General features: G+C 44.0%; 2 protein-coding genes across 4 annotated transcripts in view; one reads left to right on the plus strand and one right to left on the minus strand.

Annotated features, from left to right (window-relative positions):
• Nucleotides 1–14,647, plus strand: part of KIAA0040 — a 21,020-nt gene extending 6,373 nt beyond the window's left edge. For 2 of the 3 annotated variants that reach the window (XM_081865193.1, XM_081865192.1), the window contains exons 2-3: nucleotides 11,215–11,327; nucleotides 12,459–14,647. In XM_081865193.1, coding sequence (XP_081721319.1) covers nucleotides 12,567–12,872 — 306 coding nt within the window. In that variant the 5' untranslated portion in view covers nucleotides 11,215–11,327; nucleotides 12,459–12,566 and the 3' untranslated portion in view covers nucleotides 12,873–14,647. Of the gene's footprint in view, nucleotides 1–8,023; nucleotides 8,220–11,214; nucleotides 11,328–12,458 lie in introns of all 3 variants that reach the window. The other variant, XM_081865191.1, reaches the window with a different exon arrangement.
• A 5,631-nt stretch (nucleotides 14,648–20,278) lies between these two features.
• Nucleotides 20,279–54,114, minus strand: TNN (tenascin N; the record flags this gene model as incomplete). Its single annotated transcript, XM_081866512.1, has 15 exons — nucleotides 20,279–20,750; nucleotides 23,139–23,302; nucleotides 24,476–24,643; nucleotides 26,465–26,561; nucleotides 27,096–27,247; nucleotides 31,475–31,607; nucleotides 32,501–32,631; nucleotides 37,828–38,091; nucleotides 39,154–39,417; nucleotides 43,719–43,808; nucleotides 45,741–45,929; nucleotides 46,899–47,162; nucleotides 51,603–51,974; nucleotides 52,812–53,163; nucleotides 54,061–54,114. The coding sequence occupies 15 exons, from the start codon at nucleotides 54,112–54,114 to the stop codon at nucleotides 20,619–20,621; spliced, it is 2,826 nt and encodes a 941-aa protein (XP_081722638.1). The 3' UTR covers nucleotides 20,279–20,618.
• Between the last annotated feature and the right edge of the window lie 14,861 nt (nucleotides 54,115–68,975).

Here is a 68,975-nt window from a genome sequence, read left to right on the forward strand (position 1 = left end):
AACTTTTCCCTTTTCTTGCGAGGAATCCTATTCAGAATAAGGGAATTTCCCTTTAAAAAAGGAAAACGTTGACAGCTATGCATGAAATCCCTGCATGTTACTGAGGATCCTGTGGCCTGTTCCACGGTTTTACCATGAGTTTGCCCCTGTGAAGTAAATTCACAACTCACCTGTAGCTGTCTATTGCAGTTGGGGAAGATTTTTAGCGATGGACAAGATGCCGTTCAGGGATCAGGCCTCCCATTTTGTCAATGAGCTCTTAATAATTGTCCAAACAAGCCTAGGGTTCCCAGGAAAGCCTTCTGTCTCAAACATCCAAATGATTAGGTGAGAATCTCGGCATTTGGTTTCCTAAAAATACATTTCCTGTTCTTAATGTCTGAGAAACTAAAGAAACATAAGCATATATACAGGGATTGGAATAAAGGGGGTGGGAATAAAACCTTCTGTGATTTATATGATGAAACTGTGTGGCTTCGTCCTTCGTACTTCTGTATGCAGCCAGTTCAGATGCTGCAATAGACTCAAGTCTGCTGCAGTACCATCTGTGGTTAAAGTTATTAAAATTTTCTCAGTAAAAAAAAATTTGAAAATGTTCAGTAGCACCTTAGAGACCAACTAAGTTTGTTCTGGGTATAAGCTTTCGTATGCATGCACACTTCTTCAGATACTTCAGAAAGCTTTCCCACTGCGTCAGACCAACACAGCTACCTACCTAATTTTTTCTCAGATAAACGTTCTATTTTCTGCACTTTGACCTTGAGCATATTTACTTAGAAATGAGCCCTTTGATTTTACACTGGGCTTGCTCCCTAATAACTATGTTTAGGATTAAGAGAATGCAATGGGAATGCTGTGTGTGCGTGTGCGCAGGTGTGTGTGTGCATGCGCAAGACACCTGCCCTCCTGCTGCAATGCCTGTTGTTCCAGGGAGGGCGAGCATCTCTCACCAGGCAGAGCCAGACACATTTTCCTCCCAACATCAGAGGTTTGTCATTGCAGCCAAACTACTGTGCTATGAAGACCCTTATCCACAAGCGTTGTTTTTTCCTCTTATCAGCTGAATGGCAAGCAGAAATTCAGTTTGTATTGCTGTCTTTCTGATAAGTAGATGCAGTGATGGGGAAAAAGGATACATGTTGGAATTGTCTTGCTTCTTTTTCGCAAAGAAAAAAGTGGTGACCATATGCTTAATTCTAGAAAGCAAAGGATTTGTTTTTCTCTCTAGAGGTTTAGCATACCAGGGATCTGAACTCCCAAGAAAAGAAGGAGCCCCGCTACTAGCCATCTCAGATCCCAGTCTGACACACACAAAACCCTGTCACACATCAAAATACAGAGTGGCCAGTCACCTTGGTTGGCCTACTGGCACCCCTTGTTGTTTGTTAACCTCACAGGACCCAAAAACTATGGTAAGTGGAATGAGTCTGTGATATTTGCAAGCCGGACATGAACCCTTTAAACAAACATACACACACACATATAGTCTTGCTGCCCAAACATCACTTCTTGATCTCAGACATTCTGCTGGCAACATTGCTTCATATAACAAACATCTCCAGGGAGGGTGGAGGGTTCACAATTTTACAACAACTCTTAATCATTTTAGCATTCTTTAAGTTTTTTTGTATTGGAAAGTGCATTTAAACCTTTATAGGCAAAAAATATGTTGTACTGGGGCCAGCCCCCATCTCAGGGGGCAGATCCTGAGCCCCACAGTTGTTCCTTCTGTTGGAGGACAGAGCAGTCTGTGCAACACACACACACACACAGTGTAAAGGGAAGATTCAGTCTCCAGTTCAGCTTCTGGATTTGGAGTGGGGGAAGTGCCAGCTTTTCCTTTGCCTCAGGCAGGAAAATGTCTTGGGTGAGCCTTCTTCACATTGTTCTCTCCACTTGCTATAGTGTGTGTTCTATCTGTAGCATTTGACCTGTACCATAGTAGATGCTGGACACAGAAATTTACACCGTACTCCTATGCCAACTAACCCAGGAGTAAGTCCAGCTGGATTTACTGGTACTTACTTCTGGCGCTGTGGGTTAAACCACAGAGCCTAGGGTTTGCCGATCAGAAGGTCGGCAGTTCGAATCCCCGCAACGGGGTGAGCTCCTGTTGCTCGGTCCCAGCTCCTGCCAACCTAGCAGTTCGAAAGTATGTCAGAGTGCAAGTAGCTAAATAGGTACCGCTCTGGCAGGAAGGTAAATGGCGTTTCCATGCGCTGCTCTGGTTTCACCAGAAGCGGCTTAGTCATGCTGGCCACATGACCTGGAAGCTGTCTGAGGACAAATGCTGGCTCCCTTGGCCAGTAAAGCGAGATGAGCGCCGCAACCCCAGAGTTGGCCATGACTGGACCTAATGGTCAGGGGTCCCTTTACCTTTACTTCTGAGTAGACATGCATAGGATTGTATTGTCAGGAGAAGAAGCTTTTCCTAGCATGAATGTAAATGGTGAGGGAAGCTTTATCTGTCAGACTTACATTTGCCAACTGCTGGTAAAGGAACAGTGGAGAAAAAAAAGGCACCTCTGGAGGAGTTTTGTAAAAGAAAGTGGCTTGAGAGAGATTTTGCTTTCCACAGGGAACACACACATCTTCTTCTCCACTGACCAAACAGGTTTTGCAGGATTTTGAAAGTAAAAAAATAAAACCTACAAAACATGTTTACCTGAATCAAAAGTGTAAGAGGTGTGAGTACCACGAGCGGCAATTCCTCTTTCAAACCATTTTTAACTCACTGGAAACATGCCTTCATGTTTTTAAGATATTCCCTCATTATTATGGATAACTGTCAGTACAATTTTGAAAAGGGGGTAGACTTTCATGTTTTATTTTTGCATGTACTGTGTTTTTAAAAAAACAACCCTGCAAATACTATCTGTTTTCACTGAAGCCTTTAAACCTGTTGACACAGTGATTGCATGAAGACTTGCAGGTGGTTGCAAGAACTTTATCTTGCATGCAAAGAAGCCAAAAAAGGGAAAGCACCAATCACAGGAAAATAAAAAATATAAATAATTAAAAGAGGGGAGAGAGAGAACATTCTAAATGTGCACAAAAATAAAGATTTTATTGGCCCAATGTATTTTGAACTTATTTTTCCCCGCACACTTTCTGTGCATCATCTCCTCCCTGTTTCTCCATGTGTGGTGTAATGTGACCTAGGAACTCTTGCACCATTAATCTCTAGTCATGCCTACCAACCCACAGAAGGCTTGGGAGTAAAAAGTGTGAAGACTGCAGCTTTGATGTATTTCTGTGCTCTGCCACCCAGACTGGAGTTGAGTGTTAAAAGAGGAAACTCTCAGAGCATTGCACGCCCTTCGCCTTTTTCTCTAACACACCCAGCTAAAAACCATTCAGAGGGTTGCACACTGTATGGATTGATTCTCTCCCCCTCAAAAAAACAAATAAAAGAGCCTTTCAGGGTTAGAAGGCAAAAGAAATTGGAAACAGACTGACGAAAGCTACCATTTGCTAGCATACATGTCTGGGGAAGGTTGGTTTATAGAGCCATGATGCACCACACAATCCTAAAAATCAAGGATAGCCAATGTTGTATCCTGTAGATATGTTGAACTCCAACTCCCATCAGCCCCTGGCAGCATGGCAGGAATGGTGGGAATTGTAGTCCAAAGCAACTGGAGGGCACTGCATTTGCTACCCTTCTACAGATAAGTGGTAAGGAAACCTGCCCCCAAAGAGTTGACAATTCAAACAGAAAAAGGCAAACTGGATGTTTAAAGTGATCTGTTGATTTTCTGCAACATCTTTCCCCTTACCCTCCATGCACAAGTTACAATTTGCATAAATGAATGAGTGAATAAAATATGTAACTAGAACAATGGGCAATTAATTCCTCCTCCTAATCCTTTCCATCGGTAAAGTGGTTAGGGAAGGACAGTTGTTCTGAGTTACGTGCTTATATAGGTACTCACTAAGAGTTTCAGAAAAGGTGTGCTGGGTTGCTGTGCCATCAATTAACAGGTGTGCATTGTTACCCTTGGTGCTGAGAGGGGCTATCAAGTGTTGCTCATACTATGGATAATTGTGGAACCCTCCCCTGCCAAATTTCTTCCAATATTTTGGGATTCTGAATTACAGTGGTACCTTGGGTTAAGAACTTAATTCATTCTGGAGGTCCGTTCTTAACCTGAAACTGTTCTTAAACTGAAGCACCACTTTAGCTGCCACTGCGCCGCCGAAGCACGATTTCTGTTCTCATCCTGAAGCAGTTCTTGGAAGAAGCCCTGAAGAAGTTCTTAACCCGAGGTACTATTTCTGGGTTAGCGGAGTCTATATCCTGAAGTGTATGTAACCTGAAGTGTCTGTAACCCGAGGTACCACTGTACTGGAATTTTTTACCAGCAGCACTGATGACATTGCAATACACATTTGCACACTTTTGGAAAGGCAGCATAAAAAAATGAAATGGAAGATGGAGCAAGCTTGTTTTCTCCTGCTCTGGGGGGTAGGACTCAAACCAGAGGTGAGAGTTGTTCTGCAGTAGAACTGACTCCCTCCAAAGGTGGTGGACTCTCCTTCCTTGGATGGTTTTTAAGCAGTGCAGCATGGATGGCCATCTGTCATGGATGCTTTTGTTGAGATTCCGCATTGCAGGGGGTTGGACTAGATGACCCTTGGGGTCCCTTCCTGCTCTATGGTTCTATTACCGTATTTTTCGCTCTATAAGACGCACCAGACCACAAGATGCACCTAGTTTTTGGAGGAGGAAAACAAGGGGAAAAAATTCTGAATCTCAGAAGCCAGAACAGCAAGAGGGATCGCTGCGCAGTGAAAGCAGCAATCCCTCTTCCTGTTCTGGCTTCTGGGATAGCTGCGCAGCCTGCATTCGCTCCATAAGATGCACACACATTTCCCCTTACTTTTTAGGAGGGAAAAAGTGAGTCTTATAGAGCAAAAAATACGGTAAATAACTCATTTGATGGTAGGGCTTTTGGTTGGTTGGTTTGGCTTCCTCCTGCTACAATGCTAGTATACTTCAATAGAAAGAAAATGTGATAAAAATCAATATATTACTATAATTAACAACAATAATGCAAACCTTAAAGGATTAAGCATTTCTTCTGGGAGAAAAAAAAGTCGTGTCATTTTCTTTTCTTTTCCTGAGTACATGCAAAATCAATAACGAACATCCTGAAATTCTCCTTTCTTATTTTTTTACATCATAAATGCCAGAAGGCATACTCTTGCCTTTTCTTTTTTATGTTGTTCAGGAGGCTGTTCTTGCACCTCTGCTTATAACAATGACAGCCTTGTTTTCATTCAGGAGCTTTCAACTCTTTCAGACGTTGTCTTCCACCAACAGCACTCTGCTTGTGTTCCCCCTTTTCGGAGGTCTAGTGGGGTTGTCTCCTCTTGTCCGTCTCTTCCTCTCTTTTACAAAATAACAATTTCCTGCACACTTGGGGAGTCTTCCACCTTGTCTGATGATGATCCGACTCCACTGCCATACTAGTTGGCACAAGAAACACCATGTTTGCTATTAGAACATGTTGGCAGGATTGGTAATATAAACTGTATATGTTCGCTGGAATTCCTCACTTTTTTGTTGAGTCTGCTCTCTCTCTGTGCAAACAGTTTGATGCCAAGGAGGCTATTAAAAGCTCTGTGTGCCCCTTTAGATCTGGAATTTCATCTTGCAAGTTTCCAGTTTCTACCATCTCTTTTGAAAAATTCCCCGTGAGAATTGTGCGCCACTCCTACCTATTCTGTTTCTTTTTCCTCATCAAACATGCTGTGCCTGTACAGTTCTGCAGATCAAGAAAGAAGAGGCACATGGCAGGGATTTCATAGAACTATGCATTTTATTCTGTTTTATTTATTGCTGCAGCAATTAGGCCAAATCTGAGCAGAATTCTGCAAATCAGACTATTTCTAGCAGAATGGAAGAGATGAAAGAATTAAAGAAGTGAACAAGGATAAAGCTCAGACAGCAGACTAAGACAGGATCTGCATTCAACCATCACCTTTTTGAAACTCTGAATTGTACCCCTCACCAGCTCTTTGCAATCTAATATTTATAGTTGATTGATATTAAAATGGGCCCTGGTGCCACGCACTGCTGTGCTTTGATAGTTAAACATTAACTGAAGGGAAATCGGAAGGAAAAGCTAACGCAATTGTTCTTCATATTCTCTTGGAAGGTTTTTGAAAAATTCCCCTTCCAAGCGACAGTTGCAGTAGCTCAGCTGGTTAGACCGTGGTGCTGATAACACCAAGGTCGCAGGTCCAGTCCCCATATGGGACAATTGCACAGTCCTGCATTGCAGATGACCCTCAGGTTCCCTTCCAACTCTAAAGTTCTATGATTCTCTGTCCCCTGTTGACAAGAGAAAGGGAAGCCTCGTAAACCTGAAGTAAGGGCTGGGGTGCATGTCTTTGAGGGCTGACACCTTCCGATGGCGCTGAAGAGTCTATTTAGGTCAGAGGAGAAGGAGGCTGTTGTGCTTCAGGGAAAGAAGACATTAAGGAGAGAATGGGGTTCCGTTCTTGGCTATGCCTGAAACTTCCTGAGCATCCTCAGGCAAGTCGCATGGCTCTCTGCCATGTGGGGGCTTGGCAGGGTGTGATGAGGCTCCCTTTGTCCATTTAGATATTCATGCAGCTCTCCCTGACCTCAAGTAACATCAGATTACTTCCAATTGCAGAACAGGGAGATAACATCTTATAAGGCCAACCAATAAATAAATTGGGCTCTCAGCTGACGCTGATGTGGTTTCGATTAGTTTGGAGATACAGTATAATCCACCAACCAAAACTGTTGTAAGAAGGATTGAAATAAGAAAACGTTGGCTCCAAGCAACAGAAATTTAGTTATGCCTAAATCCTGTTGCTGTCAATGGGGCATTAGCAGGGCCGGCCCAAGAATGAGGCAAGGTGAGGCAACAGCTTCAGGCAGCAGGATCCCAATGTAGATATTTGTTCTTCTCGCCCCTTCTTGTGCCTAATGTAGATCTTCAGAGTGGGGTAGGAGAACTGAAAATAACGCCAACATATTTCACATCTGGCAACAAATGTGCCCCTTGGGTTTCAGATGGTACATGGAAAGATGAGTCTAAAAATCCTAGGACACAAATTTTCACAATCCTCTACGCTGGCTCATTTACTGGAAGCAATGTACCATATTTAGCATTAACTCTGCAAATGTGTGCTCGATTCTGACCAAACTAAGCCTTCTGATGCATATATATATATATATATATATATATATATATATATAATCATAATGGAGTATACACCTGCAGAGTTTATGCTAAATACAGGGCGTGAATTTTTTGTCCCAGGCTTTTAAAACTCATCTACCCATGTACTATCGGAAACCCAAGGGGTGCATTGGTTGCCAGATGTGGGGGGAATATTGAGCTCTTCTATCCAACACCATTTTGTCATTTGCCTCAGGTGCCAAAATATCTAGGTCTGGCCCATGACTAACCTGAGTCCCATTGGTGTCAACAGGGCCTAAGGGAACCAATGACCAGAACCACTGAGCTTTGAGGGGTATAGGAGAAAACAGTAGAAAAATGATACCGGAGAAAAGTAGTATCAGAACTAAATTACTATAATCATTAAAATGAAAGTCAGTACAATTCAATATAAAGATATAATTAAGTTGCTTAACAGTCTAGACCAGTCATACAACATAATATAATTTCTTAACAGAGCTTCATAGAAGATTAGACATACAAGCATGGATTGTTGGTGTGCATATTTCCTGTTTTCCATCAACAAAGAAGCCACACAGATCACATAACTTAAGAAATGACCAGCATTTCTTAACCCAACAGACAGGCTTAATGGGTATTCGTTTCCCCCTCAACAAAGTTCTTAAAACACTGTTGTAGTGGAAATGCAGAAGAATTGTAATTGAGGAGCTGTAGATGGCCTTGTGCAATTAAGCCTTCCTAAGCTGACTCCTGCTCCTATTCTTGGAGATGGCCCAGCTGTGGATTGATTGTTTTGCAGATGTAGATCATGGGACACACACACACACACACACTCCCAGGCCAGGTGATGGTAGCTGAGCAATTAAGCCTCACCTCTGGAGCAGATGAAAACCAGAGGGCTTGAGCCCAAGACCCTCTTGGGGTGTCAACGCTGTGAGCCCCTCCATTGAAGGCTTGGGTTGCATATATGATATGTAAATAAATCTAAACACCACAGTCTCTACTGTTTCTCATTCTGAGAAAACCAAACCCTGGGTAAGTGCCTTGAACCCCTGGAATCTCTTACTGCCTGGAGGTTAGGGTGGGATGCAACAATATTTTGGCTGAAATGATAGTAACCGATTTCTTAAATTTGCATCTATACAGATAGATTAGCATATGCACGTTTTACGCAACTATGTGTGGTCTTTTGCAGTGTTGCGGCTCCTCTTTTTCTCTTACTACTCCAAGCCTGGAATGTGCCTTCTGCATTGTGGCACAGCTTTAAGATAATAAAAGCAAGCAAGCCGAAGGCAAAGAAAGCATAGAGGAATAAAACAGACAGGCAAGTTAATTATCTCTGCAAGGAGAAGGTTTTTATTTAGCTGACACAAACAAAAGTCAGAAGCTGAATCCTATAGAGGTAATTCTGTAGCAACTTATCTTGTGGTGGTTTATCTCTGCCATAACATAGAATCATAGAATCATAGAGTTGGAAGAGACCACAAGGGCCATCGAGTCCAACCCCCTGCCAAGCAGGAAACACCATCAGAGCACTCCTGACATATGGTTGTCAAGCCTCTGCTTAAAGACCTCCAAAGAAGGAGACTCCACCACACTCCTTGGCAGCAAATTCCACTGTCAAACAGCTCTTACTGTCAGGAAGTTCTTCCTAATGTTTAGGTGGAATCTTCTTTCTTGTAGTTTGGAACCATTGCTCTGTGTCCGCTTCTCTGGAGCAGCAGAAAACAACCTTTCTCCCTCCTCTATGTGACATCCTTTTATATATTTGAACATGGCTATCATATCACCCCTTAACCTCCTCTTCTCCAGGCTAAACATGCCCAGCTCCCTTAGCCGTTCCTCATAAGGCATCGTTTCCAGGCCTTTGACCATTTTGGTTGCCCTCCTCTGGACACGTTCCAGTTTGTCAGTGTGCTTCTTGAACAGTTAAGGTTTGATTGACTGCAGTTCCATCTTAAATGAGAAACCCAAACTAAAGCTAATTTTAAAAGGGGCAAAGCACCTTTAAATTGAGAAGAGCCCCAAGCAAACTTAGCAACAGGAAAAGTTACTCTAGGCTTCAATCCTACGCATACTTACCTGGGAGTAAGCTTCATTGAACTCTGTGTGGCTTAGTTCTAAGTAGACATCTAGAAGAGTGTACCTTCAGTACGTCTTGTGTGGATTAACTTTACTGGCTAAGGCTTCAGTTTCTTTAAAGTTCTATTTTAAGTTCAGTATAAAAGCAGACAGTAGGTTCAGCAATGTGCTAATTTCACCAAGCTAAGCTGCCAAGGAAGTCCCACGTGGTCACATCTGACTTCTAAAGAAAACATCTAAAATTAGGGGAAAGTTTAAAAAGGAAGTGGAGAGTCAAGAGGGTCATATCTCTCCAAAACAGTGATTGCTTAAAACAAAAATAGTGGAAACTCAGCTTATTTACCCATTTGTGTATTGGCTGTGCTTGACTGCTTTACACCAAAACAAAGCATTGGCTGGACATGATGCTCATGTGCCTTGTATGGTGTGCCTGGTGGTGTGGATGCTTCATTTTGAGAAGCTCGACACTTACTTTAGATATATTGCTCAGGTGTTGTTTCTGAATTGTTTGGCACAAGAAACATTTGCACTGAAATTTTGTCTCTGTTCATCCTTTTACCACCTTATCTATCTTAGACTAGCCTTCCATGAGGGTATTGTTGTGTAGACAGTCTTGCCATAGTGCAAATGTTCATGTATTTACATACCTACTGCTGGAATCAGATAGGAAAAGAGACGAGTCTATGAGCTCAGGACTACCAAATACATACCCACCACAGTGGACACCCCAAAAGTCTGAACAAGACAATTGTTTGTGTGTTTCATATGTCTCCAGGTTGGAGCTAGAGAAAACTGGTCAAGCTTATAACCCCAGTGCAACATAGAAACTTTGCCACTGGGAAGCTTTAGGCAGGAGAGGTTTCATGAAGTGAAATCAATGTTGAAAATGAGCAGAGCTAGTTCATTGGGTGTTAGATACTTGTTCAATTGTATTGTATTATTTATGCAAATTGATTTTCTCTGGAGTTAAAGATCTGACCGGGATAAACCTTATTATGTTGAGCTTATATTTTGCAGTTTGTATATGGTGTCTGTTTGATAATGGGTGGTTTGCTATACCTAATAGAGGATTATATAAAAAAAATATTTGTTCAATAGGAGGATGCTAAGCACCTAGCTGCCTAATTTAAGGTTGCCAGATTTTTTTCAATGAATCCAGGGACACTTTTCAACTTCAATGGATTTTGTATGGGGACTGATCTGTAAATCCGGGGACTGTCCCCGGGAAATGGGGACGTCTGGTAACCTTAGCCTAATTCCTCCCTCCCTCTTTGCTACTGCAGCTCCAGCTAATACTTGTGCTGAATAGAAGTTAGTAGGAAAGTGAGCTGCATTTGCAGCTGCAGAATGAACTCTGCTAACAGTCCTTTCAGAGAACCCCACATGTTGGCAGTGTGATCTGTGGTAGGAAGTCGGGGAGGAGACAGAAAGCCATGACACACACACCCCCAGCACCCAAAGCACCCACATGCCCCGTGTTTGTACTGGAGATGAGAATCAGACCTATCTATTCACGGCCTATTCCATTGTAGAAATTCATTGATATGCTGTGGCTATAGCAAAAACCCAGACGTGTGTTTAGAAACAGGAGCCATATGAAAACTTGCAAAACTGCACAGGCTTTGATGATAAGAACTGGGGCAATAGTTGTCCTGGAAGCCCAAGAGAAAGTGACTAAGCATGAGCCAAGGGTCACAGGAAGTGCAAATAAAATACCAAAGAGATTTGCCCCCTTGACATCCTCTGATGACATCTGTTGCTGCTCCTGCTGCTGTTTTTCCCTAGAGCTGTTCCTCAAGCATTGTCAGGCTCAGTGTGGCCCATGATAGCCTTCAACAGCAAGTCAGAATCAGTCTGGGAAGGTGCAGATGTATATAATTTGAACACTGAACTTTTTGACGAAGCACCCATTGTGGATTTTGCTTAAATGTACAATCTTCTCTCCTAGATCAAACTTGGTTCTGTATGTTCACTGCAGAAGACACCTGTGCACTGCGTTGATTGGCTTGGAAGCCTCTGTTGGCACCCCTCCTTCACCCCTCCCTGAAGCAATTTCTCAAGGTATTTGGATTTTATACTGCCTTTTAAAGGGAAAGGGAAAGAGAAAAATAGAGAGGGCCAAATACACATGTAACTGAAAAAAGTCCATTCAGCCCTTTGAAAACAAAACAAGTCACACTGCCTGCCTGAATCAGGAGTTGATTCATCAGTTTGATTCATGGTGAATTTGAAAGGGGTGAGAAGCTAGTTTCAAAATGGGGGGGGGGGGTTTGACTACAGTTATACCTACATGTGGTAAATCGCCACCCCCATTTTGTGGCATCATTCACAGACTATTATTTTTATGTTTTACATTTTAATTTCTTCTGCAATGTTTTATTTACCATTTTAATGTAAGCTCTAAACGGCTTTGTTATTCCTCCCCCCTAAAAATATAAAGCAGTATAGAACTGGAATGAACAATAAAATAATAATGAAAAGCAGGTGGCATTTCACCTTTTGTGAGAGGAGGTGAAACCTGCCAGTACTCCTGCTGCTTCCAAATGCCTTTTTTTTAATGTCACATCACAAGAGCTGTTGTGATATTGTTGGGACATTGACAGTGGGGCATAGCTGTCTCCAATGGCAGTTGCCATTTTCCCGCCCCAGCTGTTGCTTGGACAATAGCATAGTGCCATTCCAGATTATTTGGGGGGGGGCTCCCCTCACCTCCCCCCCCACCTCCTGAAATTTGGCTCCTACTTTTGAAAAGCAAAAGGAAAGGGGGAGGGAGTGTCATCCCTCTTGTTTAGGCCAGGCTTCTGCCAGTTCCAAAGTTCAGCCCCAGCACTAGCTTATACAAATCTTGAGTTACTGGCCTGCACAAAATGCCTGCTTTAAACCTCCCCCCCCCCCCGAGATGTCATTCAGCTACAGCTCCCACCCTCCCTAGTTATGGGTCAAGGGTTAATGGGAGTCCAACATCTGAAGGCTCCACTGGGTGATCTTGAGTCATTCACTTGTCTCCCAGCCAACCTACCTCACAGGGTTGTTGTGAGAATAAAATGGAAGTGGGAGAGCCATATATGCCACCTTCACTCTCTTAAAGCTGTGGGGTGTCATAATAGCCTTACCAGCAGAAGTCTTTGGCTAATATCTGAAGGGGATACCCAATGGCAGCCTTGCTTTACCTTTCATTTCCCACCTGCACAGGAGCTGGTGAGAGGAATTTGCACACGAGACCCATGTGCTCTGGGCAGCAGACGGAGACCCAGCAGGCGAGCTGAGTGGTCTAACATCCCACCCGCCCTTCTTCCAGCCATGGAGCAGATCAGTCAGTTTTTCCACTCGATCTGGACTTTCATCCTCTCCAAACACCAGGAGGGGGTCTACAACACCGTCTGCCTGGCTGTGCTTCTGGGGCTCCCCACCCTCGTGCTCCTGGTCGGCATCTTTGTCTGTTGCCACTGCTGTTTCTGTGGCGGTCGGAGGAAGGACAGCGGTAGCTACAGCACGAGTGAGAAGAGGAGAAAGAAGATGAGGAGGAGAAAGAAAGAAGAGGACCTGTGGATTTCTGCACAGCCCAAAGCGCTCATGCTGGAAAAGAGGCCATCGCTGCTGGCCTAGAGAAAAGGAGGGGTGGACAGGAGCTTGTGTGTGTTCACACACACACACACACACACACACACACACACACACACACACCCTTCTGTTAAATGTCTCACATTGCACTTTGGGCCACATAGCCTAGGACTGAGGACAAATCATGCTGGGTCCCTCGCCTTTAAGCACTGACCTTCAGCTGTTTCCTCCCTTTTCCTTTTTATAAAGGTGTTTGGATTGAAGAAGCTATCTTGGCCCATCACCGGGATGATCTGGGGAGTCTTCAGTTGGGCACACATTTACATGCACACTGATTGTTGTAGCGTGGATCACAAACAGGTGGCGTGAGCTAACAGCCATGCCAGCAGACATACTAGTCCAATGTGTACATAACAACTTGCTTGAACAGACTTGCCAGCTCTTTTAGCAGTTAAGGAACAGGTATCTGTGACTCTTAAACAAGCCTTGGACTGGCACTAGCAAACTATGCCCTGACAAACTACCACATGTACTTACAAACCAGCGCTGTCACCATATGCATACCCACAGGGACAGAGGACTTCTTTGAAATGTTTTATATGGGCACTGGCTTAGATGGCTTTAAGAGGGGATTAGTGGAGTGGGACAAGGCCATCAGTGGCTTTCACCCTCAGTTTCTCAAAGTGGGTCCCTACTGTTGTTGCACTACAACTCCCATCATCCCTAGCCAGCAGGGCCAGTGGTCAGAGATAATAGTTGTAGTCCAACAACAGTGGGAACCCAGGTTGCCTAAGTGGCCTAAGGGATCCTCTAGGTTTCGAGGGAGTGTAAGTCTTTGTACCACACGCCGGGAAACAAATAACGAGAGAAGGCAGTGACCTTAACACCCTACCTGTGGGCTTCCTGGAAGCACCTTGCTTCTTCACTGTTGGAAACGGATGTGGAATTGCATGCACCTTCGCCCTGACCAATGACAAGAGTCCCCTAACCCTGATGCCAGATTTCACAAATCCACCGCAATATCTGCCCCAAGGGTTATAATTAGGGCTTTGTGTACTCCCTATTGTTGCCACAGAATTCCATATAACCAAGAATCTCAACTCTTCCAACGGGTTCTAGGTTTCTAGCCCACAGTCTCACGAGTCTGGTTAAATCTTAGGGAGGGGGCCTTGAGCAGGATTTTTAGGCAGTGAGGTTCAGCGCCTCCGTCCCTCCCTTTTTTTCTTTCTCAGCTTTAGAAGTGGTGTCTCCATTTCCGTCTTCATCCCAAAGCTTCCTTTCCTCTCTGATCCTGGACAGAGTTTTTTCCCAGGTTCCACACAGCAGATCAAAGCCTTCCTCAAGCCCATATCTAACTCCCTGGAGTTACTGACTGTCGCCCTGTGTGTACTTACCTAGGAGCAAGCCCCTTTGATACGGTGGGACTTGCTTCTGTGTAAACGTGAATGGGGTAGAGCTATGAAACTCGTTTCTATGAGGGCCTCATACCCATCAGCATATCCAGGAATTTGGGAGAAATTTCAACTTGGGCCAACATTTCAGGTCGTCTGTAGATGGAATGCTAATTGCCCTGTCCAGGCAATTGCTGGTATATGTTTAGATACTCCTAGGAAGTCCACCTGCTGATCTGCCCTAGGCTTAGGCAGTGGTGCAACTAACTGCCTTTCTTTCATCAATACTTGTCCTGTGCCTTGTTTTTGTATATGCATTCCGAGATTGCCCTTATATTGCACACTTTATGCACACATGCAAAACAAAAAACAAAAAAGCACCCAACCCAACAAGCCTTTTATTTAAAAAATAAATTTATTTAAATGAAACTAACCTGATTATTTATTGTGTCTCAGCCTCTACTTCTCATTTACTGGGTGGGAGAGAAAAGAAAACAGTTTTATTATTTTACTGGCCGCAGGAAAGCGGTTTGCGCAGAGATGAAAAGGGAGCTGAAATGCTTATCTTTTCTTAGCTGAAATCTGATGACAATCACAAAAGCTCTCGTCCACAGATTCAGGCCTGCACAAATTGTAACCTACCAAGCATAACACCCAGTTGTTGTGTGGTGTGCTGGGTGCTTGACATGCACACATAGGGAATTTGTAGCTTTTTTTGGTAAGGCAAGTGGTACCAGGCCTGTCTGGTTCTTGTTAGTCAGCTGTTGTGCCTACAAGTGGGACTGCCAGGCTAAGCAAGCAATGAAGCAGAAGCCTAAACAATTACCCAGGAGTAATTGAGACATTCCCTTGTGTGTTTAAGTTTACAGCCTTATTATTATTCATTACTTGTATCCCCCCCCATCTAGTTGCCCCAGTACTCTGGGTGACTTCCAACAGAATATAAAACACCACACAGTACACCAGACATTAAAAGCTTCCCGACACAGGGCTGCCTTCAGGTGCCTATGGAAGGTTGTATAATTGTTTATCTGTTTGATGTCTGAAGGGAGGGCGTTCCACAGGGAGGGTGCCACTACCGAGAAGGCCCTTTGTTTGGTTCCCTGTAACCCCCTTTTTGCAGTGAGGGAATTGCCAGAAGGCCCTTGCAGCTGAATCTTAGTTAAGTGGGGGGTCAACTTAAATTGAGTGATGAAGTTAAGGACATAGCTGTTTACTTTTTGAGATTGCTCGGGTGCCGTTTCTGTCACAGTAAATGAAAAAATACTACAGGTGGCCTCGCTTCTAATTAAGAGTGGTTTTCCATGCTTACTTCTATTGTGTTACCTCACAAAAAGGCACAGATACAGAGATTTTGGATATGTACAGTTACATAAATGTAAGCAGTGAGTCGATTAATTTAGCCAATAAGAGAATTCTTTCCATTCTGGCAGCAATCATTCCAGTGGATTATTACCAATAATATTGGTGGGTGGAAGACTGCAACCACTGCCGTAATCTTCCTAGCTCATCCCTGTCAATATACCGCCTTTGTACTAAGGCGGTTCACAGTTTTAAAGGACTAAAGCAGATGGTACAACTTTTAAGGTTGTTGGGCCAGGGACGGGACAGTCTGACTGGAGCAAGCCTTGATGTTGTCTGTGCCTGCCTCCTCCTCCTCCTCCTCCTCCTCCCAGGGCAGATGTTCAGCTGTGGCCGTGCCTAGCACACTGGCATAGTCACAAATCATGACATCAGTGCAACATCACAACCACAACGTGTGATTCTTGATGTGCTGCAGCAACTCCTGTGCCTGAGTCAAACTGGTCTACTTGCTGTTGCAGATCATCTTCTCTTAGCTTATCTTACAGGTATTACTCGAAAGTGTAAAAACATTTGTCAAAACAGAGCATGTGTGTGGACCCTGGCCAACTGAGTTGGGCGCCTTTCAGATTCAAGAAACCACGTAAGTTCAGCAGGTACATTGGCTTCAACTAGATGTGTGCTCCTTTGCACAACACATGAAGAACTCTAGACTAAAACTGCCATTTTATGTTCTGTGTAGGTTGGATTTCATAAAGAATTCTAAGAATATAACTTTAAAATATCTTTATTTATAAGTAATAAGGATCTCCCCATTACATTCTGTGGCTAAATTATAAACTTTGCTAAACAATGTGAAATATTTCTGAAATGTTTCAAGATCCACAGTAAGTATCAAAATTGGCAATCGTATAGAAATACATTTTTTTTCTAACAAGCATAAGTAATTAACCATAGTGGTCAAAAATAAAATTTAAGCAGAATGCAGAAGCAAACAAGACAGGTACTAGCTTGATTACAGCAGAATTTAAAGCTTTCTTTAAACTAAACTATTATGTTTCTGTCTATAAAGAGTTATTTAAAAACAAAAAACCAACAAGTTAGATACTTGGGGCCCTGTATAGTTTTGGTGAAATTTGTGCCTCCTGGACTTCTCGGTATTTGTTATTTAAAGTGTTTTTATAACAGTTTTTGTAGTTATTCATTCTCCCAAAATCTGATAACCATTTTTAAACTGGAAGTTAAGAAACACTTGTCCAAGACTCTCCTCTGTGTTCCTGGCTCAGCTGGGATTTAAAACCAGGCCACTAGATAGAAATCTAATCACTGACCCACATTTGCTTTCACTGTGCCTTGGAACCGATACAACCACTAGAGATTACAAACTTTGTTTCACATATGCGATGGGGAGAAGTTATGTTTTTACTAAAGAAAAAGAATCTTTCCCTACCACTCCCTCCACAAAATTAAGAGTATCCTGTTGGGAAAATTCTGGTAGTGGGAGGAGAGGGACTTAAAGCTCATCTTCCTCTCTCCCTATATACATAAAATTATAAGGCTGTCATCACACAGCCCCCATTGGAGGATTTGTCGTGCTGCACCACAATACCGGAATTGCGTGAAATCAGCTTAGCCATTGGAGGATATGTAGGGAATCATCACAATCCCAGATTTGCATGAAGTCGGGGCTGGGAAGGGGGTTAAAGGGAAGGCAAGTTGCACAATAGCAGTGCCCACGGAAGGGGACTGAGAAGGAAGGGACACTAAGAGGGAGAAAGTGGTGGTTCAAAACAGCATAAGTTTAAGTAAAGCAGTGGTGGAAAGACAATGAGAGGGAAATGGTGGTTTTAAATAAGAGCAGAGGTATGAATAAAGAGGGAAGATGTGGCAGTTTTAAACAATGGCAGAAGTTTGAGCAGAGTGAGGAAGGAGTACCAGTGAGGAGGGAAAATGGCATTTAAAACTAAATTTGAGAACTATGAAAAGGGAGTTTGGAAAGGCTCTGCTGTGTTAGCTTCTGGGTTGACCCCATCTCTGCTATTTCTCCTTGTTAAACCTGGTTTGTTTGTGATTTAAAGACCAACCCCTCAGTGTACATCTATCCCTGCTTACACAAACCTCTGCTGTTGTTTAAAACCACAATTTTCATCCCATTCTCTCTCCATCTCTGCTTTACTCAAACTTCTGCTATTCTCTGAGTGCAATGAGAAGGACACTGCCAGAAAAAAATGGCCATTTCCCCTCTTCCATTCCTCAGCTGCCTCATGTGAGAAAAATAAAGGATGTGGAGCCCTCACATATTTCATAGCACCTTCATACAGCATATTTGCCACATGAAGCAAATATGAACATGAAGTTCCAGATTTAATTTAGAAGAGATATTTTTATTAACAAGCAAACACCCAGACATGTGCCACATCCATCAACTGAAGTTAAGCTTCTCTAACTAAACAATTAGGTAGAATAAAGGTACAAAGGTTATCATGATGTAGGAAGGGGAAGGGGAACATGAGGGAAAATGGGGAAATGCAAAAGAGATTGCGAAAAAGGAGGGAGTATGAGGGATGGAATGGCACTGGAGATGAAAGCAGGGACACAAAAGGTTCTGGCATAAGAGGGGTTGGTGGCTTCATAAGAGAAGGTGAAAAGGATGCTTAATAGTTGCAATATACAGGCAACCTCCATTTTAGGTGTGACCAATATGTGTGCAATCACACACATAGCACCAAACCCGGAAATGACTCAGAAAGGTAATAAAATACATCACTAAAAGGAAAGAGTGGGGGCAGAGTTTCAGTTGCATGCGATTTCACGCAAGCGCACAATGACCTGGAACACAACCCTGCACAAGTTGGGGGTTGCCTGTATGGAAGGAGAAAGATGCGGGACACTGCAGTCAAACATAACTATGCACAACTACTAGTTAGTGCATGGAGGGGGAAAGGACTACAGAGTTGTATTGCTAGATAGACTCAGCTAGGTCACACCCGGAAATGGAGGAAGTAAAGCCTTTGTACTTCACGTGTGTGTGTGTGTGTGTGTGTGTGTGTGTGTGTGTGTGTGTGTGCATAATGTAACAAGACTGAGATGTGTGAGCTTGCTCCAAAGCTTACAGCACACGTTTGGAACTATATTCTGTATTTTCTATGGAGGGGTCTCTTGCCTGTATTATCCTTGCTGCTGCATGGAACACTGCATGACTTGGACCTTGAAGCTGTTAAGTAAAGCATTTGAAACTTAAAGGTGTGTGGTCTGCTCATTGCAAGAGGGGTAGAAAGAGGTCAGCTGCTGTGTGCAGATGAACAATCTATAGTCCTAATGCTGTACTGCAGCTTTTGTGAGTTTAATCTCTGCTACTGGGGCTCTCAGTATGCTAGCCCCAAATTTTGAATCCAGGTACCCAGCTGGTTCTTTTGTTTATCCACACGCGTAGGTCCTCAGGGAATCATATATTAAATTCCCTCAGAGATGATGCACGAGATTACTCTGGGGATTGTTTGTGTACAAGGAGGTTGCAGGAAAAGAGTGCAGAGGAGGTATAGACACGAAAGCGAAAGGTGAAAACAGGTGTGCAAAGCAGAACTGCAGAACAAAAGAGAGAAGTGGCTTCAGAAATGGTGTTGGGAAGGTGAAAAAGGTGAGCTTAGCAGTTGAACAGGGTGGGAAGGGGAAGCTGGAGGGGGTGAACATGTTGGTGAGCAGAACAAGTAGGAGCGGACCCCCTAGCAAAGCATATATACAACATTAGAAATACTGACTTGCTATAAGCCCCTTTAGTCATACTTGAAATCAACATTAGGTGGTGCTATAACTAAAGTTTTACACATGGCTTGGCAAACTTAAGTCAGGTCTGAGTCACTTCAGGCTGCAGAACAGAGGCTTAAAAGGACTGCATGCTTCTCCTTAGCACAATATCTCTGCACATAGAAAACTACATGTCTGAGAGGAGTGTTCCCCTTAGCAAGGCATTTGGGGCAGGAGGATATGGAGGAACACTTGTAGTATGAAATGGTACAGTTTTGTGACTTACTACAGAAACAATTTCTCAAGTGAAAAAGAGGGTGGGAGAAAAGGGAATGAAACAATTTCTCACATGGGAATAGTGCCAAAGAACAAGAACGAACAGGGGCAACGCATTCTGCTTTGCTGCTTGAGGTGAAACGGAAACGTTCCCCCCATCCCGTCCCCCATCCCTGCTGAAGCCTGCCTCATCTGCGTTGCACAGCAGTGCTGGCTTCCAGTGAGATCTCACTTGCTCTGTGAGATCTTGCAATATTTCAGTGAGATCATGTGAGATTCGGTGAGATCTAGCCAGAAACCAGTGCTACTGCTACTTCTCTGCCTGCAGGGTGGGGCCCCATCTCATGGCTTTTGCCACTCGAGGCTTTTGCCTCACCCTGCCTCATGGACAGGGTCAGCCCTGAAAAAGAGCAAAGGTCGTGCTTTATTTAGGAGAGGCATCTTTGAGATACAACCACATCATTCTCAGCAGCGCTTGAAAGTTTGGCTTTTGGTGACTTGGCTTTTGGTGACTTGACAATTGTCTTGTAGGGAACACCATGGATCGAAAAATATGTTAAATTAGCACCTTGGGTTTTGCAAAGCTACATCTCAGAAATCAGAGCACAGCAGACCAATCAGGTCCTTGTTGAGCGGAATAAGCAAAGCACCCGAGAGAGAGAGAGAGAGCAAAGAAGGAAAAGAGATGGTGTGGTGACTTCTTTGTTTTCTCTGGCAAGGAAAAGCAAGATCCAAGAACATGGAACAATTGGAGGGCTGGAATGGGCCCTCCTGATCCATGGTAGCTGTCAGAACCAGAGGCCACTACAAGCAGAGGGAGAGTCGATAGACATGGCCCTCCACAAGAAGAATTCTGAGCCAGCCCTTAGTCTCCTACCTTATTATTTTCAAATTGCACTCACAATGCAGTGCAGGTTCTGTGCTGATCCCAACCAATTAAACCAGATAATTCTTCTGAGGAAGCCTGTAACCAGTTGTATGCGATTATAAATGTACTAAAATAAACAACCCAAGGTCACATGGTTACATGATAATGCATCGCCATGTTTCACTTGACAAGCACCACATTTCATCCATTTTAAACCCTGGGTTCCTTCCCCGCTAGAGATCTCCTTTTTCTACCCAAGATTGGGTGTGAGCGTGGACGGAACTTCATCTCAGTGTAAGGGATGGAGAACAAGTGGCCTTTCCACGGCTCCCAGTTAATCCCCTGGAAAGAGAAAAACAGGTAATCAAGCCTCACACCAGAACAAAGGACACTGCCCTGAGCTACACCAAGTCAGGCTTGTCCTTGTCGACTGGTTCTCTGGGACTTCAGGCAAGAGTCTTCTCCAGCTCTTAACTGGAAACACCAAGGATTAAACCTGGGATCTTTTGCATGCCAAAGAAACTTCTTGAATCTGTGGGCAAAAATTAAAACTCCTGCCCATGTTTATAGTAGAAATAATACCATTTCAACCATATTATTTTTCACTTACTGTTATGGCTAATAATAATAATAATAATAATAATAATAATAATTTATTTATACCCCACCCATCTGGCTGGGTTTCCCCAGCCACTCAGGGTGGCTTCCAACAAAGATTAAAAATACATTAAAATGTCACACATTCCCTAAACAGGGCTGCCTTCAGATGTCTTCTCAATGTCAGGTAGTTGTTGTTCTCTTTGACATCTGGTGGAAGGGTGTTCCACAGGGTGGGTGCCACTACCGAGAAGGCCCTCTGACTGGTTCCCTGTAACTTCGCTTCTTGCAATGAGGGAACCAACAGAAGGCCCTCGGAGCTGGACCTCAGTGCCCGGGCAGAACAATGGGGGTGGAGACACTCCTTCAGGTATACTGGGCCAAGGCCATTTAGGGCTTTAAAGGTCAGCACCAACACTTTGAATTGTGCTCGGAAACGTACTGGGAGCCAATGTAGGTCTTTCAGGGCTGGTGTTATATGGTCTCGGTGGCCACACACTGTCACCAGTCTAGCTGCCACAACAGCCCCATGGATTAGATCCAGTCCCCAAAACCTTTCAATAGGTGTTGATAAACTGCCATGCACCCCATCTATGAAAGTCGCTCCAGATCAGAGTGTCCCCACCAGCTTATTTTTGCAGGTCTTCAGAGCACAGATGGAGAACCTCTGTTTGTCTAACTGTCTAAAATGTTGCCTGCTCCACTGGCTTGAACATTGATGTCATATCCTATTGTTATCATGTATTACTGTGAATTGTGGTTTTAATTTCACTTTTATGCTGCATTTTATGAATGTTGTTAGCTGTTCTGGTCTCTGTATGAGGAAGGGTAGAAAGAGGAGGAGGAGGAGGAAGAAAAGTGTGCAGTACTTTTGAGCACAGCAATTCCGAGTGATCAAAGCATTTTACATACACTGTCTTGTAATCTAGCAAGGTAGGTCAATATTATTAGCCTCTTATTCTTTGTGCAGGAAGAGCTTGCCAAAGGCTACCACCTGGCTGTGAGATTCAACCTGGGGAGGAAGAGCCTTTCCTGAGTCATAAAGTAAAGGACCCCTGACCATTAGGTCCAGTCGTGACCGACTCTGGGGTTGCGAGCTCATCTCGCTCTATAGGCTGAGGGAGCCGGCATTTGTCCACAGACAGCTTCTGGGTCATGTGGCCAGCATGACTAAGCCGCTTCTGGCGAACCAGAGCAGCACACGGAAACGCCGTTTACCTTCCCACCGGAGCGGTCCCTATTTATCTACTTGCACTTTGATGTGCTTTCGAACTGCTAGGTGGGCAGGAGCAGGGACCGAGGAACAGGAGCTCACCCCGTCACGGGGATTCGAACCGCTGACCTTCTGATCGGCAAATCCTAGGCTCTGTGGTTTAACCCACAGCGCCGCCCGCGTCCCTATTCCTGAGTCATAGTTGTCTCTAAACCACTAAGGCACTGCACTACTCTGTGGCACCTCTTTCTCTATATATCTGCTGCAATGCGCTTTTCAGCAGAAATGCGGCAAAAGGGCAAAAGGGCTCATCTTCCCATCTTTCAGGCTCTTTGTTCCAGACCTCAGCAGCCATTTTCTGACATATTCGGGGGGCAGGAATCTGTGCTCATGATTAAGTTGTGAGAATTTCAGTTTTCAGATTTTCCTAACAACTGTATGAGAAAACCTAATACTGCAATCCTATATACACTGGTACCTGGGAATAAATGTCAGTGGGGCTCACATTTGAGTAGACATGTGTAAAAATGTTTTAATGGATGGATCCAATGAAAAACAAATCAAACATTGCAGCCCAAGGAATAACAACTCCTGACATAAATTCAGAGTTAAGAGATGGCAGAATAGAAAGGGTTTCCATTCCATTTGTGAGACAGGTAAGGCAGTTCCAAACTTTAAATGACAACTGCGGGGAAGTGCCTCATGTTGCCAGCATTTTAGTAGGCACTTGGAAAAAAATTGCATACCTGATATATAAAAGGAGAACCATGCAGCAGGTGTGGGGACCTGTGGCCTTCCAGGTGTTGCTGACCACAACTACCATCAGCGCCAGTGGCCAGGGATGATGGGAGTCGTGGTTCAGCAGCTTTTAGAGGGCCAAAGGTTCCCCACATCTGCTGGGCAGAGTGCCCAGTACTCACCTCACTGTGCTTGTCTTCGCCATATTTGCCATTCAGATTGGCCAAGTGGCAGTTCTTATACCACCAGCCACCGTGATGTGTGATTGCGCAGTTGCTGAGAGCAATGTCGCTGTCCCTGTCCCAGGTGGTAAATCTCCAACCATTGTGGTAAGTCATGGCATCCCCTGAATTGGGGGGAGAAAGACAGCATTAGGACTACGGGGACCCTGGCTTCATTAAAACCCGAGTACACCTGGGTACCTGAAATAAGAGCTGCGAAAGCCTGCCTAGAGGAATCAGAAATGCAAGGTAACTTTTCTCAAGGGCCAACATGCAGATGCACAACTACTGCTAAAAGGAGAGAACACAAATGGCCAACTATACAAGATTTGTATCAGCATTGGCTTCTGCAAAAATGTGCAGCTCAGATGGATGTTGGAATCGCAGTCAGCTCACAGTGGACTTTATTCACTGCTAGTAATTCTGCATGATTATACAGATATACTGGAAGTAAATTATTAAAAGTATTATGGGGAATTTGCTACTGCAGGATTCTGTAATAGCTCCTTTTTTGTTCTTCTGAGCTGGACATACTTCTGAGTAGACAGACCTAAGACTGCACAGTTAAAGGAGTAACTAACAATGAAGCAAATAAATAGCTAGTAATAAATCTCTTCATAGCACCTACCACTGAGGCACCAAAAGGTATCCCTCCTGGCAGAGGAGTGGCTTTTGGGAAGTTGAGAAATCATTACACTGATGAAGTCAACAAACACGACTGGAGTATGAGAAAGGTGGCAAAGATGTTTTTCTGTCAACATGCTATATCACCTACTAAAGGGAATAATGATTTTTGTTGGAAGGGTAATGGAAAAATATTACTGGCTCCTTAAGTGCCAGGGTCATACTCGATTTAGGCATAAAATTTATGTTGTCTGTGCTAGTGTTGTCTCTTTACACATACTCCCACTTATGTATATAGCACACAGGTGTGCTTTTGCTCCATCTATAAAACCACACATGTATATATCTCTCTTTGTACGCAGGTCATAAAGTGATTTCATGGGGAAGAATTGCAAAGAAAGCTTTTTGCTTTCTATAAGACTATACTGTTAAACCAGCCTTCTCCAACCTGGTGCCCTCCAGCTGTTCTGGAGTACAGCACCATGTGCTGGCTGTGGCCAATGAGTGCTGTGGCCCAGAAGAGAAGAGGAGTACCAGGTTAGTACATAAACTATTTCAATTCTGGCCATTTTAACACCTGAAAAGTTAGTTAGCTCCACCCAGTGAAGGGTGTCTCACTGCTTCTGTCTCCAGTATCAACACATGATACTGCAAGCCAAAAAAGTTTTCCTTACCAGCGGTGCCTCTGTACTTCCCCACGGAGAGCTTGTATCGCTCCCTGCTGGAGCCCACCTGGAAGAGGTCGTAGACGGCATAGGCAGACTCATTGTGCGTTCGTAAATCCACCCTCAGTTCATAGGGAACAGGGGCGTTACTGGTGAGCTGATGCAGCTTTTCAAGGCCTGAAAGAAAAGTTTGCAGACAACCACAGTTCCAATTGTCCGTGGCCAGTAAGAAATATTTCCAGGCAACAAAGCCAGAAAGTTTTCATGACAAAGCTATAAATTTCAGTATGTCCAGAGTAAACTTAGCTGAACTCCACCCATTGTTTTTGCGACATAAATGCATTCCGAGAGCTCTTCGGAGGCAATGTGCCTTCACCTCTCCTGCTACCTGGGGGCTGCTCCTTGCACCTGCTCCGCCAGCCTGAGCCAAGCGCAAGCTGGCTAGCCAGGGCAGTCTGATAGCCAGCTTGACTTGAGAGGTGAGGCAGGGTAGCTCGGAGGCAGCGGGGACAAAGATAGAGGTGGCAATGGCAGCTCAGCTGCAGCTCTTGCAGGGGACTCACCAGATGTGTGTGCTCTCCTTTGGGAAGAGACAGGGCTGGCCAAGGGGGGGGGCTTTGAAGACTGCCCCCCCCCAGGTACACGTGGGTGAGACCCAGGGATTTGCTTTGAGTGATTTGCTTTTCCCTGCTTGGAGCCCTGGCTCCTCTCCAATCTCTCCTCTCCCTCCGTTTGCCCTTCCTCTCCTCTACCTGCTCGGCTCCTGGCAACTGATTTGTATGCAAAGGGAGCAGCTTGAAGAGCCCTCCAGGACAGACAGGCTTCTGCTGATTGGCACTGCCAGCGCACCCACCCCAAGAGCTGAAGACCCACACACAAGCGTCCAGGGGAGAAGGACTTTTGGGGTGTCGCCAGCAACAGCAGCATCCACAAATTGAAACCAAAGAAATAAAGCACTGAGAAAGAGACCCCCCTCCTTTTTATAATAATAATAATAATAATTTTTTATTTATACCCCGCTCTCCCCAGCCAAGGCCGGGCTCAGAGCGGCTTACAAACAATAATAAAAACAAGAAGAAAGATTACAACTTAAAAACAAAAATAAAATACATTAAAATAATGGAACATTAAAATATTAAAATGTAGCCTCGTCACAGGAGGAGAAGGAAAAGAAAAGAAAAAAAGAGAGAGAGAGAGAGAGGGAGGGAGGGAGGGAGGGAGGGAGGGAGGGAATCAAATTGGCTCCAAGCCAAAGGCCAGGCGGAACAACTCTGTCTTACAGGCCCTGCGGAAAGAAATCAGATCCTGCAGGGCCCTGGTCTCATGAGGCAGAGCGTTCCACCAGGCCGGAGCCAGTGTTGAAAAGGCCCTGGCTCTGGTTGAAGCCAATCTAACTTCCTTAGGGCCTGGGACCACTAGGGTGTTGCTATTTATGGACCTTGAGGCTCTCCGTGGGGCATACCGGGAGAGGCGGTCCCGTAGGTACGAGGGTCCCAGGCCGTGAAGGGCTTTAAAGGTCAAAAGCAGCACCTTAAATCTGACCCTGTACTCCAGCGGGAGCCAGTGCAGCTTGAAAAGCACTGGGTGAATATTCTCCCATGGCAGAGACCCCGTGAGGAGCCTCGCTGCAGCATTCTGTACCCGCTGGAGTTTCTGGGACAGCTTCAAGGGCAGCCCCGCATAGAGCGAATTACAGTAGTCAAGCCTGGAGATGACCGTCGCATGGATCACTGTGGCCATGGTGGTTCCTTTCCTTCCCACTCCCTCCATTGTGCATCTTCTCCAGTGCAACTAGTTGGCGATACTGGCAGTTGCGCCCCTACAAATCTTGCACCCGGGGCCACAGCCCCTCTCGCCCTGCCCACCCTAAGCCACTGAGCTCACCTATCCATAGCACTGGCCAGAAAGACCAGATAACTATATATGCATGAGCAGCGGCACTTTTTACAAAACCTGTGGCACCCTTCCCTGGTCACATACAGAATGCAGATACAGTACCAAGCCAAAATTCCCCAGCAGGGTCTCCAAAGCCTTCAACGTAATTCCTCCAGCGCTTAAAGAAATCCAGCTGCCCTGTGTTCCGTCTCTGAAAGACCTGCGAAAGCAAACAAAAGCCAAGTGACAGGTCTGGTCCCTTGAACACAGAACACCAATGATAGGATGAGAGATGGAAACTGAAGATAAGAAGGCTCAAACAACAGGCACAATAAGAAATACCTAGCCTGATGAGGCCAACTTAATTTGACCATGAATTATAGAATTCTCCCCATCTGAATATCTCTATTTTGTTTGTGGAGTAACAACAATGCCTTTGTGATCCTTTCTTTCTTTCTTTCTTTCTTTCTTTCTTTCTTTCTTTCTTTCGCGGCACCTGTGAAGTTCTATGCAGCTTTTGGTTCTGCTCTCTCTCCCCACTTCAACAGGTTATCAATGAGCTTAAGCACATGTAGTTATTGATTAAATCACAGAAGGTCCTGCAGAGGCAAGTATGCTTTTGGTGTGGTTGGTTGCAATATGACCACCAAGTGATAGTATGCTGCCTCTTTCCCCTTGGTGAAAAGGGCCAAATCTGTCGCATGAGTGCTTTGTGAAAGGATAGAAAATAGAGCTGTTTAAGAGCAGAACTCACTATCCATCCGCCTCCATCAGTGGCCATGTCACAGTACACCTGCAGGGGTCTGTTGACGTCACCGTTCAGGTAGATGGTGTACATGCCGCTGGCAGAGTGTCCGTTTTCCTGGGTCTGGCTGCAGTCCGCAGGGAAGGGATAGCGCAAACTGACTGCAGGAGCAAAGGACATGGAAAGCCAAGTGAGCAAGTTCAAAAAGAAAGAAGAAAAACAAAGAATATTTGTACAGCACAGCAATATAAAGGAGGCCGGGGCAACCGTTTCTCTAGATTTTCCAGTTTTCCATTCTTAAGTTCAGTTTGCAAAAATGTTGGGGAGGGGGGATTTGTATGCAAGTTCACATGCATTTTCTGTGCCTTCCTCCTAATACACATTTTTGCACACAGCTTAATCAAATGCATTTTATGCATTATTTTCACTAATGTGTGCATTTTTGTGCACTCTCCCTGTTTTTTTTATATACGGTTTTTTTGTTTTGACAACCGCTTTGCAAAATTTGGAGAACTGCAAATTTCAATTGATAGCTGAATTTCAGTTTGTGTCGGAAAGAGCAAGATTGGGCCAAATAAATCTATCCCCTATCCTACACAGACCACGAATGGCAGAGGGCAGGGAGACCCGAAGGGCTGCATGAACATGATCAAATGCGGTTCCATAAACCAAGGCTAAGGCTGCCAGCCTGTACATACTTACTGTTAGCATTTGTTTGGAACACCCAGCAGAAACTGAACTGGATATAGAATCCCTGCTGGAGGAGCCCACTTTACCCTGCATTCAATCACACTGAGACACACTGAGTTTAGGAAAAGAAGCAAGCTAATATTTGTTACCAGAAATGCAGGCTCGATAGGAAATATCTCTAATTCTATCTACCTACAATAGAGATGCAAGAAGCGGTGCTTGCTTTTGCACCACAAGAGGGAGAGCTCAAAGTCATCAGGGAGGCATGAAGGAGAAGGAAGGTGAGTAGGAAGGGAAACCACCAACCCTAAGATTATCCGTCTGAAGGAAGGTCAACAAAAGGAGGACAGCCGAGAAAGTCTGGAGTTTCCCCTCTCTGTCTGCTCTTTCTCATGCAGTTACATCAGCCTGCAGTGCAAATTGATCAGCACTCTGTCACTTTCAGCACTTACCTGGGAGCAAGTCCCATGGAATGCAATAGGATTTACTTCTGAGAAGACATGCATAGGATTGCACAGCATTTATGTCTAGCTGTGTTTGCTTATTTTTTTTAAATAAATATTTATTAACAGTTTTATTTTAGTTACAATACCAATAAACAATACAATACAACACATCTCTTAACATAATTTTCTTAACTTCTTTGGACTCCCTCGCATCTCCCGCTCCCGCGTTCCTGTCTATAGAATTTTATCCAGCAAATTTATTCCCTTGTTTCTATTCTTCTTGTCTAATTTGCCGATATTATATCTCTAATTTTAAATATCCTTTATTCAGATCTTAAAAAAAAAAAAGTTAAATATAACCTGAAATTTCCAAAAATTTATCTTTTCTTAAATTTAGCTTATCTTCATATTTCACTTCATCTAGCCCAATGGTGCCTAATTGTTTGTACTCTGGCATCCTTCTTAACATTCATACAATTTACAATATTTTTGTAGATAAATCTTAAATTTCTTCCAGTCTTCTTCCACCGTCTCTTCTCCCAGGTCTCGGATTCTGCCAGTCATCTCAGCCAGTTCCATATAGTCTATCAGTTGCATCTGCCATTCTTCCAGTGTGGGTAAATCTTGGGTTTTCCGATGCTTAGCGACGAGTATCCTTGCTGCTGTTGTTGCATACATAAAAAACGTTCGGTCCTTCTTTAACACCTTCTGACCGACAATGCCCAGCAGGAAGGCCTCTGGTTTCTTAGGGAAGGTATACTTAAATACCTTTTTCATTTCATTATATATCATTTCCCAGAAGGCCTTCACTCTAGGGCAAGTCCACCAGAGGTGAAATAATGTTCCTTCATTTTCTTTACATTTCCAGCATTTATTATCGGACAAGTGGTATATTTTTGCAAGTTTGACTGGGGTCATATACCATCTATATATCTATATATACCATCTAGCTGTGTTTGCTTATAGCCATCTCTCCAAACCCATGTCTTTCCTTCTCTCTTACTGTTTTTCCCACTGTCAGTTTTTCAGATTACGTATATGCTTCTCAGGGAGCAAATGAAGGATGGAGAATCCAATTGTTCCTTTCAAATAAACAGTAGGTCTGTGACCCTGATGGCTTTGTCCATATATCTTTCTGAGTTGATGCACTGTAGCAGGAAACCCAGCATGACTTGTGAGCTCCCACTTCAAATCTCACTTGAGTCATGAACTCACAAAGACCAAATAAATTGATAGATATTATAGTAAATTGTTATGTACTAAGCTTGGATCCAGAACAATAGGTAAGTGGGATTCTAGAATGCAACAACTGATTGGCTTGCAGGAGAAGACCAATCAGGCTGGTAGGATCATAGAATGCAACAGCTGATTGGTCTGCAGGAAAAGACCAATCAGGCTCCAGGAGGGAAGCAGAATCAGCTAATAAGACGAGACTCATTGTGTAAATAATATACGTACAGTGGTACCTCGGGTTAAGTACTTAATTCGTTCCGGAGGTCCGTTCTTAACCTGAAATTGTTCTTAACCTGAAGCACCACTTTAGCTAATGGGGCCTCCTGCTGCCGCCGGAACACGATTTCTGTTCTCATTCTGAAGCAAAGTTCTTAACCTGAAGCACTATTTCTGGGTTAGCGGAGGCTGTAACCTGAAGCGTATGTAACCTGAGGTACCACTGTATATAAAAGCCTGAGGTTTGGGGGGAAATTTGATGACTGTTTTATAAGCTGCAATAAAGGGTATGAAATCACTGCAGGACTCCGAGTATATTTCATAAATCTACATGGAAAATACTCCTGTTTAAGTTTAAAGAAGGGCTTTTCTGAACAATCCAGCTTTAAAGCTGTCTACTTGTTATTAGACAACTGTTTTGTGCTTGTCCACTTAATTCTTAAGTATGCCAACATTTTAAAAAATGGATTTGTTTGTAGCTTTTGTCAACTTTAAGGTTGCCTTGGGCTCCATCAACACACATTGGTTGTTCAACAAATTATCAAATGCCCAAACCTCTCGCCATTTTGTGTAAGGATGTTATATTCAAACACCAGTCTGAATGTAAGATTTCATCACACTGAACTCTTCTTCCACTGTATTCCCAAATCTAGTAGCATCAAATAAGGTTTTATACTGGAGCCTCACCTTTTAAACTTATTTAATAATGATGTAAACATCTGAATTAAAACAGGATCCCTTCTTTCTGGTCATCTCTGAGCTGATGATAAGATTCTCCCATCTCATTCTCTGTTGAGGCTTCACAGATGAAGAAGAGTTTGGATTTGATATCCCGCCTTTCACTCCCTTTAAGGAGTCTCAAAGCGGCTAACATTCTCCTTTCCCTTCCTCCCCCACAACAAACACTCGGTGAGGTGAGTGGGGCTGAGAGACTTCAGAGAAGTGTGACTGGCCCAAGGTCACCCAGCAGCTGCATGTGGAGGAGCGGAGACGCGAACCCGGTTCCCCAGATTATGAGACTACCGCTCTTAACCACTACACCACACTGGCTCTCCAGTTAGCATCCTTGAATTCGTTTTGCCACAAAATGTCTCAGGTATAAGCTAAAACAAAAGTCCTTCTTGCTCACCACAGATGAGCTCTTCCTAACTGGTGTCTTGATGATTAATCTCATAACTGAGTTTACTTTCCAGTTAAGGGGCTCAGCAGTCACATCTACATTATGGAAAATTAAAAACTGGACAACATGTATGTGGTACTTTGAAATTCTGGCATATTTACTATGTAAGATCTGAAAGTGCCACCAGTTCTTGACCTATTAAAACTTATTCCACTATTACTATTCAAATCTGACGTGCAAAATCATCAAATTTAGAATGTCTTCAGAATAGGCTATTAAGATATTGCTCTTAGGATTCTTTTAAATATACCCATAATGCTTCTCAGAGCACAAGAAACAGGAGTTCAGCCTCTCAAAGCAAAAATACATGTTAGATGGTGATGGGCACATTCCCTCAGCTCAATTAAGTACTGGGTTTGGCAAACAAAACTATATTAAGTTTAATCTGAGCTCAATTTGTGTTCCATTCTGCTCCTGATGACATCATCAAATACTTGGTTATAAAAATGAATGTGTATGATTTGTGATTATGGTTTTCAGTCACATATTTTCCTACTAAGATTCTGTGTGGTGCAAATTACTTCTTCCCCTGGAGACCCCAAGAAGGCGGCTAAAATCCTGAAATTTCAGCACCATCTTGAACAACAGGTTGAGGAAGTTTTACTGCAGTTCCCAAAACCTACCTGTAGAAAAGGTGGTGGTTGTTTTTCGACTCCAGCGGTCTCCCTTAAAGGCCATGATATGTATGGTGTATTTGGTTCCTCGAGTAAGGCCTTCTAGGACAAACCTTTCCTCATTAGGACCTAACCGCACTTCCTGATACACAAAAGAGAGGCAAAAATTACATTTCATTGACAATTTGGCTCCAGCCCTTCTTGACCTTCGCCTCCAATCCCTGTAAGAGGCAGGGAGAGAGATGACTAGCTACCCAAGGATGGTTGTGATCCATGGGGAAGTGAAAAATGCAGTTTTTCTAGAGGAGGGTAGGGGAACGTGTGGCCCCCCAGGTGTTGATGGATTGCAGCTTCCATCATCCCTGACCATCAGGCATGCTGGCTGGGGCTGATTGGAATTGATCCCACAGGATCCAAAGAACCACAGAATGCCCTTCCTAGAGGAGCAAGTCAAATGCACACAGTACTCGGTGAATAATAGTTGAGGTTCGTAGTTCATAGCATTCATAGAATAAGTTCCAGTATTTGAAGGGAATAGACTGTATTTATATTCCCAAAACACAAGGATGGGGCAATTCAAATTAAAAGCTTCACTTTTAATCTCTGAAATCAACCGTTCTTTTTCTGCTTTTTAAAAGGTTGTTAAAAATACTGTTTTATCTCTAGGCTGCATTTCAAGATTGCTTTTATAACTGCTGTTTCTATAATTTGCTTTTATGTGGTTTTAATGCCTTATTATAATTGTATATCATAAACCATCTTGTGTGGGGGCTGGACATTTTCAGAACTAAAATGAGGCAAAAGGGGGGCCCTGACTATATACTGGCTACATGCCAAATCTTCATGATGATTCAATGTTGCTTTACAGTTATGCCACCTGTACCAACTTTTCATATAACTTAAAAACATTAAATGCAAAGCATGTGTAGCGAATCTCTGTATCAAATCTGGGTTCATGGGTGAAAAGCTTGTGCGTTTTTCAACTGTTGGCTTAGCTAATCTTACATTTGCTCACATAGCAATTTACAGACTTACCTTGATAGTACCATCTGGTTCCCGATAGGTGAGAAGATAGCCACTGATCTGAGCATCAGGTGGTGTCCAAGTGACCAATCCACTGGACTGTGTTACATCTGACACACGGACATTCCTGGGAGGGTCAATTTCTAGGCAAAAGACAAAGCGGGTGAAGGTGTTTTAACCTGCTATATGGTTTATTCATTACAATAACCTGTGTAGAAAGAAAGAGATTTGACCTCCCCATATTCCTAAGAGGAATTGAACAAACTACTGGAAGAACCATTTTCCCCTCCACAATTCCCTGAGTGGTTAGAAATTCCAAGGTCTGTCTTTATTTTCCTTGTTAGGAATATTAAAATATTTTGCAAAACAGTCTAAAGCAGCACCAGTCCCACTCGCACACACACACACACCCCAATCCTGCTTTGCGAAAGACAGCAGCCGTTTCTCCACCTCTGCTTCATGCCGGCTCTGTCTCTGGGTTAGCATACATCTTATTTCCACCAAGATGCTGTTTTATTCAGCCTCCAGCCCAAGGAGCTTGGGGATGCTACATACTTCAGTGCCTCAAAGTAGTGAACCAGGCCATTAGAAACATTCAGGGCCATCAAGCTATCACAAAGTGTTTACATTTGATATAAGTAAAAAAAAAACCTGCTCCTTTTCCCTTATAGGGTACCCAAGAGCCCATATAGAGTCCTTTTGTAGGTTCTCTATCAGTAGGAGAAAATAACAGAGACCAACCAGAGAATATTGAGAAGCAAAGCAGCTCGTAAGCCTGATCTTTATTGAATGCTGCAACAGGGTGCTCCCACCCACACAGGAGAGAGGAGGAGGACATCAAACAATGGCACGCAAGGCCTTATGTTGAAATTCCCTGCCCTGGAGCTCCAGACCACCCCTCCAAACATACATCACAGAAGGGGTGTAGCCCAAGACCACCCCCCACAAACATCATACCTACATCACAGAAAAGGCGGTCTACAACAGAAATTTGAATGTTGCTGTTTTTCCTGTCTGCCACGTTATCTGATAATGCCTTATCTGATTGCCTTTTCTGGTGGTCTGGTCATTCCTTTGAGATGGCAATTACCTAATTCCTGAGACAATGGGGAGGTTTCTTTCACCTCCTCCCTCCTTGCAGAGAAACACTTGGTCAGCTTGGGAGTCAAAATGGTTTCAGGACTGTCCCCCTGCGCTGCTCACACACTCATGTACGTGCCTGCCTGGCACATTGATGAACATTTATTATATATCTAAGACCTTAAAATTCTTATAACATGTTATTTAGAAAAAAGACTAGACTTGTAAATGTGGTTTCAGAAATTATTTAGAGCCACACTAGATTTTACATGGCAGTCTCACAGCTTTCCCCCCACCTCAATGAAAATCAGCTGCAAGAGGCCATGGGAATAGCCAGGGGGAGCAGGGGGTGTCTGCCCCCCCTAAATCAAGTAAATAAATATACTTAACTAAGGTTCTCCCCCCCCCCCCCCGTGCAAGAGGCTGTAGTCTTAAGTGGAGAGGGGGAAGAGGCCATAGCAACGTCTCTTCTCCCATTCATTGAACAAAAGCTTGGGGAAAGAAATTTGGGCAGAAAAGTAATCAGAGGGGAAATAGTAAAGCAGTTCTTGTGCACTGTAGCTCCTCTGCTTAAGCTCAGCAAGATGGCTTTTGGGTAACAAGGAAATCGACTTCCCCTTGGCCTTCTCTGTGGTGGCCACCAGTTCCAGAATGCCCTCCCTAGGGATGCCTGCCTGGTGCTGAGGAGACTTTTCTGACTGAAGGGCTGTGGCCATTCCAAGTCAAGTTCAAAGGTAGGAAACATGGAAAAGGCTGGCAGGGGCCTTGAAGCTGCCCTGGGCAGCAGACTGAGCAAGCACAGAGGTCACCTGGGCACAGACTCCCCCGCTATGGAGAGAGACACGGTGTGTTTCAGCTGCCATCAGCCCCAGCCAGTAGTGCCAATGGCAAGGGACTATCTGGGGGGCCAGAGGGTAGCAAACCCTAATTTAAATCATAACAATTATCTATAAATTTGTAACTATACTTATAAATTAATGTATTTAGATTAATGCAAAAACGAACCCGCTTTTATCATTTTGAGGTGATGCAGTTATTCTTTTTTGGTAATGCATAAAGTGCCCCCCCCCCAAAAAAACACAAATGAGGTTGATGACCACATAAAATCATTTTAATTTATCCAGGCTTTTCAAGAGTTTCTTTTTCTTTCAATTACAACTGAATTTTAATTTTTGTTTGAGTCCTCTGCTATTTTTATAACATGTTTGCTGATTTTATTTACTTTACTGCTCTCAAGCTGCTCTGAAAGTTTTAACTGAACAGCAGGGTACTGAATTCATATAATAAGTAACTACTTTGGCCCCTACACTGGGTAATAAATCAGTATAACATGGGAACAGATGTGTTTCAACCTGGCTTAAGTAGAAAAAAAACTCACAAGATCATTTTAAAAACGGGTAGTATACCATATTTTTCCATGTTTAAGACTATTTTTTCCCCTAAATTTCTGAAGTTTAAAATAAGGAGTCGTCTTATACATGGATAGTGCATACTGCATTTTCTTAATTTTGAGTCCCAAAAATTAGGGGGAGTCTTACACATGGGGGCGTCTTATACACGGAAAAATATAGTAATGAGTACTTCCGATCTGTGTGAGAAAGAATGGGTGGGTTTTATTTTTGTCAGACTCGTTATCTAAGAACTTGCTTACATAAATAAGTTTCAGAAAAGATTTGCGGCAGTTGAAGAGGCCGGAAAGCCTTGCATGAGGGCAGGCAGCCTCTTATCTTGTGCTGAAGCTCCAATATTATGAAGTTAGCTCTGCGCACAAAGCCGCCTGTGGTTCTGTGTTCTCTGGCTGCCCTTCCACATGTCAGGAACTCTCATCATGGCTGGCAAACTGGCAGACAAACTGCAACACACATGCCAGACCAATCCTTGTTTCTGGCTGGTAGCTGAGCAAGCTCAACCCATAGGCTACTATAAAATAAAATTTAAAAATGCCAGGACACATAAATCAATGCTTTGCCAACCTCCTGTTTAGTTGATTCTTGAACTGCAGCCGTAAGAGCAGGCTGTGCTATTTCAAGGCAAACATACGACACAGAGTTGATAGTGACAGCATAGAGTTGTCACAACTATCAGATCTCCATAGCCATACACATGTCAGAGTATCTGTAAACATCACCATCCAAATGCAATCCCACTAAAACAAAACTTATTTTCATGAGCATAGTAAAGCTCCTCTTAGTTTTTAAGAGTAGCTTGATAGAGACTTTAATTCCCCCATGGGAATCTTTCATCCCACAGTTGCATTTGGTCAAACAAGTTTTGCGGTTTTTTGAAACAATATAAGAATCCACAAAGCCTGTTTACCAGAGGTGATGTGGGATAAATGAACACATCAGCCAGGAGCAGGGTGAGAATACATTCAATTCATTCTCCCATGAACACTTACCTGGAGGTAAATCACACTGAACTCAATGGGGCTCAGATCTGAGTATACATGATTAAGCTGACTGTGGGTCTAGCCAACATGGTGCCCTGCAGATGGGTTGGACTCCAACTCCCATCAGTCCCAACCAGCATGGCTAATGGCCAGGGATCACCTGGCCAGGTCACACATTAGCCAAATCTGATATAGGGGATGTTCCAGCTTAAGAAGCGGTTTAGTCCTGCTGGCCACATGACCTGGAAAGCTGTCTATGGACAAACACCAGCTCCCTCGGCCTGAAAAGCGAGATCAGCACAGCACCCCATAGTTGCCTTTGACTGGACTTAACCCTCCAGCGGTCCTTTACCTTTACCTTACTGTCCCTTCGAAAAGTCAAGTTCCCAGTCGTGCGCGCACACACATCCCAGCAAAGTTAGTGTTGTCCAATAAGAGAGTCCAGCTAGGTGTGCATGAATTTGGCAGTTCAAAAAATAAATTATGCTGTAATATGAAGACTCTGAGCAGGCAATATTGGCTGCAGGAGAGGGAAACTGGCAGAGAAACAGCCTGAAAAAATGTCCAGTGCAAGCTTCTTCACATGCAGACAACAGAGGGAGCTGCAGGGCCTCAGATTCACCTTCCTAGGACAAGGTATGTCAGTAGGCTTGCCATTAGTACTGTGCAGTACTGCTTCTGCAAATTTTGTAGTATCTCACTATGTCCATAATACTGCTATTTGTATAATGAAGGAAGTTCCATTAGTATTCCATTACATACAGTGTTGGGAGAAGTCCACAGAGCAGATACCCATATTTCCCTATGGGGTGATGTAGCACAGAGCCAGAAGCATCTTTGAGAGCAGAAATTTTTCAGTGCTGCATAACTGCTAAGCCTTAGCAATGCTAAGGGTCAAAGCATACATGGTGTTAGAAATGTGATTTAATCTCGCTTGTATCATTGTTGCTTAAAAAAAAACAAAAAAAACCCTCTGATTCTGTTTTATGGCTTTAAAAATGAGTTGGGCCCTGAAACCAACACAGAAACCAGTGCAGATATCCAAACACAGCTGTACAATGCCCAGAGTAGTAAGTCCACTTAACAAACTGACCACTACATTCTAGACCAGCTGTAATTTCAAAATCTCTTTTAGAAACAGCCCTGCATTTTTTTTTTAATTAAGAGAGGATAATACTCCTGGGCATTGCATTATAGGGCTAAGGAACAGATTACTGAAATAAGTATTATTGTCAGCATCACCCAAAAAAGCTCTGGAGCCAACAGAGATTTGACAGCCTTGTTAATGCTTAACTCCAGTTAATGCACGGAGGGGTTAAGACCATGGAGTAAGCTGCCCTGTCAGGCGTAGCTGGATCACATCCTCTCACCTTGGGAATAAGGGTTACCAAACTCTGTTCTCTCACTCTCCACCATGTGAACCTGACCAGTAAAGATGTCTAAGCTGGATGGCTTTAGCAAGCCATATTTGTGTTTCTATACAGATAATTTAGAAACTCTTACCATTTTTGAAACTAAGTTCTACTGCCCATCTTTTCTTGCTGCTTTATGGAAAAGCACATGAATCTAACCTTTGAAGAGTTTGTAAGTAAACTATTTTTAAATTGCCAAATGTGTGGTCTCTTTGCTAGGGGAAGGGGGGGACTTTGGAAGGGGTTTTAGAAGGAGATCTTAAAGGTCTAACACCAACATTTCCATACTTTGCTGCACGTTTTGCTATTTTAAATCTCTGCCAAGCCTCTCTCACCAAAGAGTACTTACCCCAAACCTGGATCTAGGCATCCAGGGAATTCATCTTTCAGTTCTTTAACCACATCATTAAAAACCAACAATCCCATCACCTCTCTCCACTACTCCTCACTTAAGTTACCTGTCAGTGTCTTTGTGATTGTCCTCTTGCTCTGCTGGCTCCCCTTCATAGCCCAGATGTAGATGACATACTCCATGCCTGGCTTCAGTCCAGTCAAGGTGGTGCTGGTCTTATCCTTCCCAACAGTGATCTCTCTGGTGTCTCCATCAGCAGAGGTGTAGCTAAGTATGTACCGGTCTATAGGAGCCAATGCCTTATTCCAAGAGATAGTGGCTGTGTTCTCTGTTGCTTGGTCTGTTTTCAGGTTTGTAGGGCCATCTATCTCTGTGAACCAAAATGGAGGTATTATTATTGTTTTCTTTCTATATCAGTTATAACCTTCTTGAGACTTTGTCATTTATTATTTTGATCTGTGGGACTTTACTTTGCCATGGCTAGACTGGCAAGTAGATTTTTTACTCTGATGTAAAATGTTGTGCATACGTGCATCTTGATGCGTAAGAATTTGAATTAACTAATGTGAGGGAGGGGGCAGAATCTGGGAAGGTGGAATTAGCCATTGATAATGCAACGCGGGTGGTGCTTGGGATGCAGGTGGCGCTGTGGGTTAAACCACAGAGCCTAGGACTTGCCGATCAGAAGGTCGGCGGTTTGAATCCCCGCGACAGGATGAGCTCCTGTTGCTCAGTCCCTGCTCCTGCCAACCTAGCAGTTCGAAAGCACACCCAGAAAGTGCAAGTAGATAAATAGGTACCGCTCCGGCGGGAAGGTAAACGGCGTTTCCGTGCACTGCTCTGGTTCGCCAGAAGCGGCTTAGTCATGCTGGCCACATGACCTGGAAGCTGTACACCGGCTCCCTCAGCCAATAAAGTGAGATGAGCACTGCAACCCTAGAGTCAGCCAGGACTGGACCTAATGGTCAGGGGTCCCTTTACCTTTACTAATGCAACTAAATTACTTAACAGAATGCTTGTCCGTCAAGGAAAAGGCAGGAACACTCTCTTTCTAGCTCAGATCAGTTAGCACAGCTGAACTGGAAGCATTCACAGAGATCAGGTAGTATCATATATGACCCTTTCTGGCCTAGGGTAGTCAAGAAATTCCTCACTGGTCTGGCAGTACTTCCTTCTGTTGGCCTGAGCTTGGCAATGAATCTCCATTTGGCACGCTTCTAGACCTAAGTTCAGAAGCTTGTCTTCACAATGTGAAAAACTCTCAACTCCTTCCATCAATGACTTACAATGTAAGTGCTCATCCTCCCCCATGAACTGATCCTAAAAAATTTTAACATTTAACAAGGGCTACATACTGTATGAAAATAAGAAGCAAAATACAGGCAGAAAGGAACACAGCACAAAACTTCATAATATCACATCTCTGGGTTACCTGTTTCAGCTGTTATGCTTGCCTTCCTGCTCTGTTGGGTTCCCTTCACAGCCCAGATATAGATGGTATACTCCATGCCTGGATGTAAACCCATCAGGGTAGTGGTTTCCTTGTCCTTCCCCACAGAGATCTCTTTGGTGTCACCATCAGCTGAGGTGTAGCTCACCACATATCTATCTATTGGAGCCTGGGCCCCATTCCAAGAAATGGTAGCTGTGTCTTCTGTTACTTGGTTGGCTACCAGATCAGTTGGGCCATCAATATCTGTGAAAGGAATAAGGAATTTTAGTCACGGCAGTGATCCTGAGAAGATTTCTATAAATCTCCAGGAGCCATTTCTTCGAGGCAAACCAACTCAAAGCATTTTGATGCACAAGGGCATAAAGTCCAGCCGGCACTCCCTGCTCTCCCCAGTTAACATGGAACACAGTCTGGCCATATGAAATCAATGGTAGTCGTGTCAAAGCACCTCCTGGAGCTTGATCAGGGGATCTTTCCAGTGATCAGTTCTGTCTGTCTCCAACTCAGTCAATCCACCAGTCAATCATTTAATAGGGAAGCTTTTAATGTTTGATGGATTACTGTATTTTAATGTTTTGTTGGAAGCTGCCCAGAGTGGCTGGGGAAGCCCAGCCAGATGGGTGGGGTATAAATAAATTATTATTATTATTATTATTATTATTATTATTATTATTAGTCATCAAAAATTTACCACCAAAGGTTGCTCCTTCACCTTATTTCATAGCAGAAGCATCTTCTGCATTTGATTTCAAACACTTATCAGCAACTGTCTATATTATTAACCTTTTCAGAGTTTGACAGTAGCCCCCTTCAGACATTCTACTTGCATGCAGAAGCAACATGTGAGCAAGGGGAGGTGAGACAAGTGTAGGAAGCTCCTCAACCACTCCGCTGGCGTCGTGACTGTCACACTCCACAGGTTGGAGAGCAAAGTTCTGAAGTGGGGACCTCCATACTGGGGAGATTCTCTGGGTGGTTTGGTGTAAGGGAAGGTCAAGGGTCTAAATTGTGCAGGGAGCCGCCATAAATACAGGAGGCTCCCTTCCATGCTGGAGGGGCCGAAGAGGACAGCAAGTGGGCGTGTTTGAAGGTTAATGCACTCATTCCTGATCTCATATTGCTTTTACATGCAGGCAGAATGCCCAAACAGGGCTAATATGACTCACAGAGACCTTACACCATGGTCAACCATCCAAGCAACCTTTAAGAATGAAATACTTCACACTTTTTCATACTTTTAAAAATAAAGATGTTAAACCAAAGAGTTGCACAGTGGTGCTAGAGTAAGACTTCCCACGTTCCCATCCGTTTGAAGGACTGTGATGATCCTGAGTTTGAATGATAAGATTAGAGCCATTTTATAATGCTCCTATTCCAGGAGGCAGCAAAATGACTGGCTGCACATTCACACTGCTGCTTGCTGTTCTCTCGCTGCATTTCCTGAGCTGGGTTTCTAATCCGTGCTCACATGACTTTATCAAAATGTGTGCGTGTATCTTTTACTTTGTTCTAAAATACTGCTGTTTGAGTTGTCATTTCTCAAACCAGCTTCATACCAATTAGAGTCCTTAAGCTGTTCCTGATTCATCCCTAGCCAAGGTGTGAACACCTTTGCATAGAGTAAAGACATCTCAGTCCCCTCAACGCAGTGGATGTAGCCTACCTTGATTTCAGCAAGGCATTTGACAAGGTGCCCCATGATATTCTTGTAAAGAAGCTGGTAAAATGCGGTCTTGACTATGCTACCACTCAGTGGATTTGTAACTGGCTGACTGACCGAACCCAAAGGGTGCTCATCAATGGTTCCTCTTCATCCTGGAGAAGAGTGACTAGTGGGGTGCCACAGGGTTCTGTCTTGGGCCCGGTCTTATTCAACATCTTTATCAACGCTGATCAATCCTGATCAAATTTGCAAATGACACCAAACTGGGAGGGGTGGCTATCACCCCAGAGGACAGGATCACACTTCAAAACGACCTTGACAGATTAGAGAACTGGGCCAAAACAACCAAGATGAATTTTAATAGGGAGAAATGTAAAGTATTGCACTTGGGCAAAAAAAATGAGAGGCACAAATACAAGATGGGTGACACCTGGCTTGAGAGCAGTACATGTGAAAAGGATCTAGGAGTCTTGGTTGACCACAAACTTGACATGAGCCAACAGTGTGACGCGGCAGCTAAAAAAGCCAATGCAATTCTGGGCTGCAACAATAGGAGTATTGCATCTAGATCAAGGGAAGTAATAGTGCCACTGTATTCTGCTCTGGTCAGACTTCACCTGGAGTACTGTGTCCAGTTCTGGGCACCACAGTTCAAGAAGGACACAGACAAACTGGAACGTGTCCAGAGGAGGGCAACCAAAATGGTCAAAGGCCTGGAAATGATGCCTTATGAAGAACGGCTAAGGGAGCTGGGCATGTTTAGCCTGGAGAAGAGGAGGTTAAGGGGTGATATGATAGCCATGTTCAAATATATAAAAGGATGTCACATAGAGGAGGGAGAAAGGTTGTTTTCTGCTGCTCCAGAGAAGCGGACACGGAGCAATGGTTCCAAACTACAAGAAAGAAGATTCCACCTAAACATTAGGAAGAACTTCCTGACAGTAAGAGCTGTTCGACAGTGGAATTTGCTGCCAAGGTGTGTGGTGGAGTCTCCCTCTTTGGAGGTCTTTAAGCAGAGGCTTGACAACCATATGTCAGGAGTGCTCTGATGGTGTTTCCTGCTTGGCAGGGGGTTGGACTCGATGGCCCTTGTGGTCTCTTCCAATTCTATGATTCTATGATTCTATGATTCTATGATTCTATGAACGCACCCTGGTTTAAACGCTAACAGAGATGGATCTGACACTAATGAAGCCATGCTGATGTGAACAGCTAGGTGGGAAAAGAGCAGGTGGGGAAACACATTGGTGGGGGGCAACTTCACTGCAGTCTAAGCCATCACTCTGCGTTCATCTGCACTTACCTTTTCTCCACTCTTTCCAGGCATGGTTTGAGATTTAAAGCTATGAGCTTTCCCCACAAAAACCTACTCTAAATTCAATCCTTTAAAACTCCAAATTGATGTTTGCTCCAATTAAGCGCCAAAGAGTGGGTTGTTACCCAAACAGCATGGGAGCCTCTTTTCTGTGAGTGGCTCCCATGTGGCTGGGAGAAAATGATCTAATCACATGGGCAGGGAATGATGGGATGAAATCTTTCCCAAAAATGGGCACCCAAAATCCTCCCAGCAGGCTGCCAATTCTCTTGTTATGATCTGTGCAAACTGTGCCTGTCCACGTGGTTGCGTTGTGCACATGGGTAATTCTAGTTGCACCTGTGCAATTCTTGCAAAGCAACTTCTAGAACTTTAATTGTGTGTCACAGCTTTTTCCTGACACCAGTCATTGCTATATAGGGTGCTTAGCTTCGGTGTAGCAGAACAGTTTGTAGCAGAAAATGTGCACTCTTTCTGGAGCTTGAAGAGCAGCCCACATGGATCCAAACAGCTCTTGCTTTTACAACCAAACCCCTGGACAGTTTGTATTTTTGGCAATATAGACCAAACAGTTGGCTTGATATATTTTGCCTTTCAGATTCCCTTCCCAGTTTCTAGGAACTACTTTGCTGTAGCTACAAAGGAAGAAATGGTGCTTCTCATGTCCAGCCCAGAGCACAACATGTTCAAATCAAAACTGTTAAAATGGACACATCATCTGCAAAATGAGGACATTCCACAGCAATGATTTACTGCCCAAGAGGAAGCAGAGTTTCAGTGCTCTAGCCTGACTTCCTCCCACTGGCAAGAAAATTCTGAAGACAGCAGGAGTAAACAAAAACACTGATCCAAAGTCAAACCCAAGGCTGCCAACTATAGGCATCTGGTGCAGGCAACATCTGGTGCTGCCGGGTCTGCCCTCCTTTGAGAAAAAACAGTGGTCTGGTAATTCCATTGATGAATCCTTACATTTCCAGTAGCAGAGGGAGGGCTGTTAATTCATGGCCTCTTCACAAATCAGAGCAAACATCAATCTGGAGAATTGCTGTTTGCTCCAATTGAGAGCTTAAGAGTGGTTTTCCCTGGGGGGAAGCAGTGGGACAAGGAGAAGTGTGGATGAGCCCATGCTGAGATGTTGCAAACCCTTCTGAACCCAAGCTCTGGGCAAACGACTAAACTCTGTCTACAATTAACACAGAGAGGAGAACTGGGATTGCAGCGATTGTCTTGAACACAGAACCTCTGTGTGTACAAGCTGCATGGTGCGCACAGACACTGTCCTTGGCAATGGAAGAGACTATGCACAGAAGCATTGTGCAGAATAGCCAAACAACATGGAGGGGCTTGAAGTGGTGCCAGGGGGTGAGATCCCACTCTCCCTGCCCATTCATGTCCTGATTGTACACAGATTTTAGTTAACTGTGAAGAGAGACATCTGGAGAGAGTAATTGGGACACTTTGGGAAGGCTCAAAGAATCACACTGTATGAGCAATTGCTACGGCAATTGTGACAACCAGTAGCAGCTGTGCTTGTGGAATGATGTCACCAAAGCCCTGGATTTATACCTGTCCAGCCGTTTACAGAGGACGGCTTCCCTTCCATCTCATCCTTCATAGATATGACGGTGATGACATACTGGGTTCCTGGCTTCAGGCCTATAAAGAGAAGAGAGAGAGGTTAATTCTTCTGAGACACAGCTGTATCTTTGATTTCTCTCCGTATTCCCTACTAGATGTGTTTCAAAGCCCTTCCTTTGTTGCATGCAGGATTTGTCTCACCTGATCTGAGGGGAAGGGAAAACTGCATCTCTCCTGTTCACAGTTCTAAGTGAGACAGTGAAACCCATCCCAGAGGAAGGAGGCTTTGATCTGCATGTGGGAAGATCAGACCTGAGACTCAGTCGCAGGGCTTCCCCTCTGAAATCCTGTAATGGTTGTTCTTTGCAACACTTGTGTCACCAGCTGGAGGGGAAACGCATTTGTTTCAAAAGGCATTTATTTGCTGGAGGCCTGCAGCTTGTTGGCTCTGTGTTGTTCTGTTTTCATAGAATCATAGAATCATAGAGTTGGAAGAGACCACAAGGGCCATCGAGTCCAACCCCCTGCCAAGCAGTTTTCAGTTGGTTTTATCCATCTAAGTACTTACTATTCAGACAGATCCATTGAAATTAGTGGACCTAAATAAGTCATGCCCATTAATTTCAGTGGGTCTACTCTGATCATGGCTAACGCTGGATACAGATGACACTGGGCTGGGTTTTTATTTTTAAAATGTTGCATAACACTTTTGTAGCTCATAAATGAAAAAAGTTAATGTTTGGAATGCTCTGTCCCACGAGACTAGGGCCCTAAAGAACTTGATTTCCTTCCGCAGGGCCTGTAAGACAGAGCTATTCCGCCTGGCCTTCAATTTGAATTAGCCTGATCCTCTATTCCCTTTTCCCTTTCCTTTTTTTATGAAGAAACCCTTCTGGAACCCCACATTTAAACTCTTCCCTGGTCTCCTGCTGGCCCTAGTAGGACCAACTTGGCCAGTTAGCCCTGGTGATCATTTGATGTGTACTAACTGGGGGTTTTTTCCTTAAAATGACCCCTGAATTTCTGAATTTTATTGACGTTGATGCTGCATTTATGTTGTATTTTATGCTGTTTTTAAGTCATATTTTAATCAACGTTTTATATTTGCTGTTAGCTGCCCTGAGCCCGGTTTTTAAACCAGGAAGGGCAGGGTATAAATAAATTATTATTATTATTATTATTATTATTATTATTATTATTATTAAATGCACATAAATCAGAACTCTGTAAAAACTGCTTAGAGACCATGTTCAATACAGATGCCTAGACCTATATAAGCATATTTTTATTTTATTTTATGCCAGGGGCAGGTAATCTATGGCCCTTCATGTGTTGCTGAGAAGAAGAAGAAGAAGAAGAAGAAGAAGAAGAAGAAGAAGAAGAGGAGGAGGAGGAGGAGTTTGGATTTGATATCCCGCTTTATCACTACCCTAACATTCCCCTTTCCCTTCCTCCCCCACAACAAACACTCTGTGAGGTGAGTGGGGCTGAGAGACTTCAGAGAAGTGTGACTGGCCCAAGGTCACCCAGCAGCTGCATGGGGAGGAGCGGGGACGCGAACCCAGTTCACCAGATTACGAGTCCACCGCTCTTAACCACTACACCACACTGGCTCAGAGCTACAGCTTCCATCACCCCTGACCTCTGGCCAGGCTGGCTGGACCTGGTGAGAGTTGGAGTCCAACAACATCTAGAGACCCCTATTCCCCTTATAGAGCTGCATTTCTCAGAGTGGTTTAACACCGAATCCCTCTTCCCAAGGAACTCTGGGAAATGTAGCTCTCTGAGGGGAATAGGGGTCTCTCTTAACAAAATTACAATTCCCGTGATTCTTGCAGGGAAGCTGTAACTGGTTGGTGGTATGGTAGTGCTTTCAAAGTATAGTGCAGATGGGGCCTAAATAAACAACCAAATGTCAGTTCTCTTTCCAGTTAACAGTGAGAAAAATCAACAGATCTTCTTCATTGACCTCATTCCTGATCGTAAGAAACTTACCACATTACCACTTACCAGTGATAACATATCTGCTCTTGGCATCACTGCTTTTAGGGACCAGCACCTCCTTCTCCTCCCCTGGCCGGAGCAAAGAGCTGATCCTCAGCTTGTAATAATCCACCTCTGTTGAAGGATTCTCCCACTCCACTTCCAGGGAATTATCTGTCTCTTCTGTCACCCATATAGCACCAATGGCAGAGACCTCTAGAAAAGAGAGAATAATCGAAAGCAAAGCTAAAACAGCACATTATTACAATCCATCCCCTTGCTCTCTAAGGAATAATTATAACAGAACTTTGGGTGTAAGGCACTTGCTTAGATGAAAGGCAGATAGGGAAAGGGAGGAATTTGGGCCAGCAGTTTCCCCATTAACTCCTAAGAACACAAGAGCCCTGTTGGATCCAGCTGGATGCCTTTGGGAAGTCCGCAAACAGGACTTGAGTGCCATAGAACTCTTCCACACTTGGGCTTCCCCTCAGCTGGCATTCAGAGAGATGCATGGCCTTCAACAGTGAGGTGAAACTGTAGCCGCCGTCTGAATTGCCCTAAACTCTATTTAAAGCCATCTATGGTTTTTGCTGCTATGTCTTGTGGTAGCAGATTCCATAATTTAACCATTATGCACTGTGTGAATATGTACTTTCTTTGGACTGTCGTGAATCTTCCAACATTCGTCTGCATTGGATACTCCTGGGTTCTTGTATTGTGAAAGAGGAAGAAAAACTTCTCACTCTCAACTTTCACTGTGTTGTGCATGGTTTTATGCACTTCCGTCATAGTACCAGGTCAGACATTATACCAAAACTATGGTTTGAGTTTAAACATGCATAACAAGCAAGCCACTGTTTGTTGCTATGGTCTGCTTTAAGTTTTTGTTGGGAGTGGCACTCCAACTCTAGGTGCAGTGCTTTTCCAATTTAGACATCGTACCAAATAGTAATGAGCACAAATCATGGTTGGTAAACTGACTTCAAACCATAGTTTTCAGCTGTAGTTTGTCAGCTAATCACCAATCATAATCTGTAAATTTCAACACCACATCAAAATCATAGCAATCTTTAAGCAAGGTTGGAGTCATGCCTGAACTGAATCGCTTTTTCAAAGTTTTCCCTTTGCAATCTGCTGGTGTGAACCAAGCACCACATAATTTGGGACTGCTTTTAGTGTTCTTACCTGTGCTGGCTTGCAGGAGTTCTGGGTCACTGGCAATCCCCTTCTTTACATTGCGGAGAGTAATAATATACTTTGTACCAGGAAGAAGACCCAGAATCTCATAGGTGATTTGATCTTTGGACACTCGCACTTGCTTCACAGAGGCTTCATACCCAACAGGAAAGTAGCTGATGAGATAACCATCCACATCCACCACCTTATCCCAGCCAATGGCCAGAGAATCTTCTGTGGTCTTGAGGACTCGTGCATTCTGGGGAGCAAGCACTGGAGGGGGAGAAGAGGGCATCATCATTCAAAGGGATGAAATAGTGAGTTCAACAAGAGTATATTCCCCAGTGCTGTAGACTGTCACTGTATTACATTCAATAATAGGAACCGTGTGCCAAGTTGGCTTTGTGAGTCAGAAAGTGAAATGAGGGTTTGCAGTCTAGTAAAATCTAGCAACTCTTAAGCTGCACTGTCAGTTTTTCCACATCCTCATGCAAAAATAGATAAAATGTGGGAGATCAGTAATTGGCTCTCCCAGTGTTTTCATTTTCTATTAGCAAATTACAGAGGTTATATAGATTTTTCAAAATGCAGAGACACACACAAAGAAGAAAATGCAAGGTAAGCCAGAAGCCAGTAATGTGTGTGTGATCATCCGTGTGCATTACTACATCCCTGTGGTTTAGTTCATGGTGCTATAGGCTGGAACGTTGACAACACAACCTTAACTTTACATGCTTTTGTATCGCCAGCCCACTTGGTTAAATGTCTTGGCCACCAACTCCATAATTTTGTAAATGGCACCGTAATTTAAAGTCACAATAAAGCAGTAGTCAACGTCATTGCTTTGAAGCTTTTGCAGTATGAATGCAGAGCTGTGACCACAACTGAAGTTCTGCTGCTATGACTACAGCTGAAGACAATGCCAGTATTTGAAGCCTGAGCTAGCAGCAAAAAAATCAGTCTCGAAACATCTCTTGGTGGTTGATACTGAAGCAATTACCAACAAATCACACATACAATATGTGTATATTGTAAACACATTACTGTTCCTGGCTTTCTGCCCTTCTCTCATCTCATCAAGCCAAGCCTGGCATTGCAAGAACAGGTAGATGATCAAGATGCTACTTTTAAGAGTTTTACAGTCTGGCTACAGCTCCTAGTTTGCACACACAAAATAGTGCCTAAAATGTAGTATATTTTCCTTATTCCTGGTGATAAATTAATGGTTATTCTGTGGTATGGAGAATTGCAAATGTTATCTAAATTGGCAATAATTTAACACATTTGGGACAAAAATCAATTGCTTAGGTAATGATCATGACATCAAGTAGAATGATAAATAATTTTAATTTGCATTCATGGGTGAGATTTTCCCTTGAAACAAATTGGGTTTCTTATTTCCCCTTTTCATTACTGCCAGTTAAATGTTAGCATTGCCTAAACTTACAAATTCACTCCGTTATAGTGTTCATGCAAAGAGGAGACTCTGCCCGTTCCTCAGTTCATGTTACAGGTAGGTTTTACAAGTTTGGACAAAGCATCGTTCCCAACCTTTAAAGGAACGTGCAGAAGCTTTGAATGTAGTGAAGCAAGAAGTGGAGACAATGCAAAGAGAGTTGTTTTCATAGATGAACAGGATGGAGGAGGAAAGAAGAAAAATAGTTTGGGGCCAAACCTGGATTTGTGTCACTGAATCCTTTTAAAACGGTGGTGAGGAGGGTTTAAAAGGCAGCAAGCAGAGCAGGGTAGCTGAACTACACTGCTTCTGCCCCAAAACTGTTTATTACAGCCACTCTGAGACAGATTGGAACCACATTTGAGTGAAAAATAACCAAAAACAGTTTGGAATGAAAACACATGAGTTCAGTTCCTCCCCCCTGCTGCTGCCCAGCCATGCAGCACTTTTAATCACCTTCCTCACATCTCTGCAATTGAGTCCCATGGCCATGATACCTAGTTGTGCTCTCGCTTCTCCTGTCTGAGCCTCCCCCTTTTGCTGCCCAGCACAGAGCAGGTCGTTCTTGGTTGACCCAATTGGTGCAATACTGAGTTAAGGACAGGTAGGACAACACCAAAGGTTGAGCAGAGGGGCGGATGATCCAGAGAAAGGGGCCACCGATTTGCATGGTTCTTGTGTCACCTGTGAGGTGGGGGAGAGGCTGGGCAGTCCAAGGCGGGAGGAAAGGAGGTGGGGGGAGCTGCAGGGGGGCACACATGTGAAAGAGATGGTCCCAGAGAATCTCCTCTGTCCTCTCACCCACTGTCTCCAAGGACAAGGAGGGAGCAGCAGAAGAAGCCGTGCAGGAGAAGTTCCCGGTTGCTTGAGTGCACCATGTCAGAAGTGGGGTTTTATGTGGGCTGGAGGAGGCATGGCGCACAGTTTCTCCAACTGCTGGGACCAGAGCACAGGTCTGAAGAAGGAGGTGCTCAGCTATTTCCTTTAGCAGGAGCGGTGTGTGTGATTCTTGCACCTTGGGAGCTGATTATAATTGAGTGCTTTGCCAATAAAGAAAGAAACTTCCAATTGTGTGTCTGCCTCCGGGGAGGGGGGATGGGTTTGCTCAGGACAGACTGCAACCTTAGGCTTGCTCCTTAGGCCACTTCTACCTGTTCAGCAATTAGTACCTGTACCAACAACCTGGGCATCACCAACAACATATCAAATATAGCAGACCATCCAATGGGCTCTAAGCTGTATCCAGTATGATTAAACCAGAAATGATGCAAGTCATAATTCCAATTATTTGCTCCCACCTAGAACCTATGGTACTTCAGTTATGTGCCTATGTCCTCTGACATATCCGTGTCTAATGGTTGGAAACAAGCAACTCATCTCTCAGACCCCACATTAACAAGAGCCTTGGTTCTTGTCTCTAAGACCAGTGGAGGCTCTTGTGCTAGAGCAATAGGGGCTAGAGCAATCTGTCAAAGAGGTAAAAGGTAAAGGTAAAGGGACCCCTGACCACCCGACCAGAGTGGCCGACTCTGGGGTTGCGGCGCTCATCTCGCTTTACTGGCCGAGGAAGCCGGCGTACAGCTTCCGGGTCATGTGGCAAGCATGACTAAGTCGCTTCTGGCGAACCAGAGCAGCACACGGAAACGCCGTTTACCTTCCCGCCGGAGCGGTACCTATTTATCTACTTGCACTTTGACGTGCTTTCGAACTGCTAGGTTGGTAGGAGCAGGGACCGAGCAACGGGAGCTCACCCCGTCACAGGGATTCGAACTGCCGACCTTCTGATCCACAAGTCCTAGGCTCTGTGGTTTAACCCACAGCGCCACCTGCATCCCTCTGTCAAAGTGAATAGCAAGCAAATATATACCCCCCCCACTCTCAAAGCTGCATGCTCTTTCCTGCCCCCCATGCATTTTGTATGATACTTCCATTTGAATTTAGAGGGGCTCCTGAAGGCATTTCTGTCAATCTCCTGTTCTCTGGCTAATCAGCTCTCTGCATCACTCAGCCCACCCCAATCCAAAAATATTGCTAAGGCAAAGAGATCCTTGTTGCTTTATTAATTTACTGCTCTTAATGAGGAGTCTTGATTTCTGTGTTTCTAGTTTATCTCTCTCTTCATTCCACACACACCAATCTTACAACAAATATTCCTCATATTAATATGGAATTAATGAACAGTAAGAAGCATAACTGGTAAGCAGTCAGCCTAGAACATAATAGGATCTCTACAAAGTGTTGTGCCTAACCAAGGCTGTTCATAATATGTACATTAAAGTTAATTTTTATTAACATAAAACAAATTAATCCAGCACCAAAACCCAATTCCACACTGTGCACAACATGAATTTTTCATATGAATGTGCAATGTATGCTGTGAACATTTTCCATCGCTTATCTTGAATTGCCAAATCTGGGTTTTGCTTCATTTTGTAAGGAGTGGTGAGTGAGTAAGGAGTGGTTGAGCTTCAGTTCAGGATCCAAGTTTCTCCTTTCCATTTCCCCTCCAACAGTAAACCAGCGTCCCACACCCCCTGAACATGCTCAATCATATGCCTCGTTTGGGGAAAAGGGTTCCCCTCACCTGGGGGGGGGGGTTTGCAGAGGGGTAATGTTTTATATATTTCATCAAACCTTCCGGTTCCCCCAAGCCTGCTTCATATGCGTGGATGGCTATATCAAAACCAGCCCTTGGAGAATGGAATTCACTGTTCCTAATGGATTGTGACGGTGTGCTTCCAATCATCTTCCTATCATGGCATCACAACGCAACAGGGCTTTGCAGATATGGGGTGTCTCGATTCTTAAAGGCTCCCACTAAATCAGGGGTAGGCAAGGCTTACTGGGCGTGGACCGGATCACTCCCGTGGAGATACTCCGTGGGCTCGGCCAGTACAGCGCGATGCCGGAAATCACATCTGTGCATGTCCACGGTGCCGGAAACCGCTTCCGCGTATGCTCAGACACCGAAAATCGTGCCTGTGCGGAAGCAATTTTCTGTGTCTGGGCATGCGCAGAAGCTTTTTCCGGAGCCACGGAAGAGAGGCATCATGCCGCACTGTGCCGGTTTAGCGCAGTGCATGGGGACTCGCCGAGTGGGCGGCTCGGTTCAGGGGCGGCTCGTGAGCCAGTTAAATGGCATCTGTGGTCCGCTTCCAGCCCATGGGCCTTAGGCTGCCAACCCCTGCTCTAAATTATATGATCTGCTACCTCTCCCTTCTTATGTGCCTCCATCCAAAAAAGTGCTTGTGTCTTACCTTTAGAGCAGTCAAGCCCAATGAAGCCGTCCTCACAGTAACACTCGCCAGTGTCACAATATCCATTCCCACTGCAGTCGTTGGGGCACCTCTTCTCACTGCAGTCCTCACCAATAAACTCCTTGTAGCAGTGACATACGCCATTCACACAGACCCCATTTCCACTGCAATTCTCAGGACACAGGAGCCGGCTGCAGTCCTCGCCAGCATAACGTGCATTGCAGATGCATCGGCCACCAACACAGCGCCCGTTACCATTGCAGTTTCCTGGGCAGGTAGGGCGGGAGCAGTCCTGGCCTTCCCAGCCTTCGTCACAGTTGCAGGCACAAATCTCTTGGATGAAAACTCCGTGGCCGCTGCAGGATGAAACTTCTGCCCAACATGAGAGACAGAACCACAAGAAGCAATAAGGGAGACAAAAGAGCCAAAACTAGAAAGACAACAAACACGAAAAGCATCCTAGTAAGAGCACAACCATGGAGTTACCAATTGCTATATGCTGGTGGCGCTGTGGGTTAAACCACAGAGCCTAGGGCTTGCCAATCAGAAGGTCGCTGGTTCAAATCCCTGCAACAGGGTGAGCTCTCGTTGCTTGGTCCCTGCTCCTGCCAACCTAGCAGTTCGAAAGCACATCAAAGTGCAAGTAGATAAATAGGTACCGCTCCAGCAGGAAGGTAAACGCCGTTTCTGTGCGCTGCTCTGGTTCGCCAGAAGCAGCTTAGTCATGCTGGCCACATGACCCAGAAGCTGTGTGCGGACAAACGCCGGTTCCCTTGGCCAGTAAAGCGAGATGAGCGCTGCAACCCCAGAGTCGTCCGTGACTGGACTTAACAGTCAGGGGTCCCTTTACCTTTACCTTACTTGTGAGGATTTCCCCCTTTTTTTCAGGGCCTATATTGGGTATATTACCCTGAAATCCTGCGTATTTTGTACACTTTGAGGGAAGTTTAAAGTGCATGGCAGACGCTATACCATTAAAGCCCACTGTTCCAGTACAAAAACTGTGACGCAGTAAGCTGAATCCATCCGACACCCATATGAGAGGCCACCCAGAGTTCAACAAGTCTTCTGGCTTTACTGCTTCCCTGAGGCTGCAAAAACATGGAGTGGGGGGAGATTGTCAACCACCCAAAAGGCCACAAAACAGAACTAGTGGGCTGCATTTGACTTAGCCAGTCACAAGTTGTGGTCATCACTCATGGTTCTTACCTTGGGCTCTGCCACAGCACCTCTGAGGACCACAGATCCCCCTCAGATGTCGCACTTCCAACTCTATCTTCTCCAGCCTTTCCAACAAAGCCTTGAGCTGGCCTAGAAGTTCACAGTCACCTTTGGGAGTCTGCAGCCGAATGTTGTGCCTGAATATAATATTTTGCTCCTCACCCTCATGCATTTCACCGGTCGACAGCAGTGTGTGACTATCATCTTGGAGGGGACGTGGGTCTGGGTCCACTTGGATCTGAGAGGACTTAGGCACGTCAATCTTGTATGAGTGACTGAAGGAGATCTGACTTTTGCCAGAGCAGTTTTCTGGTTGAGTCGGCAGCTGTGCCAGAGCTCCCTGGAGAGGGTAGTGCAGCAGAACCCCCAGAAGGAAATTCCAAAAGATCATCTTGTTTCTGTTATTACTACGAAATGCGTAAGGCTAATTTGGAAAGAGCAAAAGTAGTGTTATTATGAAAGCAAATACTCCAGGAAAGGTATCATCCAGACAGCCCTTTTCTGGGAATTCATAGTCTGACAGCTGATCTACACATAGAATCATAGAATCATAGAGTTGGAAGAGACCACAAGGGCCATCGAGTCCAACCCCCTGCCAAGCAGGAAACACCATCAGAGCACTACTGACATATGGTTGTCAAGCCTCTGCTTAAAGACGTCCAAAGAAGGAGACTCCACCACACTCCTTGGCAGCAAATTCCACTGTCAAACAGCTCTTACTGTCAGGAAGTTCTTCCTAATGTTTAGGTGGAATCTTCTTTCTTGTAGTTTGGATCCATTGCTCCATGTCCGCTTCTCTGGAGCAGCAGAAAACAACCTTTCTCCCTCCTCTATGTGACATCCTTTTATATATTTGAACATGGCTATCATATCACCCCTTAACCTCCTCTCCTCCAGGCTAAACATGCCCAGCTCCCTTAGTCGTTCCTCATAAGGCATCGTTTCCAGGCCTTTGACCATTTTGGTTGCCCTCCTCTGGACCCGTTCCAGTTTGTCAGTGTCCTTCTTGAACTGTGGTGCCCAGAACTGGACACAGTACTCCAGGTGAGGTCTGACCAGAGCAGAATACAGTGGCAGTAAGGTCATGCAATGTAGCTTTTCCTGGACAGTCCAGCCCTGCAGACAGTTGAACTCTCATTGGCACATAGGCTGAAGGCTATCCTAACTAAACCCCTTTGTTGACAAACTAGATTACTACATGTGTGGAGCAATTTTTGGATTAGAGTTTCCTGCTTACCATCTGATGAGATGCATTCAGCTGCTTCAGATGAACAATGTTCCAAAAGGACATTGTGGGCCAGTTACCAAGTGGCAATTAAATGCTACTTTAAATTTTGAGCTTTGTACAACTATCCATAATTTGATTTCGCTATAGTCATTATGCCAGTAAAGACTTTTGAACTTATTTCTAGTTAACCAGAGAACTACAAGGAATAAATTAATTTTGAAAGGTTCTCAGGTCAGGAACCCAAAAGTACCTCCCAACCAAAGAGGCTGACCAGTGTATTGTGTGTCTTATAGCACACTCCTATGAATCCTTATTCCCTAGTGCCTATGTTAAGAATTAGGGACGCAGGTGGCGCTGTGGGTTAAACCACAGAGCCTAGGACTTGCTGATCAGAAAGTTGGCAGTTCGAATCTCTGCGACGGGGTGAGCTCCCGTTGCTCGGTCCCTGCTCCTGCCAACCTAGCAGTTCAAAAGCACCTCAAAGTGCAAGTAGATAAATAGGTACCACTCCAGCGGGAAGGTAAATGGCGTTCCTGTGCGCTGCTCTGGTTCGCCAGAAGCGGCATAGTCATGCTGGCCACATGACCCAGAAGCTGTACGCCGGCTCCCTCGGCCAATAAAGCGAGATGAGCGCTGCAACCCCAGAGTCGGCCACAACTGGACCTAATGGTCAGGGGTCCCTTTACCTTTACCTTTATGTTAAGAATTACAGCTGCACTAGTCTGGATTTGCCTCCTTTAGATCATGAAACACACCCTGAATGTAATCTTAAGCAAAAACATAAGATGTGAGCTACTTTTAGGTTGGTTAATTCTGCCAAATCTTGGCATCAGAAAAAAATATTTACACGTCAGACCGCTTAAAACGCCATTTTATTGTTTATGTTACTGACTAGCAAAAAATATATTTCTTGAGCACATGACTCAAGGTCATATTTTGTGTTTGTCTACTGGATCTTGTCAAACCTCAGTTAAATTGTGTGATATTTTCATAAACTTATCCTGATATCTGTCCTAATTCACTTCTGAAATGGTGACCTCAGTGTTGTCTGAAATGTATTTAAACTTTTATTTTGTCTTTTTGTGATTATGTTGGGTGTTATTTTATTTCCTATAAAATATGAATAAAACAATTTAAAACGCAAACACAAGTAAAATTTGCAAGTAAACTCTGGTAGAAACAAACAAAACCTGCGTGACAATATTGTTTCTACTCTTATCAAAATCTTTCAAACCAGACATTATCTTTTATTTTTGTACACACCATAACTTTAAAACAACTACCCCAAAAAGAAGAATGAGAACTGTAGTTTTTAAGGGTGCTGGCAACTGTAGCTGTGTGAGAAGCAAACTACAGTTCCCAGGACTCTTGACACAGGGATGTGCTTTAAATGTGTGGTGTGCACACAGCCTTTGTGTAAAATTGCAGGCAATTCGAATTCTATACAATTCTATACAAGAATTCTATACAAGAATTCTAGCACAGTTTTGGTGGATTGTGACCTGCATCATTATCCCAAAAAAAAACATCTTCATTTGGATGTGTTTTGCACAGAACATCAAGCACATCCTTCACCCGGGCACCTTTTACATTCAGTTAAATTAACTAATTCATTTCATTTAATTGCTATTTAAAATTTGTGACATGCTTTAAATTAGCTAATTATTTTAATTACTAATTAAATTTTGTGACATGCTTTACTCTTATGAGCTCTGAAATTAAACGTTATTGAGGCACAGAAGTGAACTGTGCCTAAATAAAAGAGACGCAATCAGACATTTGAGCAGACAGGTACCAAATGAAAAGTCAGTTTATGCACTGGGTCCATTTTGCCGCTACGTGGGCTGCCATTCACGTACTACAGTGGCCCTCCAAGGTCTCAGGTAGTTTTATGGGGCCTACCAATGAGAGCTGATCAAGACGGGACAACGGCCTGGACAGATCAGTTGGTTAGGACATGGTGCCAAGGCTGCAGCTTCAATCCCCGCATGGAAGGTTGCATGTTCCTGCATTTCAGGGGGTTGGACTAGATGACCCCCAGGGTCCCTTCCAACTCTACAGTACTATGTTTCTATGAACACTAGACCTACCATGCAAGTCTTCCCAATCACATATAAAATGCAGACTAGGGGACCCACATTTAAGAGTATATGGGGTGCACAGATAAGGGCTTCTAAACCCTTCCCCACCCTGCTTACCTCCGCACATCCTTCTCCCCACCAGACAACTGTCACTATCAAAGCCCAGCAGAGGGGAAAGTGATGTCTGTTTCCTGCGGTTGTGCCTTCACTACATGCAGGTGCACTTGTTAAGAATGAATAACAAATGACCAGCTGCAGGAAATTCTCACTTTTCAGTTAAGAGTCGCTTAGAAAAATGAATGTAATATTAACTTGTTCTAATGCACTGCTACCACTGTTGGAAGCATGAACAGTCACACCTAGTCACATCTAGGAATAGGTTTTTTTGAAGCAGACAAATCCAAAACAAATAAGAACACACCCCAGATAACTGCAAAACAAATAGCATTATGAAATGCTGGCAATATTCTAATGTCTACTTCTTTTCAAAGTTATAAGTCCTCTGACCTTTAAAGCATTCTATGACTTGGAACCCCTATAGCTAAAGGACTGCCTTTCGCCCATATGAACCTATCATCTGTGGCCCTTCTGCGTGTCGCCACCGAGGGAGGTGGAGAGGCTGGCAACTCTTTTCTGTAGGCGTTTTCCACCTGTGAAATTCACCCCCCAGGGAGGACCACCTGGAGCCAGCCTTCCCACCATTTCATCAACGACTTCCTTTTCCTGGGTGTCTGAGCAGCACCAATGACTGAACGTTTTTACTCTGTTTATGTTTTTAATATGTTTGGTGTTATGTAGTGAAGTTTCACCCTGGGCCAGCAGGGGGATACTGTATATAGTTTTCACTCAGGTCTGTAGATAGTTTTCACTCAGGTCCACGTCAGTTATTTTAGGCGGGAAACTCTGGGTTGTTGTTGCTACAATGTTGACAGCCGGCTGCCTATAAAAGCAGGCCGGCTGAGCTGTTTGCTGTTCAGTTCTGTCCAGCTTGCAAGTAAAGAGCTACTCTGGAGAAATCGCTGTGTCGTCTGCTATGTTCGCCCACAACTTAACACTTATGTATCTTTATTACTGCATTTTATTCTTGTTGACAATCATTCTGGCACTTCTTATTATGGAAGCAAGTCATTGATTCAATATGAAAATTGTAACTGAACAGGAGTTCCATTGTTGAACAGTAGGATTAAATATCTCCTCCCCTCCCCCCCCCCCAATTTTAACATACTATTCTGCTGAAACAGCCATTCTCCAAAGCCTGCGGTTTGTCTGGCCACCTGTCATGCAAGGGACATCTCTGTTATTTCATTTTCCAAACTTCCCCCCCTCTTACCGAAATGCCACAGAAATTAGCTATCTCTGCAAGTGCGCCAGTCCCTGGCATTCCCAGGCAAATCATCAAATAAAGATTGCGTCAAAGTTTTCAAGTAAAGTAGCATTTAAGTTCCCCCAAACCGTCACCATAAACCTCAGGAAGGATTGTCCAAAATGTTGTTTTGCAGTATTTGTGTTAAAAGTCTGCCAGACCAAAAAGAGGCATTAAAAAAAGACGCAACACATTTCTGCAGCTCTCTCCTGGATGCCGTTCTCAGCCATAAAGGTGACTCTGCTTGTAATTAAAGTCTATCCAGGGGCCACAAATTGATTCCAGGTTGGCTGAGTTGGCCAGTCCCTCAGAGTAAAGCCCCAGGACGCAGCTCTTTTAAACAGCATAATAAGAAGTTTTGGTTATTCCTGGAGGCAGAGCATCCAATAATTTCCTATTTTTAAGAGGCACAGGAAGAAGGATGGCCGATTGCATAACGATCTCAATGAATCACTGGCTATAGCTTGAGGAACAGAGGTGAAAGTAAAAGCAAAGGAAAATATTGCACTGAATTATAGCAGGAAAGAATTCCCTAACAAGAAGATCTATTAAGGTTCTTCCAGACCCCGCAGTGGTGTATTACTAGCCAACACAAATAGTATTACTGTTGATATTACTGTTTGTTGACCTTCATCCAGCCCATCACGGAGTCCAGGCACCAGCCCAGGGCTTGACCACCCGCTCCTGATTCCGATGTTACAAAGGAAAAGAACTGTAATGTGTATTAATGCAATGCACTGTGTAAACTATCTTAGATACTTACATCTGAAAGACGGTAAGGTAAAGGGACCCTGACCATTAGGTCCAGTTGCGGACGACTCTGGGGTTGCAGCGCTCCTCTCGCTTTATTGGCCGAGGGAGCCGGCGTACAGCTTCCGGGTCATGTGGACAGAATGACTAAGCCGCTTCTGGAGAACCAGAGCAGCGCACGGAAACGCTTTATTTATTAATTTTATTTAGATGTGTATATTTTGAAAGACAGTATACACATTTAAATAAATAGTCAGAGGCCTTTTAGTTTAGGAAAAGGAAAAGGATGACTAGAGGGAGGGCATGAGGAACTAAGGGAGAACTTAGGCACATCCAAATATATTAATTGGTAGCGGGTCTTTGATACACCAAAGAAATAAGTGCTTGAATCCACTGCCACAGGAAGTGGAGATGGCCTCTCGTTTTGAAGAGAAATTATGAATATTAATGAGAGACTGTCTGTTAGCTATGATAGCTACATGAAACATCCATGATTAGATGTTGCAGAAAGTTTTTTGCTGGAGGTGGAAGGACAGTGGGAGGAGACAATTGACATCAAGCCCTATTTGTGGGCTTTCCAGAGGCATATATTTGATGGTCACTGTCAAAGTACAATGGTGGACTACAAATCCATTGGTTTTGATCCCAGTGGAGCTCTTATCCTACATTTATTGATTACTCTGTAAACGATTCCCATCCCCTCTGTTTCTGATGTTCAGGCTGCAAATGCCAATTGCTTCTAGGGCCAAAATGACACCACCCACCCACAAGAGGGAGATAGCAGGACTGGAGGAAGGTTAAGCTAGGGTTGCAGATGGAAGCAGTGTCTGGGTGAGAATCACACAAAAAAATATCCGGACTTATGGCAATCTATGTCGGCAGTGTCAATTTTGGCAAATTCCTTTAAAAGTAGCTCAAAAACGTCTTCTTCTTTTTGCGAATTTGCCAACTTTGGGCAAGACTTTAAAATGCTCAACAACTTTTCTGCCTGGATTTTGAAATATGACAACCCTAGTTAAGCCTGATCAGCAGCCACACCAAGCTACTGTATGTGACTGCTGGGAAAGAGTGGGGGTGGGAAACTGGGTGTGTGTAGAATGGAGTGTCCTGCAGGAGGGCATGAGTGGCTGAATGAAGCACTGAAGAGAAACACTCCACACCACATTTTGTTACAGGTGCCACTTGTCCCCTAGCCAGAAAACATGTATGCTTTCTCTTCCTGTTTTGGGATCTTGAAGGGAACGAGAAAACAAGCAGATCTGAAGACAGAAGAAAAAAGACACGCCTGTTGACTAACCTGCCAGAAGCGTCTCCCTGATTATTATTTTGTTTTGGGGGGGGCAATTAAAGAAAGCAAGGAATCACCACTGACCACTAGGAATCCTGCATTCCAAGGCAGGCTCGCTGCCTGACTGCTTGCTTCCATGCACTAAAGGGGCTTTTTGATATCTATTTCTCAACCAGCAGCCCCCTGCAACACAAGGCCGTCCATTTTCTTAAGATGGGAAGAGTTTAAAAAGCATTCTGCAATAATGGCTATGTACGTTGTTTAAGAAAAACCATTTAATGCCTCTACCACACTCCCCCCGCCCAAAAAAACCTCTCAGTGGCTGCACACAAGCCTTTCAATGGGGGGGGGGTCCAAACATTTCTTTTATTGACTGTAAGGGAGGAAAACCCTTTGTTTCTCTCTGTCATGGTCCTCAGCTGTTCTTTTCCAGCACTGTTTCCTGTGTGAAGTTTATCCAACCAAGTTGGATAAGTACTCATGTGCGCTGAAGGTGTGTGTGCTTAAATCTGACACTGATCTTTCAGAACACAAGCGTCCTTTATAAACCTTGCTTTGAATACATTAAACTCTATTTTCATCAACTCAGTAGTACTCTCTTTGTGTGCAATTTTGCATTTTTGCCCATGTGAGCTCTTATTTATCAGAGGTTATTTCAAAATATGCGTCTTAAAGTAAACATCCATCATTTAGTGAATATTGTCAGCCACATGTGAGCACTGATGAGCACCAGATCAATTTCATGAATGCCCATTATATCTCATCTTCTCACTTCTGGGTCTGACACTCTTCAATGACCATCAAAGATGCTCCAGTTTATCTCCAAAGTTTTAAACATTTACAGCATTAAGGTAGAATTGTGAATACCAAATTCAACAAAATTAAGAGTTCAGTGTAACATACTGTTGTGAGATTGGAGTTATGGACATGAAGAGGCTAAGGGGTCCAAGAGTGATTGCAAATGTTCTTTGTCAGTCCATGGTGAAGTAGCCAGACACGTCTTTTGCTAGGGAAACTATAGGTGATGTGTTTCCTGGGGAACCAAATTTTAAGTTTTCTGTGTCCAGTTCTAGGCACCACAATTTAAGAAAGATATTCACAAACTGGAATGCGTACAGAGGAGGATGGCGAAGATGGTCAAGGGTCTGGAAACCAAGCTTTATGAGGAACAGTTGAAGGAGCTGAATATGCTTAGCCTGGTAAAGAGGAGAGGAGATATGATAGCCATCTTCAAACATCTTAAGGGCTGTCACGTGGAAGTTGGAGCAAGCTTGTTTCTCCTGCTGCAGAAGGTAGGACTGAACCAATGGCTTCAAGCTACAAGAAAGGAGATTCTGACTAAATCTCAGGAAGAACTTTCTGATGGTAAAAGTTGTTTGACAGTGGAACAGACTCTCTTGTAAAATGGTGGACCTTCCTTGGGGGTTTTTAAGCAGAGCATCTGTCATGGAGGCTTCAGTTGAGATTCTTGCATCGCAGGGCATTGATCTAAATTGACGCTCAGGGTCCCTTCCAACTTTGCAATTCTATGATTCTAAGAATGCAGAAAAAGCAGCTCCCCATGGGCTAAGATGGATGTAATCTAGGTGTCTAGACACAAGAAAAAGAATGTTCAGAGAATGAGAGAGACAGAGAAAGAAATTAGTTTGAGCTCTAAATCATTATAGAGTGCTAGCTGTCTCTCTGGAGATAATGTAGGAACAGTGGTCTTTGGTTGATGGAGTATTTAGCTGCACTTGTGCCTATGCTCAACTTGCTCAAACAAGATCAAATCACGGTAAGTGACATGGACCTCCTTCTAAAGGAAACCAACACTGGGTGAGTTCTGTCTCCCCGGAATTTGCCATCAGTGTGAAGTGAAGGAAGCATGTAGGTAGACTGATAATGTAGACACACTTGCAAATCACTGCGATTTGAAGAATAATTCCCTTTATTTAGATGATAAATGTATAATTTACTAATACCATTAAAGAGAGAAAGAAGGTTTGACTTGAGATATTAAAAAACAGCCTGTTTTAACAGATGTTGTCTCAGAATCTGCTAGGCTACTTTGGAAAACATTGCTATTGAATACGAGAGAGACGGGATTTAAAGGAGCGAACTTGCAGTGGGGGGGGGGTTGAACCAGAAACAAGCTGGTTCACCCTAAACCCTAAATCCTAAATCCTTCAGTGAATAGCAGTCCCATCCTAAGCATCTCCACTCAGAAATAAGTCCTATTAAATTCAGTTGGGCTTACACCCCACATAAGTGAGAGTAGGCTTGCAGACTGAGCCTCAATGAAATTAATTGGACTTCTGAGTAGAGGGACTCAGGTGGCGCTGTGGTCTAAACCACTGAGCCTTGGGCTTGCCGATCAAAAGGTCGGTGGTTCAAATCCCCACGACAGGGTGAGCTCCCGTTGCTCGGTCCCTGCTCCTGCCAACCTAGCAGTTCGAAAGCACGTCAAAGTGCAAGTAGATAAATAGGTACCACTCCAGCGGGAAGGTAAACGGCGTTTCTGTGCGCTGCTCTGGTGTTGGTGTTCCGTTGCACCAGAAGCGGCTTAGTCGTGCTGGCCACATGACCTGGAAAAACTGTCTGCGGAGCAGACAAGTGCCGGCTCCTTTGGCCTGTAAAGCAAGACGAGCACCGCAACCCCAGAGTCGTTCGCAACTGGACTTAACTGTCAGGGGTCCCTTTACCTTTACCTTACTTCTGAGTAGACGCATATGCTCTAACACTTGTGGCTCCCTTAGCCCCTATACCACTGATCTTCAGTGGATTGTTGGAATCCACGAATAGATTGCACCCTGATCTAAAGTGCTTGCACCAGAGGGATCACTGCCACTTTTTTGTTGTTTTGTTTGTTGCTGACCTGAGGACTTCATGGAGGCTTGCTAGTATAAATATAAAAATAAAAGTTGGTCTCTCCCATCATGTTGCAAGTTTTCTGGGTGGGTCCTCCTGGTTCTAAAAAAGTCAGAGATGATGATTGCCCTATGCCCTGGCACAGTTGTTATATGACTGACCCATTTGCTGCCAAGGATAAATGGGAGTTCTTGCTCTAATCAAAATGAACCTAAAAGACAAGGCTGCTTTGAAACACATCCTAATATTCTGGATTACTGTTTTATAATTTTTCCAATTGTTAATGAACAACTGAATGAAAAGGAACATGTCTAACCCCGGTATAATAGCATGTTAGTTCTGCACTGCCCATTTCACAGAACTGTGTCAGAATCTGCTCAGCAATTTTGAAAATTAATGGGGCAAAGCTGGAATTTAAAGGAGGGGGGAACTATAGAATAAAATTATGCAAAACAAAACATAAAAAGCAACTCAAACCCTACTGAGTTCGTGAAAAAGGCAAAATGTGAACCAGGGACCTCCTGCCTTAAAGAAACCACTATTCTCTTCGTCAAAGTACCCAATCCACAGCATGGGGTGAGTACTATTGATCTACCTTACAAGGTTATTGTGAATATTACTTAGTACATGTATATGAAACACTTCAATGCTAAACATGTATTCGTACATTAGGTCAATGCTATATTGATATACTGATGAAAATACTTCAGATTGGAACTTCCAGTCACCAAATAAATTATTTGTATCTGATAAAATGGACTGTGGTCCATGAAAGCTTATGCTGTAATATTTATTTCTCTTTAAGGTTTCAAGACTGGCTACCCTTCTAGAATTCACCACAAGTAAATGCTACCCTTCATTAGAATCTATTACAGTAATTGTCTTGTAATTAAGATGACAGGAGTTTATGGAGAAACATACCCCAATGCCACATGTTTTTATCTGGGGACATACAAATTATTAATGGCAAAATCATTTTGAGGCAAAGCATTCACTTAGAAAAGAGTAGTAGGCTGAGAATTGTACTTGTAACATGCTGAGCAGGGTCAAAGACGTTTTACTCTTTGAATTGAGACCACGTAATAAGTTGACTTTACCCTGCATGTTATCTGCTTTATCCTACCACCCGTAACACTGAAAAGGCAATAAGCTTTCTAAGAAAAGGCTTCCTTACCTTGGAGATGTACGTCTGGTCTCAGGCAAGCAGTCGAATCTGATGCAGTTGGCACCTAGTGAAAGGAAAAGCAAAGATAGGGCCATGGACTTATTCTTACTTGCCTGGGAATGCCTTTCCTCTCCACTTGGGGTTTAAATTTCTTTGGGACCTGATGAAAGGACCAATGGATATGTTTGGGTGGTTCCCTTCTGAGGTTTTTCTCTCTCCCTCCTCAGAAGGATGGATGTGGCTAGAGGGATGGAAAAAGAAAGGCATGTCTGTGTCTCTTACTCTAGCTGGAGAAACCAAGTTCTGGTGGATTCAAACAGGGAGCTAAAAGCAAGAGCTTGCTTTCAAATTTACACGTTACGAAGTGGAGTTTGAGTTGTGTGTCTCTCAGAAGGCACCTGACTTAGCTGAGATTGGAATCAGGTCTCCCATGGGTCAAATCCAGCCACTCTATCCATGGGTTCCATGCAATATTTGGTTACTTCCCACCCTGACGTACTCACCACATGCAGGCAGAAAAGGGGGAGGCACATGTACACAGAGACATGCACACTTGGCTTTCCTATAGGGACTGGGTAAAAGTCAGGTCCAATGCAATTAAAATACATCCTCTTGAATTTGCATTATTTTAACATTAGGGACAAACCTGTCAGTTCTGGTTTATTTCAGTCTCTCATTTTTCCAGCCTTAAGTTCAGTTCACATATCCACATCAGTCTGAGTTGTTGTTGTTTTTAAGTCTCCATGAAAATCCATCAGCATTGTAGTGTGAATTTTTCCTAATATGAACATTATTGTATGCCATTTTGCCTACTAGGCACATTTTTGCAAAACAATTTCCCCTAATATGATGCATTTTTGTATATTACGTTCAGCTATATACACATTTAATGCACAGTTTGCGCTAGCATATGCATTTTTGTACAAATTGCTGTGGTGCAAAATTCAGAGTTACACAAATTTCAAAGGATGGCTGTGTTTCAGTTTGTGCATTGTTTCAGAAAGTGCAAAATAGGTACCGTAGGTTCGCCTTTAAATGTGAACAGAATCAAATTTCAGGCCTCTTTCACACTATACATTTGTATTAGTTTTATACCACTTTCACAATTGTGGTTTTCTGCAAAGAATATCAGCAGCTACAGTTTGTTAAGGATGCTGGGAATTGTGGGAGTCTCCTATCCTGTCATGTAACTACAATAATTATACAATTATTTGCATTTGCATTTTTGCATGGGTATTCTCAGAGCCCCAAAGGCATTTTCTAAACAAAGATTAAATTTTTTGAAAGTATTTGCTAGGACCACCAGACTAGGTGTCTCCAGGAGAACATCCACCACGACCTGAAGCAGCTTGAGCAGGGAATCCTTGGTGCAGTCGGGTGGTCAGTACATCAATAGGAATCCTGCACTGCCCCTATTGCCCAACTATAGCACAGAATTTGCTTCTGGCTACTGCTAAAACTGGAAGGGACGCGGGTGGCGCTGTGGGTTAAACCACAGAGCCTAGGACTTGCCGGTCAGAAGGTCAGCAGTTTGAATCCCCACGACAGGGTGAGCTCCTGTTGCTCGGTCCCAGCTCCTGCCAACCTAGCAGTTTGAAAGTACATCAAAGTGCAAGTAGATAAATAGGCACCGCCCTGGCGGGAAGGTAAACGCATAGCTGTCAACCGTCCCTTTTTTGGCAGGAAACTCGCTTATCCCAGCGCCGTGTCCCGCTGCTGTCCCGGATTGATGATGTCCCTTAAATTTCCCGGGTTTCATGCTCACCCAGCTCGGGAGGGAAGCAGCGGCTCGGGGTCCTCCGCCTCGAGAGAGCACGCGCACGAGCTGCTGTGTTTCCATCTCTCCCTTTTCCCCCGCAGAGGCGCGTCATGATGAGAGGGGTGGCGGCGGGCAGGCAGGCAGCCCCTCTCTTGCGAGACTTCCGCCACACTGCCAGGGGAAGCCAGAGGTGGCAGCGGCGGCGGCTGAGGAGGCAGCCTGAGGGAGGAGGAAGAGGAGGGGAGGGGGAGGGACGCAGATGGGCGGTGCTTCAGCGGCCGCAGCAGCACTGCAACCACCTCATGCCAGGCTTGCGGGCGGCATGGGCGAGAGTCTCTCTCCCTCTCTCTCGGGCGGGGAAGGGCTGATGGAACTCATAAGCTATGTAAACGGCATTTCCGTGCACTGCTCTGGTTTGCCAGAAGCGGCTTAGTCCTGCTGGCCACATGACCCAGAAGATGTACCCCGGCTCCCTCGGCCAATAAAGCGAGATGAGCGCCGCAACCCCAGGGTTGTCTGCGACTGGACCTAACGGTCAGGGGTACCTTTACCTTTACCTTACTGATTTGTTAGCACAAAGTTTGTAAAGGAAATTAGATGGCATTGGTTCTTTATTGAACTTTATTTTATTTGTTTTGGGGAAGGTTAGAGGACATCCTGCCAAGCGATTGCTATCTCACATTTTCTCCTATCACAAAGTCTTTATCGCAAAAAGTCTCGTTTGCGGATCGGGGAGCCAGTTTGTTGTGTGAGATCACCGAATCCACTTTAATTGTGTAACCTGAATCGGCCAGTATGCGATAGCAGCAGCTGTCTGAAGGTGTCCAAGGTGCAAATATATCATTGATGCAATTGTCCATGTATGAGTTACAGATTTGGGGGAACTGATGGTTTGTGGATTAACTAGTGGGGTGTTGCCTCTTTCCAAACTAACTCTTACAAATGACATATTTTGTATATGGGGAAATTGCGCACTTTTAATGGAGAGCCTACGTAATGTAGTACCCGAAGAGTTGGGCATGAACTTGGGAGTGCCGAGTTCAAATCTTCTGCAGCCATGAAGCTCAATGAGTGAGCTTTAAACAGTCACTCTCTTTCAGTCTGGTATATTTCAAGAGGACTTAGAATCATAGAATCATAGAGTTGGAAAAGACCACAAGGGCCATCGAGTCCAACCCCCTGCCAAGCAGGAAACACCATCAGAGCACTCCTGACATATGGTTGTCAAGCCTCTGCTTAAAGACCTCCAAAGAAGGAGACTCCACCACACTCCTTGGCAGCAAATTCCACTGTCGAACAGCTCTTACTGTCAGGAAGTTCTTCCTAATGTTTAGGTGGAATCTTCTTTCTTGTAGTTTGGAACCATTGCTCCGTGTCCGCTTATCTGGAGCAGCAGAAAACAACCTTTCTCCCTCCTCTATGTGACATCCTTTTATATATTTGAACATGGCTATCATATCACCCCTTAACCTCCTCTTCTCCAGGCTAAACATGCCCAGCTCCCTTAGCCGTTCCTCTTAAGGCATCGTTTCCAGGCCTTTGACCATTTTGGTTGCCCTCCTCTGGACACGTTCCAGTTTGTCAGTGTCCTTCTTGAACTGTGGTGCCCAGAACTGGACACAGTACTCCAGGTGAGGTCTGACCAGAGCAGAATACAGTGGCACTATTACTTCCCTTGATCTAGATGCAATACTTCTATTGATGCAGCCCAGAATTGCATAGGCTTTTTTAGCTGCCGCGTCACACTGTTGGCTCATGTCAAGTTTGTGGTCAACCAAGACTCCTAGATCCTTTTCACATGTACTGCTCTCAAGCCAGGTGTCACCCATCTTGTGCAAGGATACAATAGGATGCCTCACACACATTCTTAGTAGATGAACTGTAGAGTGTAAACATACGTTACACTCTACTAGTTAGTGTCAATAGCCCACACTTACCAAACTTGACCTTAACCAGCAGAATATATGATATGAGGTTACAGGGCTATTGATTCCTGGAGTGAAAATAGCTCAGCTGGGATCCCACGCAGAACAATAAAAGAATGTACTTCAGTTATGCAAGATGCATGCATAGAGAAAGATTTTCCAGCCATTGATCTCGTGGTGCAAGGCTCATTATAATTTTTAATACCGAGTAAGAGGCACACACTTAATCATGATCAGGAAGTAGTTGAGAAGCTGTGGAATGTTATATCCGTAAACTGATTCATAGGCATACAGAATAAGTCAGAAGGAAAAGGGTGATAGAGAAACCAAATGTGTAGTAATTATAGAACTGCAGGATAGGCAGACATACTTCAGAGAAAAGTAACCACATATGTGCTTTATTCTGGAGGTTCCTTAGCATCATATTTTCCTCTTGGAACTCCATCCCACATGATTTTTTTAATGAGAGCTCCCCTCCCAACCACCAGAACCTTGTGGTCTCCAGAAACCCTTACGCAAAGGTTTTGCAAGGGCTACTAGCAGCTGAATCCACTGCAAAGGACATTTCTATACACTGACATCAACCCTGGGATGAAATCCCTCTACATCATAATCCAATAATAGATTTATTTTTAAAAAATTCTTGTCCTTTGGAAGATGCTTCAAGGAATGTCCTCATATTTATATATGTAAAGGGTACATAATACATGATAGTTTACTGTGGAATTTAACATATAACTAAGAAGAGTTATAAGGTTCACATACTTTCCGAGTTAGATCAGAGAGAACTAGGCATAAACATACTGAAGTCTGGGGATGAATTTAGGAGAGTAGGCCTCTGATCCCACTTTACCTTGGTAATTGGGGCCATTCTGGAAAATGGCGTTGAGAAAGGCACCCTTTCAAACCTCAGTTCCTTGTCTGTAAAATGGGAATTTAGTGTAGAAACGGGACATGCAGCAAAACACGGCTGTACATTCTCATGCCCTAGGCACCATTCTCTCCTTTTTCCTTCTCAAATTGCATTCTTTGAGAAATCCAACATTATATTTGTAAGCACATTTGTCATAGTTATTTCTCTTCTATCTCATAATAAGCATAGCCGCGAAGCCTCAAGATCTGCCGATCTCTAATTTAAGGATAGCACTGATCTACTTTACAGAATTGTGCGGGCAATAGTAGCGGTCAAGGGCAGAGTTCCAAGGAACCCCAGTGGTGAGAGGGAAAGCAGAGGACGAAGCTCCCCCGGGGTGTGATCAGACAGGTTGGACGTGAACCAGCAGAGGACAGAATCAGGGAGACCTGCAACGTAAAAGGAATAAAGGCATGAATATTAAAGGTAATGGAAAAGTTGTGGGTGATGAGGAATGAATAGAGGCATATAGATTTGGCAGCGTAAAGGTCATCATTGATTTTCAGGAAGGCAATTTCAGTAGAATGCAGGGAATAAAAGCCAGATTGGAGTAGGGCAAACGAGAAGTTGGCGGAGAGGAAGTTGAGACAATGGAAGTAAGCAGCCAACATGCTGCAGGAGTTTGCAGGTAAAGAGTAGAAGGGAAATTGCACAGTCGTTGGAGAGGATGTTTGGGTCAAAGGGGTGTTTGTATTAAAAAAACACACATACAAGAGAAACAGTGGCATGTCTGAATTAAAGGGAAGGCACCAAAGGATACCTGTGTTATCAACCCCTCACCATGCTATAGAGCAGAAGAAATAAAGGATCGAAGGAGGTACCAGAGAAGG

Source organism: Podarcis erhardii (genome assembly GCF_964252035.2).
Source record: "Podarcis erhardii genome assembly, chromosome: 6".
Lineage (NCBI taxonomy): Eukaryota > Metazoa > Chordata > Lepidosauria > Squamata > Lacertidae > Podarcis > Podarcis erhardii.